The 72,089-nt window shown below is 37.5% G+C and overlaps 1 protein-coding gene across 1 annotated transcript; it reads right to left on the bottom strand.

The window, feature by feature from the left end:
* Positions 1–18,503: 18,503 nt before the first annotated feature.
* Pi15 (peptidase inhibitor 15) lies at positions 18,504–41,629 on the bottom strand. The gene is made up of 6 exons (XM_075971449.1): positions 41,560–41,629; positions 40,671–40,980; positions 27,259–27,377; positions 26,222–26,354; positions 25,989–26,104; positions 18,504–23,059 (listed from the first exon to the last, which is right to left on the bottom strand). Exons 2-6 carry the CDS (start codon positions 40,941–40,943, stop codon positions 22,924–22,926), a joined length of 777 nt encoding a protein of 258 aa, XP_075827564.1. The 5' UTR covers positions 40,944–40,980; positions 41,560–41,629; the 3' UTR covers positions 18,504–22,923.
* Positions 41,630–72,089: the final 30,460 nt, after the last annotated feature.

Below are 72,089 nucleotides of genomic sequence, written 5' to 3'. Positions count from 1 at the left end.
ATCAGGTTCAGTGTGTTCAGATTGATATTGAGGTCTTTGATCCATTTGGACTTGAATCACTTTTAAAACTGAGTTTGAATAAGAGCTGCTGAAGACGAATCCAGGCCGAGGAAAGAGCAAAGTCAGGGCTCAGAGGAGAAACTAGCGTTATGTCTGACACTGAGTGCTGGGCACTGGGCACTGGGCACTGGGCAGGTAACCCCCAGCAATTGCTACTGTTTCTTCAAATGCTAAGACTGAATGAAACAGTCTAGACTTCCTGAGGATTTCAATGGATCAGGCACAATTTGACATCCTTAGTGCAAACTAACTTTCTTTATTATCTCAAAGCTTTCTGAAGTCTGATTATCTCCATTTTGTATATGAAAAACTTAGACACTATAAGACTTCTAAAATTTCAAGGTCTAATTTATATAAGACGTGTTTGTGATGGATAATAATGGTTGTAAACATGGTTAGATTGAGAAATAGCTAAGAGACTAGAACAGCACATTCGTTGATGTCTATGAAGGTTTCCAGAGGCAGATCTGGTAGGGGAAGATCTGTCCCTATTGTTGGTAGCACATCCCTCAGGTTGTGGGTCCTGTGTGGAGAGATGAAGCTCCAAAAGCCAGCTATCACAGACTTTTTCTGCTTCTGCTTCCCAGCCACCAAGTTGTGTGCTGCTCTGCTCTGTCACTCCCCATCCACCACAACAGACTGGGATATCTGAAATTATAAGCAAAAGCCTTTATTTTTCCATTTATTTTTTTTAAAATATTTATTTATTTATTATGTATACAATATTCTGTCTGTGTGTGTGCCTGCAGGCCAGAAGAGGGCACCAGACCCCATTATAGATGGTTGTGAGCCACCATGTGGTTGCTGGGAATTGAACTCAGGACCTTTGGAAGAGGAGACAATGCTCTTAACCTCTGAGCCACCTCTCCAGCCCCTATTTTCCCATTTAAATTGTACTCCACATATTTGTCAGAGCAAAGCCTAAGAGCACTAGCCTCCACACATTCTGATCTTGTATTGAAATATTATCATCAAGATCACTTGGACAGTGATGGGAAGGAACAATCCTTCAATATACTGACATGCAAGTCTACAAAGCTTCTTTATACCACACAATTATCCTCTTCAGATCTATTTGAGTTCCCATTCCAACTTCCTTCAAAGATAAGCTATGATGTGGAAATACAAGCCAAGTAAAGTCTTACCTCCCACTTACTTTTGGTCAAAATGTTTCATCACAGAAATAGAAACCTCAACAAAGACAGAAATTGGTATCAGAAAAATGGGGTATTATTGTGACAGACATGATCATGCTTTAAAGAGGATTATGGGAGGACTTTGGAACTTAGGGCTAGAAAAGCCATTGAACATTGAGGGCTCAGTGGGAAGCTCTGAGGAGTAGCTGAGAAGTAGGAGACTGGAAGATAAGAATGTTGAGAGCAATGTAGATGACGAAGACCTGGCTTATGAAGTTTCAGGAGGAAGCAAATACTCTCTAGGACCCTTTGATTGAAGAATCTGTAGTGCCTGCTCAGTTGGAGCTGCCAGTTGGTCGTTATTAACAAGAGATCAACACCAGTGAAGTGAAATCTTTGCTATTCTGGGATGACTGATGCTGGTCAGCTGAAGTTGAGAAATAAGTCATTAAGAGGAGGCCAGTATCACTGAGACCATCATGCAAAGAAGCTGAGGCTTGACATTATAAGAGGCCAGGATAAGTAACTGGAAAAGGTAGAGCCATTGAAGCCCCAGAATTGAAAGGATAATGGAGAGAAGTTGAAGAGAACTCAGAAGATGATATTAGTGAAAGTGTACCCAAGTTGCACAAAGAGACGCCAGCAGTTGACAGATCTAGTACCATGGATGAGCATCAAGGATAGCAGCACACATGGACTAGAGCTGCCCTGAGCCTAAGAAACAAGGGGTGTGTGCAGTAAATGGCAGAGTCCTCAGGCGATCCATGCCCTTTGGAGCAGCCCAGGAGATTATGAGTGAATCCTAAACTTTGCAAGCTGAGTTATTTATATTTTAAGAATTTGGTTTTGCTTTGTTCAGATTCTAACTATGTCCTGGTTGTTCCCTCTTGAAGTAAGAAAGTATCTGCCTTAGGTTTGACTTCCACAGTTGAAGTATTTTGAACTGTTAAAGAGACTTGGGGATTTTACCAAAGACTGTGGATCTTAAAAGAGACTTAGTTTTTAGGTGGTGGGATTTTTTAAAGACAGTGGGACTTTTAAAATTTGAAATCTTTATATTATAATGTTGATATTCTAGGGGATGAACAGGAAAAGAAAGGCTGTGGCTTAACAGTGACATGTTTGTGTGTCAATTTGACAAGGGACAATTGTCCTGACCAGTATTATCAGCTGACACAAGCTAGGCGCATCTCAGTTAAAAAATGACTTCATAGGATACAGCCTATCGAGCATTTTCTTAATTAATGACCAGTGTGGGAGGGCCCAAGCCATTGTGAATGGTGCCATCCCTGGGCTTGTGATCCTCAGTTCTATAAGCAAGCAGGCTGAGCAAGCCAGTAAACAGCACTTCTTCCTGGCCTCTACATCGTCTCCTGTCTCCAGGTACTTTCCGTGTTTGAGTTCTGTCCAGACTTCTTTCAGTGATGGACTATAATATGGATACATAAGCCAAATGAACTCTTTCTTCCCCAACTTGCTTTTGGTCAAGGTTTCATCACCGCAATCGAAACCTAACTAAGAGCAGACCTCTGTAGACAGCTCTTAGAAATTGCCCCTGACACATGTGCGCATGTAAAATGAGAGGCTATGGAAACAAAAGCATTGTCTGTAACATTTGAGTCAAGTGTCCCATGCATTCTCCAGTAAGAATGTGCCTGCCCTAAGATCAGTACCAAATGAGGGAGGAGGAATGAGAAAACTAAAACAAGATTTTTCTGGTTTCCTGAACAAGCACTCAGCGCTGTGCATAAACTTAGAAAAATTATTTAGACACTAAAACACTTTCCAATCACTGTTTCAATAAAGTAATTGGCTGCTCAAAGGACACAGGACCAGAGGCTGCCCAGTTTTTCATTAGCTGTGGTGCAGAAAGAGGGAAAGTTATATTAAAATCAGGTGAGCTCATCTGAACTAGAAGTTCTCCCTCTTATTTTTCAGATTCATTTTCATTTCTCTCTTTTCATTAGTCAAATTTATTTAGTTTTAAACCATCAACACATAGTCGAAATGATAGAATGTTCTGAAAAGCTGCTCACTAAGTTTTCTTCTATAGCTACAACTTCTTCCAAAAGGACATGATATTTTTCTCTTTGTTTATTTGGTAAAGAAGCAATGGATGAAGAGGTACAGCATATGTAGGTCAAACAAAATGTAACATTTTTTGTTTTAGTTTCCACGTTCTCTCTATGCCAAAGACTGGTATGCTACCTTTTGAAAAATTAGCATGTACAAGCAGCCATTGAGACCTCTGCTCAAGAACCAGCCACGCTGACGGCAGTGGTTAGTAGAAATCTTATTTGTTCTGGGAAGCAAATCTACTGGGGAGAAAAAAGGAAACCTTTGAACAAAATCATGAAAAGAAACAGATCTAAAGAGAAATTGAAATATTTAATTCAAAGGAGATAATAATGACTGAATGGAAAATGATGTTCAAGCCCTCTTATTTTGATTTCAAACACTGGAAATTCTTTTATGGTCTTAGAGCCGCTGCCATCATGGTGGATAATTGTGCTCCATCAGCAGGAGCTTAGTGAAGCCAATTCTCTCAACCTCAGGTTAAATGGTAGCACCAAAAATTGGTTGGGCAAATTTCACTGATAACTATTTTCAGTGAAAACCTGTCAACTAATACAGTACTTTACTAGAGGAGCACCCACAGTATGTCTCTAGCCGGGCATGGCTAGTTTCTAAACACACATTCAACTTGGCACAATAGGGTCTCCTCCAGGTGCTGACATGACCTTACTTCTGGATGAGTTGGCTTAAATTTTGGAGGAAATATCAGCATAGATATTTAGTCATTCACAATTCGTGTCCAAAAGCACCATATTGTTTCCCACTTGGCAAATTAGGGTGGAAAATAACCTGGAAAAAAAATAGTCTTTTTTTTTCTCACTACCCATATTGAGCAAAAAGTTTATTGTTTTCCTACTTTAATTGCATTTTCTTACCCCAGGATAGAACCTTATCATTATATATATATATATTTACTTGGAATTTTAATCTTTATCTGTAGTCTTCTCAGCTCTCAGTGAAAACTTTTTTTAATGTTCTTCTTTTCTGCTCATGTGAAGACCTTAAATGTTAGCGTAGAGAAAACTGGACTCACTTTTACCCCTTGGTGAATTAAAGTTTTATGACATGAAATGATAGCAAGAAGGATGACCTGTGCTGCTATTTTACATTGTTTTCTGGATCACTTGCTCTATCAATTATGTGCTTAAATAATTTTTTTCTCAATTTAAGATGCCTTTACTCAAGGCAAGCCTTATGCTCAACTTCTTTATATAAATCCCTGAAAGTCAGACAACAGAGAAGCTCCATTTCATGGTCATCAGAGGAATGACTGACCTGTTTGGCAAGGCAAAGGTTAATAGCAATTTGCCATATTTGCTATAAAATTGTTATACTGCATACTCTTTGACTTCTGTTTACTGTTCTTCAACAGTATGTACCCTTTAACTAATGTCAAACATTCCATTATGCTTTTGAAATAACAAAATAGCACTTATCCAAAATTCAATAGTTATCGAAAGTTTATTTCATTGTACATGAATTCCATGGTAGTTCTGCTTTTATGTTCATGGTAAAATCTGGTTACTTTTGATATCTAATATTGTGTATTGTGAAACTTTTCTTTCATAGAATGTTAGAAACAAAGGCTATTTCAAATAGCTAAAAGCAACATCTTATACATTTTACCACTTAGGGATTGCTGAAATTTATACATAAAAGTCTTTTGTTACCATATTAGAATGAATATTAATCTATTTTTCCAAAACATCTATCCTCAAACTACTTGAGGTAAAACTCATTTATATTTGATAGAGAAGGATTATAATGTTAGAAATATGATAAAATATTTAAAACAAAATTTTAAGTAGACTTAAAAACTTAAGATTTCAAGAAAAAGTAAGAACAAACCAGTAAGACTAATTTAAATTACAAGTATAACAATTTTTGTTTTGATTTAGAAAGTCAAACTATAAAATAGTTTTATTTTAATCTTTATGTTAGTGTATCACAAAATTGAATTACCTATAACTAAACTACAAATTTCAGGGAAGAATCAAGATCACATTTGTGCAGAAGTCTGAATTCTAGCTCCTTTTTTGTCATGTAATCATGTGTAAATATAATATATGAATACTCCAGCTGAGACATCTTTCTTGGGTGTTTATTATTTTGACAGTTTTAATTTTAGAAACATTTGTTTTTGCTTAAAACTAATCACTTAGTATTTAGTAACCAAGACATTATGGTCCACATATGAAATATACTCCCAAAAAGGTCCACATGTTGGGGACTTGGACCCCAGGTGTTGCTACTCATGTGGGACTCTAGAATCTTTAGGATGTGCTATCTAATTACATGTAGTAGGTCACTAGGTCAGGTCCCTGTGTCTTGTCCTTGACATCTCCAACCTGTCTCACTATCTTTTTTTCTGCATGAATAACTCTACTCCATCACACACCCTAAAGGTCCATACCAATTCATGTGGTGAAGCAATCTCAGAATGAATGAACCCTTTGAAACTATGTGCCAAAATAACTTTTTCCCTCATAAATTGTTCATGCCAGGTATTTTGGCACAGCAACGAAATACCTAACTAAAACAACAGGCAGTATTGCTGTTCCATGTTTACCAAATTTCATTCACTCAACCAGCAATGCTATGAACAGAACTACTTACACGATTAGTAGCGACTACAAACGTAGTCAAGAGTTGACTCTCATGGGTTCAGATCCTGGCTGAATGGGTAGGGATTCCCTTCTTTATCTTAAGCAACTGCTCACTCTTCCTTAATGTGATTTTTAAATCCACAAGTAATACATAGTAACCATAGATACATGTCACGTACACAGTGTTATTTCAGATCAAAGTAATAGTCATACCCATCAGCTCAGGCATGCATTGTTATCTGTGTTCTCTCTTAGTTATTTTGACAACAGCATGCACTCCACTAATGTGCTACTGAACATTAGTAATCCGTGCTTTCATCTAAATGCAGCCCTGTGGCTATAAATTATCCTTCTCCATATCCCTTCCTAGTCTCTGCAATCACTATTCTGTCCTTTATTTCTATAAGAGCGAGGTTTTGGTTTTGGTTTTTGTGTAAGTGCAGGTTTTTTTTTTATTTTATTATTACTTAAAACTATTTACATACCAACCACACTTTCCCCTTCCTCCTCTCTTCCCACTTCCTCCCCCCACTTCCCCCATACCCCCCCCATTCAGTCCTCATTATTATCCACTTAGATGGGGTAAGGTCTCCCATGGGAATTACCAAAGCATGCCTGTCAAGTTGAGGCAGGACCAAGCTCTTCCCTCCCTGCATCAAAACTGATCAAGCATCCCACCACAGGGAATAGGTTCCAAAGTTCCAGCTCATTCATCAGGAACAGGTTCTAGTCCCAATGCCATGGGCCCTACAAAAGACCAAGCTACACAATTGTCACCCAGATGCAGAAGGAATAAAACTGGTCCCATGCCAGATACATAGCTGTCATTCCAGAGTCTGAGCTTCCATAAGCTCAGGTCAACTGTCTGTGGGTTTCCCCATCATGATCTTGACCCCCTTAAGACCAAGGTTTTTACTTCTTCACTCAAATACTACATTAAATAAAGTAACGATAACATATATCATTGTGATCTTATCCTTGAACATTGTAAAAAATATGCTGTATATTTAAGCAGTTTATGTCCAAAGGTACCAGTAAGATATTGTCAATAGATTTTTTTGTCATAGTCTAGAAGTTTTGTTCACTTTTAAAAGGAAAACAGATGTTTTTGTTTGTTGTTTATGTATTAAATTTTATCAAATCATCATTCTGATTCTGTGCAGATGATACAGGAATTTTTCCATTTATCATAATGATGAGAATTATATTGACTGATTTATGAATATCAAATCAACTTTGACTTACAATAAAATACCTCTTGGTCATATTGTACATAATGAATAACACTTTGCATAAATAATTTGATTCTACTTGAATGTTTTATGTAATATTTTAATCTTTTATTTCTTGAGATGTATTGACTTCTAAGTTTTCATTTTAGAGTATCCCTGTTACATTGATATATCAAAATCATCTGGCCCTGTAAAAGGTTTGGAAAGTGTTTTTCATTTTACTATTCCTTTGGAATAGTCTGGAATTTTAATAACATTTTATTCTCAAATACTTTAAATAATTCAACTGGAAGACTATCTTGTTCTGGAGAACTCCCTGAAGGAATGTTTTTAATTATATAAACTCATTAAACAAACATATTTCTTCCATATTCTTCCTATGTCAATTTTTTTATAATTTCAAGCTATTTGTCTAATTTCTTTCAATTTTCAAATGCATTGGTATATATACACATATATATGTATATATTTGTATCATATATTTACCTTTTATCATCTGCAAGAGCTTTAGTGAGTAATCAGTTTTCACTCAATACATCTTCATAACAGTATATCATTCTTAACAACCTTTTCAGACTAACCAACCCCTGTATGATTTACCATTATTTTCTTTCATATGCTCAATTCTTTGACTGTTTTCTAGATATATCATTATAATTTTTCTTCTTTAAAGTCTTCAAGGTTGAGTTTTACTTTACAATCTTTACATATTTTCTTTTAAACAAACTTTAAATGATTGGTTTTTGACATTTGAACCACCAATATATTAATTTTAAAATATAAATGTATAAATGAACATGGCTTTTACTTCTGTCTTCCATTTGTTGACATTTTTATTATCTATTTAAAATGATTTATATTTTTAATATGATTTTTCCTTGAAAAAAATTGATGTTTTAGTAAATTTCTAAGGGTAAATAATAATTCTCTTTACTCTTAGATGTTTTATTTTAATTACATTGTGATCATAGAATACTTTAAGAATGGTTTCAATCCTTAGGAATTTTTTTTAGTGTTCCCTCTGTGCCTGTTATATGGTCCAACTTAGTGTGTGGTCAATGACACATATTCAAACATTAGTCTACAACAATTGTAGACAGAAATCTTTTATATGTACAAGATACATTGCACTGGTTAACCAGACCTTCCTTGTGGTTGTCTGATGCTATTAGTTACCAAGATGGCTTAAACCCCTCCAGATGAACGCTGAATTGTCTATGATTTCTTCCAGTCCTTGTCATTGAAGCTATGTTATTTTTGTGCATAAGTCCTTAAAAGTTTTGTATCTTTCTGCACATTCAGTATAAATTGGCTATTGGATATAATTTCTGACACAGATGGATTCTAGCATACTGTATAATCATATGCATGATTCTTTGTTTCTGAATTCCTCCATTCAAAATTCCATTTAATAAATCAGGTCTTTTTTCATTTCCCTGTTCTGTTTTTATCTTTACATTTTTCTTTTAATATTCCTTCAAAGATTTTTCTACACAATACACACTTTCTTAAATTACTTAAATTTATATACCTACAGTTTCCTAACCAGTGTCAAGATCTTCTTTAAGATTAAAAATTGTGTATATATGTGATGTGTATATGAGTTGTGATGTGTACACACTATCATGTGTAAGGGGGCAGAGGACAACTTTTGGGAGTAAATTTTCTCCTTACACCCTGAGACCTGAGGATCAAACTCAGATTGTCAATCACTTTTATCCCTGAGTCACCTCACTTGCTAAAATAATGCTACAAGAGCTTAATTTTATTTTTCTTCCCATTTTGTACCTACACACACACACACACATACACACAAAGTTGTATATATAATATGCATACTTAGTATGCATCTTATAAACCCTAGAAGGCATTGTTATTGTTATTTAAGCAGCCTTTATTGAAAATCGCTCTGTATTTACTTTGTTACTGTGATGGTTTTCTCTCTCTGTGGTTTATCTTCTTTGTGTCTGAAAATTCCCATTATTTCCTTCAAGTAATAATCCTTATAATTTTTACCTTTAAGTTGAAAGTTTTTTAATATTTTTTCTAAAGGATAGTCTCTACATTTTTTGAATTGTAAACTAGAGAAATTTTGTTCTTTTCATGCTTTAAAAATATTATTCAGATTTTATCATGCAAAATGGAAGAAAAAAATCATCCATCCTTTTATTGTTCTATTAATGACAAAGGGCCTATGTTTCAGCTGTGTATGTGTGTGTGCGTTTGTGTGTGTGTGTGTTTAATTTTTAAACTTTGAGTTAAGGTGTCACTCTCTGGCCCTGGATGTCTTGAACCTCTGTTTAGCCTAAGACTTCTGATGGTTTTCTTTCTCTGTTTTTTAATGGCAGGGCTAGAAATGAGGCAGACACCCAGCTTACTTTCGCTGATTCAGAAACTATTATCATTCTTTAATTTTAGCATTGTCGTTGATATATTAGAAGTAGGCTTGTGTCTATATAATTAGCATTGTCAAGCTTTTTAAATCAGTGGAGAGATATCAATTTGGAGCAAATTGAGGCAATCTATGGGAACTTTAACTAGAACTGTAATTACGGATCTTATTATGCCCACCCACAAATGTCTTCCCTAAGGTAGAACAATGTTTTAAAATACATTTCATAGTAGATTATAAACAGTTATACTGTCTATTATTGAACATAGTAGAATATAAATAATGTAGACATTTTATATGATATATGAAAATAGAAATGTATGAATCCACCTGGGCTGGAAATTATCATTACTCATTTTTACTTTACTCATTTTTGTTCATATACATTATTTATTTTTAAAAACTAGAAAATCGAATGGGTGTTTTCAAATATCCTGAATAATATTTGTTTCTCAGAGAGCATTGAGAGTTATTTATTAATGCTTTTATCTTGGAAACAATCAACATTTGTCTAATTGGTCTTGAGGCACATTTAGTGGGAGGGAATTCAGGCCTAGTACCATAAATGTCACCAACTACCAAATGTCTGGGGAGGTTATAGACACTAGATGATTGGCAATTTTCTAAGCCAATTTAATTCATATTTGTATTCTAGATATTTATCCTTATACCCACAGATAAATGTATCTCTCACTTCTTATCAAATAATCTTTTCTTCACAACAAACAGAGGCAGAAATCAAAATGCAGAGAATAAGTGATCCCAGAGTCACTTGTTTGGCCCAATCCGAATTGCTACATCTGCAATACAATATCTGCACCTAAGATTCGGGGGGTTGTAATTGTGGAACAGGGGACAAAAAGACACAATGGCCAGGGAATCAAGACACCTGCTGCCAGAAAGTTTTCCCCAGACATGACTGAAGAACTGTACCCATGAAATCTCAACAATGTGGTGGCCTGAACAAGAACAGCATGATGGGAATAGCAGTTGTCATGCCCCTGTGGATGGGAGAAATTTCACATTTATTTCTAGATGAAGATAGTCATATAGAGATAGTCAGTTTTCTAAAGAGACAAGCTGCCACATAGGTTGCCCAGTCCCAAGTGGTCTGTTGTGGGTACACACACACATATGTGTATATATGTATATGACAAAAGCTAAATGTACTCACTAAATTGCATATGTACACACACAAATAATAATTTTAAAACAAGAGATAATAAATTGGGGAAACACAGGAGAACTTAGTGGGAGGGAAGTGTAGGAGTGATGTAGATACAAAGCACATACATGATGTTCTCAAAAATTAAATTAAAAATAAGAATAATATGTGATACAAGTGAAGAAAAACAAAGTTGTTTGGTTGCTTCCATTGAACACAAGAAACAAAAAAATCGAAACATTCATATTATGTAATATATTCTTCCAAAATTCTTACTTAACAAGAATAGTAACTCTTCCATTGCAATTTGCTTTTAAATTTACAGTAAGGAAAAACTGCCTCTAGTTAACTCACTTTTGAAAATTGTCTTCTCTGGGTGTGGTGTTGCACACCTTAAATCATTACACTTTGGGGACAGAGTCAACTAAAAAAATCAGTAGCCCTCCTATATGCAAATGATAAAAAAGCTGTGAGGGAAATGGGAGGCTGGAAGGAGGTGGAAACTTGTTTTTTCTTTCCCATTTTCTCAATAAAAAAAAGATTTAAAAAAAAAAAAGCTGAGAGTAAAATCAAAGAAACACCACCCTTCACAGTATTCACAAATCACATAAAATATCCTGGGGTAACACTAACCAAAGATGGAAAAAACTTGTTCGACAAGAAATTTAAGCCTTTGAAAAAAAAAATTGAAGAAGATATCAGAAAATAGAAAGCTCTCCCATGCTTCTGGATTGGTAGGATCAATATAATAAAATGGTAATCCTACCAAAAGCAATATATAGATTCAATGCAATCCCCATCAAAATTCTAGCACAATTCTTCACAGACCTTGAAAGAACAATAATCAACCTCATATGAAAAAAAAATCAACAACAACAACAACAACAAAAAAAAAACAGGATAGCCAGAACAATCCTGTACAATAAAAAAACTTCTGGATTTTCGGTTGTGAGCCTAGCCTTTAACGGCTGAGCAAAAACTGGGAACTTGGGGGTGAAGTGGGATGGGGGTAAGAGGAGATGGGGTGAGAAAAGTGAGAAGGGGAGGATGGAGGGAGCTTGGGGAAATGGGATGGTTGGGATAAAGGAAGGGTGGATATGGGGGCAGGGAAGTATATATCCTATCTAAGGGAGCCATCTTAGAGTTGGCAAGAGACTTGACTCTAGAGGGGCTCGCAGGTGTCCAGGAAGATGTCCCCAGCTAGTACCTTGGGCAACTGAGGAGAGGGAACCTGAAATGACCCTATCCTATAGCCATACTGATGAATATCTTGCATATCACCTTAGAACCTTCATCTGGTGATGGATGGAGATACAGAGACCCACATTGGATGAGCTCCCAAGGTCCAAATGAGGAGCAGAAGGAGGGACAATATGAGCTAGGAAGTCAGGACCACGAGGGGTGCACCCACCTACTGTGACAGTGGGGCTGATCTATTGGGAACCCACCAAGGCCAGCTGGACTGAAACTGAATAAGCATGGGATAAAACCGGACTCTCTGAGCATGGTGGACAATGAAGGCTGATGAGATGCCAAGGACAATGGCACCAGGTTTTGATCCTACTGCATGTACTGGCTTTGTGGGAGCCTAGCCTATTTGGATGCTCACCTTCCTGGACCTGGATGGAGGGGGGAAGACCTTGGACTTCTCATAGGGCAGGGAATCCGGAATGCTCTTCAGACTCGAGAGAAAGGGGGAATGGAGTAGAGGGAGGGGGAGAAGAGTGGGAGGAGGGGGAGTTGAGTGAGGGGAGAGGGGGAGAGGAGTGGGGTGAGGGGGAGAGGAGTAGGGGGAGGGGGAGAGGAGTGGGAGGAGGGGGAGGGAATTGGGAGGCGAGGAGGAGGCATAAATTTTTTTCAACAAAAATAAAAAGTAAAAAAAAAAACAACTTCGGGAGGCATCACCATCCCTGACGTTAATCTCTATTATAGAGCTACAGTAATGAAACAGCTTCATATTTGCATTGAAACAGACAGGTTGACCAATGGAATCGAATCAAAGACCTGCATATTAATCCACAAACCTATGAACACCTAATTTTGACAAAGAAGCTAAAATTATACAATGGAAAACAGAAAGCATATTCAACAAATGGGGCTGGCATATCTGGATGTCAAAATGTAGAGGAATGAAAGTAGATCCATATCTATCCCTATGCACAAAACTCAAGTTTAAATGGATTGAAGACCTCAATATAAATCTGACCACAGTGAACCTGGCAGAAGAGAAAGTAAGAAATAGCCTTCAATGTATGGGCACAGGAAACCACTTCCTAAATATAACCCCAGTACTAGGCCCTGGTGTTTTCCTCTCCTTCTCCTTTTCTTGCTCCTCCTTCTTTGGTACTCTAGTCTTGATTTCTCCTCCTATTTAGTCTCTCTGCCTGCTAGCACCACCTGTTTCTCTTTCCTGATTAGCTATTGGCCACTCAGCTCTTAATTACACCAATCCAATGTTTTAGGCAGGCATCATTAAACAAATATCCCACAGTAAATGAATTTAACACATCTCAAGCTAATATTCCACAACAGACCTTCCCTCTTTCTAGCCCCAACAGATCCAATCTTTACTTGTCCCTCCCCTCCCTCATAACTGTGTCCCATTCCCCAACTCCAGCAGACCCACCCTGCCCAAACATGGCCACATTGGTCACCAGAACTCCAGTTGGGCCATCTACCCAAACACCACCTCAATTTTCTAGGTTCCCCCATCCTAAACACTATTTCCAGCCATTTCTTCTTCATCTCTGTGAAGCAACCTCCAACTCATGCAGAGACTTCCTGCAGAATCAGAGGTTATTCAGGTCTCCAAAGCCCCAGTAGGCCACCTGCCAGAGACCTTGTCTACTGTCTTGGTGCTTCCCCTCGTCACGACCAATACTATCCCCAGTCAGTCTTCCAATCCTCCTGGCAGAGCTCCAGCACCCAACTTAGGCAGAGATATCCTGCTCAACAAAAGACCACACCAGTTGCCAGAAATGCAGTTCCTACCTCTGATGGAGAATCTCTGCTTAACCACAGGCCTCACAGGCCAGAAGACCAGAGAAGAATCAGAAACCAAGGATAAAACAACTCATCCAATGAAGACAAACACAGTAATTGCCATCATCCTAAACCCTTAGGCACAAATGTAAAAACAAAATCAACAATACACAGGTCAATATGTCACCATCAGAGCCCATCTATTCTACTACAGCAAGCCATAAATATTCCAACACGGCTGAAGCACAAGGAAAAGACCACAAAAACAACTTTAAGAAGATGACAGAGATCCTTAAGTAAGAAGTTATAGTGTTTAGTGTCAGAGCACTGAAAAAAGACAGGAGTAAATCCACATACCTATGAACACCTGATTTTTGACAAAGAAATCAATATTATACAATGGGAAAAAGAAAGCATCTTTAACAAATTATTCTATACAAATAGATTGGTGTTTAGCCTCATCGTCATCGGAGAGGCTTCACCCAGCCACTAATGGAAACAGATGCAGAGATCCACAGCCAGCATTAGGTAGAGCTTGGCCATACTGAAAAAGAGCAGAAGAAAGGATGGTAGGTGCCAGAGGATTCAAAGACCCCACAAGAAAACTCAGAATCAACTAACTTGAGCTCAGGGGGGCTCAAAGAAATGGAATCGACAACTAGAGAACCTGTATGAGACTGACTTAGTGACTCTGCACATGCTACAGTTACGTAGCTTGCTCCTCTCTTGGGACTCCTAGCATTGGGAACAGGTACTGTCTCTGACTCTTTTACTGAATTTTGGTATCATACTTGTCATAGTTAATCCCTATGCCCAGCCTTAGAACATGAAGAGGAGCTTAGTCTTATTACAACTTGATAAGCCATGTTTTGTTGATACTCATGAGATACCTACCCTTTCCTAAAAAGAAAGGGAAGAAGAATGAATTGGAAAATGGGAAAAGAGGGGTAATAGAGGGAAGGGACTGGGAGAGAGAGGGAAAGGAAGGTGCAATTGGATGTAAGGAAATTATTTTTTGTGAAAGATATGGTACAATTACACAATGTGGTATTAGTCAGTTATTAAAAATGACATCATGAAATGTGCAGACAAATGAAAAGAACTAGAAAAAAATCATCTAGCAAAGGATCTCTAGTAAATTGTTTTTCATATTAGTTCTACAGGAATTTTCTTGTCATATTTGTCAGTATTTCATAAGCCTTTAGTTAAAAATGTCTTTACCCTTGGACTCACTAAATGCAGTTGTGTGTGAAAACCCTGAAAGTGAACCAGCAAATGAGAGCACAGAGGCACCTGTTTTCACCACTTCCTGGGTCTCAGAAGCCCCACCTCCAATTCGTGGGGTGGTTCTTCCACTTAAGGAGCAAATAACACCAACCACTATCAATCAATCATCGTATAGCAAACATCTTAAGTTCTTTTTAATTTCTTTTGTAATTTCACTAAGTGTATTTAGCTCATGCCTGTCCTCTGCTTTCAGGCTCCCAACTCCTCCCACACCTCCTTTTAAATTTTCCTCTTAGCTCCACGAGTTCTTCTTTAATTTTATAATCCACTGGATCCAATCAACACTTCCCTTATTGGCATGTTTATAGGGTGCCATATATTAAGGACAGGCAACCTACCTTGAGCCACACAGCTGAAGAAGGCAGCTCTCCCTCTCCCAGTGACTGCCAACTACCTATGGGTCTTACGCCAAAGGTGAAATAAAATGTTCCCCGTGCCACTCCATGCTAGAGTTCTGACTGGTTTGATTTTCAGCATGTCTTGTGCCTGCAGCCACTGTTGTGAGTGCATGCATGCTGACCATAGCCTCCACGGAAACTGGCCATACTGACACTCTGATACACCAGTTTCCATCACTGGGAGAACATTTCTCTAGGTGACGTATCATCTAGTCTGCATTACCTTGCTATAGTAACTCAAACAGATTCAGACAGTTGTATTCCTTCACATGAATATACTATTTAATCAGTTCATTTGTTATGGAGCTTGAGGTTTTGTCTGGCCTTCTGCTATTGTAAATAATGTTCCTAAAATTGACTTTTATACATGTCATTTCATGTTTTGCCAGTCTATCTGTGTGTGTGTGTGGGGGGGGAAATGTAGATGAGAAATTATTAAACCAAACAGTAAACACAATTGTAATTTTAAAAATATAAACAAATTCTAGGGTTTATAGAATCTTTCCATGTGTTTTAAGTTTTAGAATCAAGTATGGACATATCATTTTCATTTACTTTTTACTTTTAGGAAAATGTTTTGGACATATGGATTATATACATTGTCTAATATGATATGTAGCAATTCCTGGATCAAGTTCCTCTCTGAATTCAACATTACTAAAACTCTTGTCCTTTGAAAGGACATTGCATTCCTTGTCTTCATTCTCTTTCTTTTGCCATGACAAACCACTATGACCAAGGCAACTTAGAAAAGAAAGTATTTAATTTGAGGTCTCGAAAAATATAATGTACGTTATATTTTTCCTGAGAGTTCGGGTCCATGACTCTTGTAGATAAGAACAGGGCAGCAGGCAGAGTGCCGTGGTGCTGGAGCAGAGTCTGAGAGCTTCCAACTGCTCCACAAGCATGTGGCAGAGAGAGCTAAATAGAGATGACATCGGCTTTGGAATCTCAAATCCCACCCACAATGACACATAAGGCTATCCAACTGCCAATAAAGCAATACCTTTTACTCTTTCCCAGAGAGTTTTCTCACTCTGGGGGCTGAGAATTTCAATACATAAGTGTATTGGCAGCCATTCCCACTATGGCCACCACATTCCCTCAAATGAATAGACTGTCCAGGAAAGAAGACTCCAGACCTCCCCTTTTCTGTGGGGAGAAAAATGTAGTCAAAGAGAATGAAGTCAGATGCTTGTCACCTGTTCAGTTCTCAAAGACTGACCCATGCACTCTTGCATTGTTTAACCACACTCAGGACAAAATTGGTGTTCCCTGAATGCACCATTACATGTGACTGTCACAAAAGGCACTAGATTAGAGACTCTGTATGAAGTGACTTAATCTAGTGAGTCTTTTTCACATAGTAAAACACCTAAAATGAAGTTAACTAACTTCTGGAGTCTCTTACATCTAGATGGAATTGGGGTGACACCCTGATAAACACAAACAAGAGACTACCTAGTAGGTTTCTATCCCCAGGATATTCTGCTGCATACTTTGGAACTTCTGTAAAAGTAGGTAAAAAGATATCACAGCCATCTGCTATAATTTTCCACACACAGAAAATCTTGTTACGTTGTTCTAGAAAAGTTTTTCCTATGTATATTTTATTTTTCTGGAGTTTATGGGGAAAAGAAAGTGGGAAAGATGAATGGGGATAAAAGAAAAGGAAACTGTGGGAAGAGTTAATGTATTTCAGCAATGTGTTCTAGTTACATTCAGTGTCTAGAAAGGGGTAATTCCTTCTCAACATTATCTGGTCCTAATACTATTGGAACAAAAACAATCAGACAGACTTCAAAATCAAAATAAAGAATAATAATATTTTATTGGAAAACATAAGACAGTTGGGCTTTAAAAAAGTTACATTTGCTATGTTCCATAGGGACAGAGGTTAAATATATATATCCATTCATAATGATATTTCACAACATAAAGGGTCACCTTCTTGCCAACACAGGACCAAATAATGAATTGTGCCTATCCAAATTTGTGCTTAAAATTTCTGACGTGATACATTGAATTTTGGGATTATATGAATACTTGAAAGATTAGCATATTTTTAAAAACATACTCTTCATAAATGCACCAACTTTAATTCATATTATGTTACCAAAATCCACCTTAAACATTGACAAACCACAAATGCTGTAATAATTATTTAGGAACAAAGTTAGTCCAATGTTTGATTCCCTTCAGAGGTAATAGGTTGCCAGAACATTCAGTGAAGGTAATTATCTAAAAGAACTTTAGAAATACTTTAGGCTTTCAAATTTTGGTCTTTTATTTGTTGACTGTTCTAGAAGAAATTAACTGAGTGTATTTTGATTAATGGAATGCTAGGGCAGAGAAGAAAATTTCTAGGCACTAAATCTGGACAGACTGTGTCCATATTATATTTCCTGTATTTGGGAGCTTTGTGTGTGATTTATATCATTGAAGAAGTCCCCTTGCTCTAACAAATTTAAAAATAATCTCCTGTGAATTTATTTGATACTTTATGATTACTTATGATATCTGCCAAAACATGAACATCATAATTTTCATCTTTACTAGGCTAATAGAATGTTATTACTTCAAAAGTACAAAGCATAACACATCAAATCATAGATCAGAATGGAAGTGGACCACTCTGTTACATGTGTAACTAGTTATTATTTTAGTTTTCCCCCTTTTATGTTATTCCCTAAGCTAAATAAAACAACCACTTCTAAAATGAGACACAATAATAAATTGTTTTCTAAAAACAAACAAAACTAAAACTGAGCACCTTAGAGTATACAATCATGTAAAAAAAGAAAAGTGAAGGCCGCACCAGCCTCTCCACCTCTTAGGAAGGTGTGTCAGTAGAGTTGAGCTTGCTGTGTGGTTCTAATGTTGGAAGATCCAGGGAGAAAAACTCCAAGGCAGTGCAAGGTAAAATTTCACTAAGAACAAATGGCTTTTACCAAAGGTTTATGAGTCACTACAAATTGTTTTTAGAAACACCAGAGGGCGCCAGGGCCTGAAGCATAGAAACACAGGGGTAATCTTAACTTTCAGGTTACACACACATACTCACAGAGAGAGAGAGAGAGAGAGAGAGAGAGAGAGAGAGAGAGAGAGAGAGAGAGAGAGAGAGAGAGAGAGAGAGAGAGAGAGAGAGAGAGAGAGAGAGAGAAAGAATACCCACTTGAAGAAAGAAATCACTTCTGAAGAAATATATTTACATTTACACGTAATAACATTGTATGGTTAAATACAGAGACAACAGATCAACTGTCATACTTTGGTGAAGATAGAATTTTTGCTGTTACTTCTGAATCAAGAACTGAATGAGCATAAGTAGTAGTTTTAAAACGGTTGACACTAGCAATTCATTTAGCACCATACAGTTAGCACCAGAATACATAAATATTGGTAATTTACACCTAACATTAACAACTGTAGTTTCAAAGAAATTTCAAAAGTGTAATCATATGGTGATTGTAATTTTCAGCACCATTAACCAGTGAATTGTTAAACTTCCTCAATTTTAATCAGCATTTTACAATTCTAAGTTGAGCCATAACACAATTTTAAAAATGCGTCTTCACCCATACATATAACAATATAAAACTTTCATAAAAACAAACACAGTTTTAGTTATTACTAGAAATATAACTTTATCCCCCTAAATACTTCAGTAGATAAAACCTTCCATCTATGGTAGGATTTGCATCCTACGATGCCGCGAAACCTAAAGGGAAAGACAGCCACAGTTTCTGCATTGCTTTTCCTTCAGGAAAACATTCAGCTCATCCATTTATTTTTGCATTACTTACCAAGCAAGGTATAGACCTAAAACACTTAAAGTGGTATAAAGATGCACTGGGTTTACTAGGGTAGACTCCATAGATTTGTTTAATACAAAAATATGGGAAATACTTTGTTTCAATTAAAATATTCAGAATAGGCTTTATTGGTTGGACTCACCCTTCTTTTGCTCTGCTCTGTGCTAGCGCTAAATAGAAATTAGAAATGACATTTTTGTGAACATTTCAAGTGCAGGTGACAGTAGAGCCAGATACATGTTCTAGAGAAGTTTCGAAGGGCTACAGCCATGATGAGGCCAAAAGCAAATATTAATAATACTAATAACCTCAGCCTCTATGTTATTAAAGCAAGCTTCTCTATCATTAAATGAATGCTAAGACCACACCTACGCAGTTCACAAACATTCCTAAAAAGTAGTGCATCAATTTTGTAGTGAAAATCGTGGACTTCATTTTAGTTGCTTTTCCCATGTGAAGGCCAAAATGTTACTTTTCTACAAAATAAATAGCATTGGAGGACATCAATGCTGTTAGTCATATCACTTTCTAATGAAAGATTTCAAAATAACAATTTTAATACTGACTATTTAAAGCTGCCTGCACGAAACAGTTTATAGCCAGACCTGTTCCACCTCTGAGAATTACAGTGCAGGCCCATTTACCTAGCACCCCTGTGAAAATGTAAGACATTGTATCTCATTGTATCACACTGATACAAGCAAACTATCATTTGAATTAGACCAGGAAAGAAAATATCTTCGCGTAGCCATTTTATATACCAACAGTAAAAATTACAGACAGAATAGCAAATATACCCGTTGTGCTTTCAGCTTAGTTGTTCAGTTTTAAGAGTTGTTTTGTAAGCCTGCAGACCCTAATTTCAATGTCATCCCACGGACGGTTCATTTGAGGGCTTTTGCATGCAAACCTTCATATTTTAGAGAATTTTTAGTCTTTAAAAGCAAGGAAAGGCAGAATCAGTTTCAACTTTTACAAGTTTAGACTTTTAAACTAATTCTGAAAACTCCTCTGAACTAAACACTTGTTACACTCTAGACACTGGATAACATGCTATGATAAATGCAATGAATTACATAGAGATCATGCCAAGGAGAAGCGCTGGTACTGATCATTTTAATATTCATAAATTTCTGTTAATATGGTGAGTTAACCTTCATGGGCAAATCTGTGAACTACATATTATATATCATTATTATTCCTTCAATCTGAGAAATCCAATTACTCATGCAAGCTAGAAAGAAACCTGGAAATGAGAGTTGTAAATTTCTGTTTATATAGTTTTTCCTTCAGGTAACATTAAGGATGAAAACACTCTTAGGTGTGTCAAGCAGTTGCCATCAAAATGAAATTCCATCGAATGGCCAGATGGCACACACCTGTAAATTTGAAAGTTAGAGGCAAGAGGCTCAGAAGTCAGTCATTCTTGACTACATAGTGAGTTTAAGGTCAACCGGGGCTGTGTGAGACTGTCTCAGGGGAAATAAGGGGAAAGAAATAAAAAAAAAATGAACCAACTCTATATTGGATAATATTTCTATCCTCTATTGTGTTCCTAAAATGGTTCTTTAAATAAGGACCATATATGTCTCCACAAGGCAGCGTCACTTAATAGTAAAACATTTTGTTCCAATTGTCAGTGTTTAAAAGTAATTAGACCATTTGTTTGACATCAAGTAGGCCCAGTATCCAGATGGTGCATTCTTCTTCCATTGAAAGGCTCTAATTAACTATCTGCCATCTTTCAATGCATGCACCTAAGAAACTGTACTTGTGTATGTTAAATATTTAACAGAACTTTCTTCTGTTGTTTGTCCTCTGAAATTATCAGGTTTACTTGCTCTGTAAAGTCTGTACTCATGTTCATGTGTGTGTGCATGTGTGTGCACACACACATTTGAAATATGATTTGTTCCATGTCTTGGCCCAGATATTGTATTACCCTTCTGAAAAGGACTTTGTAAATTAAGCCATGTATTTCCTAATCTCATGAGAGAAGGTTTTGTGATGATTTACTTGATTTTCATAAACAATGTTAATGAGGAACTGAAAATCACTTTCCTATAAAAATGAAGTTCCATAATTAGTTCTTTGAAAAACATCCACCAAAGGCTATATTAACAAAACTGACTGCATGTGGTATTTACAGAGGATCTTGGATATAATACTCAAAAGCTCAAGATAGTAGGTAGATGACCTTCTCTAACAAATGGCAGGGGAACCAAGGAGATGAATGTGCCCTCAACTCTATGCATTTCTTCCTAAAAATCCTTCATCCTTTGTTCGTAGGTCCCAAGATGTATTCAACTCTTCTGGAGCTTCTGGCTGGTCTTTGTATACCAGCATGCTAATCCCATGATTACTCATGCCTCTTACTTCTCTTGGACTTCATCAGTATTCTGAGAATCTTGTCTTCAGTCTGGCCTATTCTGCTCCAGAAATCTTTGAGCAGTTGTCAATTCTTACATAGTTTGGTGGTTTGAATAATGACTCCCATAGGTTTATATATTTGAGTATAGGATCTTACTCAGACTTTTTAGGAAGAATGAAGAGGTATGGCCATATTGGAGAGGGTGTAAACTTGTCATTATGGTTTGACTTTGATGTTTAAAAACCCTGGCTCGGGGCAGTCTTACTCTTCTTGCTTCCTGCCTGCAGGTCAGGATATAAATGCTCACCTACTGCTCCAGTACCACACCTCCTTCCTGCCTATCTCCATTTTCCCATCAGGATGACCATGGACTAATCCCCTGAAACTGTAAGCAAGCCCCTAGTTAAATACTTGCTTTTTATAAGCTTCTTTGGTCATGGTGTCTATTCACAGCACTGTAACTAAGACACCTTCCATATTTCACTTAGATGTTGGAGTTTCCTGGGAAAGAGACACTTCACATGTGAGACAGCAGCATTTGTCATCCATCTCACCCTTAAGTGGTTAATATGCTTGTTCCTCAAAATACATGAAATATGATTAGTTAAGAATAATTCATAGCAAAATTACTAGGCTATGCTATTTTGTGGACATCTCTGATAGCTTCTGGAAGGCAGTAATCACATGTAATTATTTTTGCATTATCAGAACATAACCAGCAAAGTGAATTAGTCAAAGTAATTGTTGAGTGAATAATCAAAAGATTAACTCATTCAAAAAATTTTTAAAAATGAAACTGATCAAAATGAATGTTATGGAAACATCCATAAATTCAACATACACTTTAGAGACCCAAATAAAATTAAGTATCTCCAGAACAAATTCTATGATTGCTTAATTAAGTAATCTCCAAATACCACTGATTTGCAAACAATCCTTTCATGGGTGTTGTAGAAATGGTCCATAAGCCCAAATATATTTTTCATTTTTCCTTGTTAGCAATCACATCATATTATTGTCTATGTGTCACATCACACATCATATGTGCATGCATATATATACATATGTATACATATGAATACACATATATTACAGCTTGAACATATATTTCATTCCTTAGGGACATAGTAACATAATTTCCCTGAATATAGGTCTTGGAATTGAAGGCGATGACTATGCCATCACTACATATACAGTCATTTAATTTAAATTTAAGGTCAGAAAAATAGAAATCGATGTTTTGCTTGTATCCAAAACTTAACAAACACTAGACAACTGACCACTAAAATGAGAATAGGGTTATAATAAAATATGTATAATATGTTCAAACTCCAGCATATATATATATATATGCTTATGAGTTCAAAAGCCAATGCATCTCCCAGAGGAATAAAAAGACAAGCTTATTTAAACCAGTACAAGTAGTTTGACGTAACTCCTGGAAAGCACAGATTGTCAGTACAGGCTCCCCCATAACTCGGAGGACACGATGAACAAGGCACGCCTACTTTGTATGGTGCTTCTCCAATCCAGTTACCCCTAGGACGAAAAAGGAAAAGACGACATGAGTGCTGCTCACTCACCCCAGAGTCAGATGACTTCGACACACATGCTCACACACTCCTGACATGTGAGAAGCATATCTTATAAGGCCCTGAAAATTACATTCTTGTTTTAAAATTTTCCAAAGCACATTTTTATTCCATATTTCTTGCTTTTAAAACGCTTCCTATGTGAATAAATGAAGAGAACCTAAACTGAGAGGTAAGTAATAAAGTCTTATTTACAATTTCTGGTGATATTATAAGTCATGGACACCAGGTCCAGTTCACCCACTACATTTGTCTTCTACTCTAGCCACATTCGAGGGAACAAGGTCAGACCACAGTTCCATTTAATATGAGAGAAGAATAAAAAAAATGGTTACAATGCTCATAAGATTTATTTTAAAAGTTAGGAAAATTTAAGATTCTAATCTTTATAAAACCAGGAGCCAACTATTCTCATAAGAGAGTAATGGCTCATAAGCACAAAAGTGATTCTCAAATCTTTTTCCACATAGAAAACCAAACCAGTCAGATTTTAGTTGATGCTCTTTGAACTTTCATGGTTTGAGTACATACAACTACTTGATTGGTCCTTCTTGCTATGATGACACAAGGATTACAGTAATAAAACTAATTCTCTATGCAGAATATCTGAGCAAGGCTATAGCTTCTGGGCTTTTGTTCTTTACGTTGTAATAAAGGATGACAATAACTTATTTTCAGTATCAGACTACTACAAAATGAAGGAAATTAAATGAAGAAGTTTGGCTCTCAATGCTAAACCCAGGGTTCAGCACAACAGATCTCAGCGTGCATTTAACCTAAACCACACCTGTGTATACTTTCGTATGTTGGAAACCACACCTGGAGGTGACTGAGAAGCACACATGCAGGATATAAAATTAGAAAACCACTCAGCTGCGAATATGAGAGTTTAAATATTTAAAAAATAATAAATATTTAAAAAATAAGTAGAAAATGTAAAATTATATAACAGGCTCATTCCGTATACTGTTTCCAACATACGAAAGTATACACAGTAAAAATTTACTAATTAACTGTTCATATCACAAACTGAAATGGAAGTTTAGGATTTCCCACTTCCACTTAATGGAGTCTACTGTCTGCCTGGAGGATGGAATTCCTCTCCTCGAGGGTCATTTTAATGACATCATATGCCTATCTAGAAGCACTCCAAGCCTTTCCTCCTATCATGTGACTCATATGTTCTCATCTTCTCTTGAATCTTCCTCACCCTGTAATAAAAATCTTTTCTCTCACTATTTATTTATGCAAAGGTATATGAAAACAGTATACGGAATGAGCCTGTTATAAAATTTTACATTTTCTACTTATTTTTTAAATATTTAATATTTCTTAAATATTTAAACTCTCCAGCATGTATTTTGAAAACAAAACCCAGAACTGAAAGCTTACTATGTGTAATATTATCATATGTTACAAATTTCTAAAAAAAAACATACTTATTATTGAATAGAGGATAATAATGTTCAATAGTAAGTCAGTCAATTCATACATCATTCATTCTTTCATTTTTTGTTCAAATTAATTTATTTACATATTATCTGTCCTCTCTTTATTTTTCTTTCTTTCTCATTTTTCCACTGAAAGTGTTAGACTATAGAAAACTTCAATTGGAAAAATAATATTCACCCCCCAGTCAAGATTTTAAGTCTTAATAACCTATGATTTTTATTAAGACCAGAAAATATTAGTGTTTTTATTAAGACTATAATACATTAATTGTATAATACATTTATGTTTTTAAAGACTATCATACATTAATGTTAGTGCTATAATATATTAATGTTAGTGTAATGACTTATATTTGGGGCCTATCAATAAATATTATTAGGAAATTTTATTATTTGGCTGAAATAAGGAGCTAAATGAATTTTTAAAATCTGTCTTTGATGATCTCTTTAAAACCTGGCCAGTTTCTCACAGGGAGGAAGGATAAATGATTAATAAGAGGATAACAAGCATATATGGTTAAAATACAAACAAATGCAAGGCTTAGATATCTTTTGAAAGATATTTTCCAGATTCCTCATTGCAATAATTCTGAAGAAAAATCATAAATTTTCTTTTTTTTAAAGCCGGATTGGCCCAAGCCCACCACCATATCAATGAGTCTTGTGGTTATTTATGACATGTTTTTCCCCTTCCTCCATGTTTTGGAAGAGCTGGAGAAAATCTTTGTCTAAGACTCACTTTGGAAGGCACCACAAGTATCATAAAATTCCTTCCATATATGACACTTGTTCCAAATGGGAAGAGAACTCTGTAGAAATATGGGAAAAAATTTCTCATCCTCAGAGTTACAGCTATCAAGAAGGCCTTTTATTAAGTGTTAGTAAGCATTTATTGATCTTTTAAAGGAATATTAAAAAAATATAACTAGATTTTGTAATCTTCGACAAGTTAGTATTTTATTTATGTAAGCTAAAGAATTATGATACTGAATAAATTTTAATCTAAAAAAATGAGAGAAGTAGGAAAAGATCTTTTCCAATATGTTTCTTTCCTGGTGAAATAGGTAAGCCAACATTCTGGTATTGATAATTCAAAATATTGTCCTGGTAACAACTCTCGAGGATGCTTTCTGATACCTTTGATACTGGTGTCAATGACTACGAAACATAGTCTTACACTTAATGTAGCAGAGCAGTGACGGCAAGGAGAACTGGGTGAGTTCAGGTGTGTTAATGTATAAACCTTACAATTTTAACCCTGTCATTTTTCAGATCTGTGGGGATGATCATACTATGGGAATGTAGCAGAGGTGAAGGTGAAGAAGTTCTGCAAAATATATTTACTTCTATATCAAAAATATGCCCACCTGGCTGCTGATATCTAACATTCAGGCTACAGAAAGTGGAACTCAACTTGGTACTTACTTTGGAGCATAGTTGCAGACCAAGTACACTGCGCGTCGCCACACAGATCCCCAGACATTCATGTTTTGGCAAGTATGAATTGCACATCCTATTCGATTAGAAGTGGCCCAGACCATCTGCAAAAGTAAATCAATATCTTCCAAAATTGCTTAAAAATTCAACAGTCATCAAAATAGGAGAAAGCATTTTTTAAGATAAGAATTAAAAAAAACAAACAAAACAGTTGAAATGACCTGTGTATAATGAGTGCACATGGGACCAAAGCATCGCATAGGACACCGAGGGTTGCAATCCTGGGGGTACGGAAAAGCATAATCTTTTACTTCGTCATACCATGGCTTGACCAGCTGTAGAATAGAACGATATCTAGATGTCAAGAGAAAGAGCAAAAAAGAACTAAGTAAGCAGGAAGCTATTTAGTGAACTTGTCTTACACCATAAAAGTGTTATGAAATTGTTCATTATAACAAGCTCATCTCCACTCCTGAAAATTACTATCCACTCTCTGATAGAGCTCTTCAATCCTCCTGAAAGAGACAAGCATGAAAATTCCCCAAGAACCTTCAATCATCCAAGTATACGCTAGGCCAATTCAAAACAGAAGAACAGAAATTATTCAGGAAGCGTCAAAATCTTATTTAATGTATGCAAAAATTTCTCTATTCGAATTTTATTAATAATTTAGATTTATTAGACACATGGAAATAGTAAAAAATACTTTAACTCTAACGAAAGTGTTCATAAGAATGGCGCTATAAAATGTTGGTCATGATATTCTACAGTAGAAGGGAACATTCTGTCAGCAAGAATTTTCTCATTGTTGCACATACATACATGTCTGTGTACACACTTATGTAAATGCAGATTTTTCTCTTACCAATTTATTAATTAATTGTTTATATGAAATTATACACAATGATGGGCATATAGACAACCACACATAGATGACTTCTGCAAAATTATGGAGTTTTTCTGTGAATGGTATTGTGGGACAGGACACATCATGCACAATCCTTTCTAGAATTCAGCAGAGTTAATGACAAATACAGATGGAGGTAGCATGTTCCAAAGTAAGAGAGAAAGATGATCTTATTAGGCCTTATGAACTAGTTGTATAGCTTTTTAAAATCAAGTTATTCATAAGCCAAACATCATTTCCTGACTCACAAAAATCAATTGGAAATTGCTCATTCTACTTAAAATTGTTACCTTTATCATCTGTAGGGTCTATAAATAATGAAGTATAATCATGTGAATAACTGTTTCCTACCTTCCAGTTCGGACAGATAGATTTTGACCCAAAAATCTCAACAAATAAGAAGGTCCATGGTCCCAAATGCAAGTAGCTGCCCAGGCCTCAGCAGATTTTGCAAGATTTTCATCCCAGACCTGTAGAAGTTAAGTAATCCTTCAGTTTTGCTGAATTTGTTTTAATAAACAAAAAAAAAAGGAAAGAAACAATGTTCCTGTTTTAAGGAGTTCCTTCAATTCAGGGTCCTGTAATTATTATAGCTAAAACAAAGTATTAATTATGAACTAAACATAACTATAATAAGATAACTTCAAAGTTTTATAAAGGGTGCTATGTAGATAACTTACATTATATTTTAATTAAGTTAAAAATTAAGAAAGGAAATTAGTGGAGAGTTACTAATATATATGTATATATATATAGTCATATAAAGTAGGTTATTGTTATTTGAAAATGCATGCCAAAATTTGTATGACTCTTTGATTTCATAAAGGTTTATATTAGTCACTATGCAGACTGGCATTCCCATCTCAATAACTGCATAGAGAGGTCAAGCAAGCCAGCAATGTAGGTGTGTCGACAATAAATTACCTCTGTAAAGATAGTCAATCAACTTTCTATTAAAGTATGAAGCCACAAATATCAGTACTTCTCCACAAAAATCATATTCCATAAATTGGTATAGAATGTTAAACTAACAAATTTAATGTAAAACTATTTTACCCTAGTACTTAAATAAACATTACAAAGATATGTTTTTCAGCTTTAATGGGTTTATCAAACATTTGTTTATCCATAAAACTTAGTTAAATATGGATTTCTGAACTATTGACTGTAGTTTATTGAAATATAAAACTATACAATCAATTCACTAAAAGGTGATATCATCCATCAACAGCATCTTTTGAAATATTAATCATAGTTATTTGAAAAATACATGTATACATTATATATTAACGTGTACTGTTCTTCAGTTTTAAAAATACTTTATTACAATCAACTATATCAATCAAATATATGAATCACAGCATGGTACATATAGCACTGATATGAAACACAGTGGTCTTGTGTTTATGCTTATTTATGCTACTGAGATCAATGACTGGAGGCTCTCATTCATCATCTATCTGTCAGTTAACTCAGTCACAAAACTATAACACTGGAAGTGATGCCATCTTCAGATCCGCAGTCTCATGATTTGGATATACATAAGTAGTCCCGGAAGCAGTGCCAAAATGAACTATATGGTACTGGCCAGTGACTGACCAGCACTACTGAGAATATACACTCTACAAAAACAATTCAAAATATTCAACAAATGTCTGTGTGTGTGTGTGTGTGTGTGTGTGTGTGTGTGTGTGTGTGTAGTACAGTGCTGGTATATGTATTGTACATGTATTTTCATGTTTATGTAGAGAGTGGACATGCTCATGTAGAGGACAGAGGTTGACACCCATTGTCTTCCTTAGTCACTCTCTACCTTTTGATTTGTTTCTTTGTGTACACAAGGTTTCTCTGGACCTGGAGATGGTCCATTTGGCAAGAGTGAATGGCTAGCAAGTCCCAGAGATCCTCATGTGCCCACATTCAGAGCTTTGAAATTTCAAGCCCGTGTAAATGCACCTGACCTTTTCATGTGGGTTCTGGGAAATGAGATAAGGTTAGTCTCCATGCCTCCAAACCATCAATCTCCCAGGTTATTTTCATCCTCTGAACTTGGAGCTAATGAGTTGATCATAAATAGGGTAGATAAGCTTTGAATTAAATATTTAAAATGGGTGATTCTGTTTATTAATAAATTAAGAGTAGCTTGAGCTAAACAAGTATCTTGAGTGTAAATCACATGCAACTGAAACACTTAGCCTAAGAAAAGAAAACAGAATTCAAACTGATGTCAACTGAGTATCTGGCAGAGCTATGACCCTGAGAGATAAGAGGAAAATGAAAAGAATGCAGGATCCTCTTCAAGTTGGGAGATCCTTTGAACCTGACCCAGAGACATAAAATTGAGACAAGAAATGGTGCTTCATGGGAGAGAGTTGGGAGAAATTTCTTGTCTTATATAAGTCAGAAGAATTGATGATATTAATACAATACAAATAAAAGGCTGTCTTACCATGTGACCTGTTGGGAAGTACTCAGTGTACTAATAAACAAACATGGGACACAATGGCACCTGTGACTGTGTATTTGTGTCCAGCCAGAACTACTGGCTAATAAGAAACCATGATCGTTGGAATGTAACTCTATATAACTGTAGACTAGTTTGGAGATATTTGTTTTTAATTCCAAACTATGAAGTATGGAAGTGCGCAAAAGGACAAAATATCTTAAATATGTGGAAATGGTTATCAAATCAGGCAAAACAATGAAACAAAAAATAAATTATTAAATCTAAAAATAGAGTTTAACCATTTAATTTTCAAGAGGTCGACATTAAATAAATATGTGTTTTCAAAAATATTCTACATTCATGAAAAGAAATCCCTTCCTAAAAAACAATAAATTGAAGCTAAAATTAAGGAAGAAATAAGAATAATAATTTAGAACACCATAATCAACCTTGGAAAAACTATTGTGTATAGTGCAATTGTTTTCAAAGACAACATACTAGAAATAACAATATCCCATTGAAATTTTAGAGATAGATTTATGATTAGGATATGGATAAGGACACTATCATAGAAACAAAATGGTAGACAGCATGGAATATTCTAAGACATTTATTTTTGGATATTAATATGGGCATCTCTTACATATTTGGACTGTTTTTTGTCATTTTACCATTTTCCACAGAAAATGTTTTATTTTTTTAATGAACAGGGTGATCTGATCCTTTGTGTTAGATTGGGGAGAAGGTGCTGACTTGCAGAAGCCATAGACAAATTAAGTGATGATAAAATTATTCTTCTGGATGGCAGTCAAAGGCATCAACAGAGTTCATGGGCATTAACAAATTCATTTCTGTTTTAAAATTGGTGAACTTGCTTTTATTAGAAAGGAATGTTTGTGAAATGCCATTGAAGGAAACTGAGATGAACATATAATTGTCATTGTTAAATTATCTAGAAGGCTAGCACTGAGCCTTGGATCAGCAGGGGAAGACACAGGTGGGATCAGAGGTAAAGATGGGCCCTCAAAGGGCAGATTCAAATTAGTCATTAGATGAATTAAACAATATTTCAAGGATGATACCTTAAAAGATCAGAATGAGGCAGGTAAAATAAATAAATTAAGCCAGCATGTGGCCTCCTGTAGCCTCAAAAACACCAAGACCTCACAGTGTATATAGAACTCTCTAGGGAAAGATGAAGACAATGGGAAATGTCTTGTGCATATTGCTTTATTTTTTTGAGCAAGATCTCATTATCGAGCTTTGTACCATCCTATCAACATCTCCTGTGAGCTGGAATTACAGGTGTGCATTACCACAAGAGGATTTGTGGAGATGACTTAATCAACAGCAAGATGCACTTGTTTAGGGGTTGGGAGCTTGGATATTGCCAGCATTTATGATATGCTTTTATTATTCCTATTATGTGAATTTGAATTGTTTCCTTTTCTCTTCATGTCCATGGGTGGTGGCAAATAAAGAATGGTTGTCAACAGTCATTAACTCAAACTTCAAGCAAGAAAAATTTCAGATTATATTATGTCATATAAAGAATTCCTGTTTCTGAAATGTGAATGGTAAAAGTTTGCTACTTTTAGTACATGAAACACATTTCCAAGTAAGGATCATTCTGTGTTACAGACATTTCCTGATGGTAGTATCCATGTATTTTCAAAAATCAGGAATTAAATGAACATTGGAGTGAATTGTGTGTTAATGTAGAAATTATTCCTGGAAAAAAACTCTTTGTTTTCATCTATTAGTCCCTTCCTTGTCTCTTGACAAAGGTGTGGAGATTTGATCCACATTCTATAACCTCAACTGAGTCTCAAGTCCTGAACTATGAGCTTTTATTGTTCTTAAAGCACCTCTTAGAGTTTTCTCCAAAGTAATGCTTCTAGAATATTCTTGGGATTTTTGAGAAGGGATATGTAGCTCTACTTAGACCTTTTGAGACAAATTCCTAGATTAGAGACATTGGATGTGCATACATGTAGTACCAACTTTAATGTATTAACTTTATTCACCAGGATGGCATTTTAAAGCAAGACTTCAGATGGAACATTTCAGAAAAATATCATTCCAAAATCCCAAAATTATAAGGATAAGAAACTAAAAATCATGGCAACCCCTTTTCATCAAGCCTAAATTTAAATGTGTATATGGAATCTATCAATCATCCAAAGATTGGTAGCATTATCATAAGGCAATTCACCTATATTATTTTCCAAGTATAGAGAGTACAAGAATAATTTTATTTCATGTTTTAAATTATTTATTATACTCTCTGATATCCTCAGGGGAAGTACATGTAGGGAAATTTGCTATCCAATGAGCCCACGAGCAGGAAAGATGAATAGGCAAAAAGTAGCATGCACTATACTGCACTGCACTGTTGTGTGCTGTAGTGCATTGCTGTTCTAAGCCTGTCTGCTGTCTAACAGAGCATTTGGATCAATTGTTAAAAGAAGACATTTATGCTCTCTGAACTCTGAATTTCCATCTCTAAATGAAGAAATTTGTCCTTATCTTTCAAGAGTGTGATGAGAGTAAGTTTGATACAGAGACTAAAGGATATTTATCATATCTAGGACTAGAGTTCACCAACTAATATGAGTTACTATTGTTGGGAATTTAGAAACTGTAGTAAGGCCAAGGGGTTGGAGAGACACCTGAAATGGGAATTAGTTTGTGAATGTCTTTCATGAATTTATCAACCATTAATCTCTACTAACCAGCAGTCCAATGAAAAAAAAACAGAAAAGGCCTGAAGCCACTGAAAAATTAATAATGTAACTGTGTAGAAAGAAGGCACTTGCTCATAAGAACAGTAACATTGGGCAGATAACATTAGAGACTATTTTGGAAGTTGTAAAAGCATTGTTCAACATCTGCTTTTTACTGTAAAGTTTGAAGGTATTGTTGATCATTTAGCAATGACCCTACTCTTCAGGGTGAGGGGGTGGGGTGTTATACACCACTTGTCATATAACAGTGAAGTTTAGACTGCCACAGGGTTTTTATGAATGGTCCATTTCTTCCATTGATTAAATGTCACAATATATTAAAAATGGATTTGTTGATTATGAGGCTACCCTGGCATACCCATGCAAATCCCAGATCATGCACTGCCTCAGAGAAACCTGTCTGGCTACCTGCTGCCCACTACAAAATGGTTTCCAAAGAATACAAAGAGACAGATTTGGGAAAGTGTTCATGTTTTACTAAATCATGAAACGTGAATTAGTGGGGAAATATTAAATAATATTGTAAACATCTTTATAGAATAGCATTAAAAATAACATCCTTAAATAAAATCTTTGTTTGGATTGATTGCTGTGAATTTAAAAAATTTTCTGAACAGTTAATTCCAAAATGAACATATTGAATACCCCACGTAGTTTTGTCTAAATGTTTGTCATCTGCTTTGAGCACTATGGATAACAGCACAGGGGCACTAAACCATTGTTTAGGATGCATTTGCACCAAGCTTTTTCTTAAATGGCTTAAGACATCCGTTTTTATCTTCCCATGTCCCTCCTCCAATATAATCCTTCAAAAGTTCCCAGAGACAATCAAATCCCTCAAGTTTATAATCATGGCATGTCCTTGGGTTCTTGTGGTACAGTTTTCGGATATACTAAACTCGCAATACCAGAAAGTCTGCCTAGCAGATTTCTATATTATTTTTAGAAGCCCTTTGATTGTTTTCCCAAAAAATTCTTGTCCCAGTGAGCTGAAGTAGCTTGGCACCAACTAGGTTCTTAAAACAGATTTGGAATAGGGTGACATTTTCTTGTAAACATTCTTAAGTAGATTCCTATAGACAGACTCCAGTCCAGTTTCCATAACACTCCCCTACCTGCCTCACAGAGAATGCTCTGTTCCTCCGCTCAAAGTGCATCCTCATCCCACATTTTCTCAGTGGAAGAAAGCACCTATGAATCTTCTCACATCTTATCTGCTTTTCAACTTTCATAGCCATGCTCACCAGATGACAATCCCCTGTCACTCCTTGGCACCCTAAAATGTGTTGTCTCTTGTGTTCTCTGACTCAGAGTAACACAGTTGTCCCCCCTCAAAGACAGAGATGGGTCTTGACTGCTCCATCCTGTAAATATCTCTCTGCAACTTCATATGAATCACCCTTTATGACCTGATTTCCAAATATTTCACAGCCCCAGCTTACCCTGTTGCCTCAAACATACTTCAGGTTTCAATTATCTCTCACCAACCCTGTCATGACAGAGTCTGTCTGGGCATCCTGTCTCCACCACTGCCTTTTTCCATTCCTTCTTTACCCCACAGCCAGAATGACCTTTCTAAAATTCAAATACAATCATGCAATTTCCCAGATAAAACCTTTAATACTTCCCCTGATCTTATTTTTTTACCCACTCCCTCCCCTCCTCCCACTCCTTTCACCTCCTCCCCCACGCCCATCCACTCCTAAGGGAGGGTAAGACTTCCTATGGTAAGGTTAACACATTGCTTTGAGGCAGGACCAAGGCCCTCTTCACTATATCTAGGCCCTCCAAAAAGAATGGATTCCCAAAAGCCAATACAAGCAGTAGGGACAAATTCTGGTCTCACTGCCCATGGTCCCACAGTCTGACGCAGACATATAGATGTCACCCCCATTCAGATGGCTTTATTTGGTCCTATGCTGGTTTTCCTACTGTCCCATCAGAATTGGTGAGCTCCCATTAGCTCAGGTAAGCTGTTTCACTGGGTATTCCCATCATGGTCTTGACCTCTTTGCTCATATTATCACTCCTCTCTCTTTTCAACTAGACTTTAGGAGCACATCCCAGTGTTCTGCTATGGATTTCTGCATCTGCTTCCATCAGTTGCTGGATGAAGGTTCTATGATGGCATTTAAGATAGTCATCAAGTCATCAATTTGACTACAGGGCAAGGCCAGTTCAGGCACCCTCTCCACAATTGCTTAGGGTCTTAGCTGGGGTCATCCTTGTGGTTGTAGGTATAACTAACAGAATACAAAAGTTGAAAGAGCGAATCTCAGGTGACAGAAGGAATAGATTCATTGGTCATAGAAAATTTAAAGCCCTTGCTCCTATAACAAAGTCAATCAAGTTTTTTAGTGTCTCCCATTTCAATATTGTAATACTAAATTCTTTTAAACATTAAATCTGAGTCATATAATTATACCACCCTCTATCTTATAGAACACTCCAGTGACCACAAGGTCCCCCTCTCCTTATTTTTTATTTATTTATTTTGGTATAATAGATTTTAGTCTAATATTTAGCCACATCACTTTTGGAAGCTGGTACTACTCTGCCACCTCAGTCCATGCATGGGATAGATCTCCTGTACTCTGAAAGTGGTCAGTAGTTCCCCTGCTTTGACATGTTGCACACTGCCTTGCCCATTTCCTTGATAGACATACTGCTTCTGTCTGTGCCTCATTGCTTCCCCACTCCAGGAGACTGCCTAAAGTGGAAGGAGAGACTGTTTCTGCCACCCCCATAGTCATATACTCTAACCAGGAAAGCCACACATTTCTTAACTGTGGATTGTGGGACAAGATGGGACACTACATCCTATAAAGCACTCAGGAGAAACACACAAACTTACTCTTTTACTTTCTAGTTTGTGGACAAACATCACTTGCACTGAGATTGCAGCACACAGTGCTGGGAATCCCAGCCACCCGTTAGGTTGCCCCTTTGGTACTCACAGGTCCTCTTTCTGCCCATTAATGACACGGTTCAGAATCATGCAATTTTAATATCTTTATCATGTCCACTTCTTACAATCTCTAAGGAGAAAATGTTTTTGCCTTCAGATGTGGAAAAGAGAAATAAAAGGACATAAACTCCAAGGTAGGACCACCTTCTTTGGTGTTCAAGGAACCTGCAGCAGACTGTGTCTGGGAAGAAAGCACCTACAAAATGTGTCTGGTCTCTGCTAGAAGACCAGACACCCTAGTCCCTATCCAGGAGAGCAAAAATAATGAGCCCTGAATGTGCTGGCAAGTGCCGTCCTGTCCATCAACATGCTTAGCCCACTGCTTCCTGTCAGTGGTTCTTACAGGTTTTCTAGAAGCCATAAGAGCACTCATTGAAAAGCATTAGATAAGACACAGCAAAGTTCATGTTTTCCCAATAAAATCAATTAAGTTATACTTTCGAAACAAGAAGAAATGTGCTGCCTTGCCTAGAGCATTGCTTCATTAACAAAAAAGGGCAAGGATAGACATCAAAACTGTTTTGGAGAAAGGATCATATTGTGTATTTCAGCCTAGGCTAGTACTCCCTGCCTAGCCCTAGTTAGCCTTGAACTCAGCAATTTTCCTGCCTCAGATCTGACATCATAATGTTTAGTCAACTTCAGAAGAAAGGAAACAATAGTGGTTTGAATTATCCACATTCTCTTCCACATAAAGCCTAGATAAATTAAATTAGCATTTTTCTTTATTCCCAAGTCACAGATTATCATTCTAGGCCAACAATGTGTTGGCCTTTACCGAGGTTGGATTAATTGCCTCATTCATTCACTGAATCATGCTGTTACTTTACTACCTACTACTATTTGGTAATAGATATGTTTCCTTTCCCGAGAAGAACATAAGAAACCTTTTGTATTTAGCTCAGCAACTCAGATTTACCGGCAGCAAACAAACATAAGTCATATGATAACAGAAGTGATTTGAGCTTCCTGAGATATCATTACTATTTTCTTTCCCAGCCCATTTCTAACATAGCTATCATGTTGTCCGTAACCTGTTTCTCTGAATATCCCTACCATGTGTACTGCAGTTCACTTACGTCCTTCTGCTTCTCACTGTGTATAGAGTAACCACGCTGTTCTTTACCCTTACCTAAAAACCAACTACTGCTCCTCAGCAGTCACCGCCTCCTATGTATGCCGTGACTTCCTCATACGGAAGAAGCCTTCTTTCTAAGATGCCTTTCTGCCCTTGATCTCAAATGGCACACTCTTCCTGATCCTTTTGCATCAGGCCTTTGTTGCACCTCCTAGGCATCCTGACTGGCTGCTACCTGCTCATGGCTTGGGTCACCCCTGGCTTTGCTTTCTGCCACAGCCATCACACCTCTTGCAGAGCATCAGTGTCATGTTCTCCTCTTCCACAAAGGTCTTCACCATTTTCCAGCTGGAGGTTTTCAGTTCCACCCCCAACTCTTTCGCCGTGTTTGTTTCATGTTTATTACAGCAATCTCCTACAGCGGAGCATTATGCTTGGTGGTTTTACTCCCTATTTGCTTTGTTTTTACTGTGCTGCTTATACTTTAAAGACAAAGATTTTTATCTTTGGATCCCTTCCTTTCATGGAGAGGTTTCGGTTGTTTTTCTAAATTAATGTACTCAATTGCTCTGAATCAGAACATCCTGCAAACTGAACTCTGTATAAGTTTTGCAAATTCATTCTTTGGGGGATAATTTTTATTCTAAGAAACTAATGTGGCTTGTGGTTTAGAGTCATGGTTTAAGCTGCCCTTATGAAAAATGAAAAGCAGCTGGTGTCCAAAGCTCCCTGGAAATTAGTCAAGCAGCTAATTGAAGAAAGGGAGCTAAGAGTGCAAAGGTTTCACGTGCACATCTTACATTCTATCTGCATTGCTGCTTATGAAAAAAGACTCTGCTTTAGAAAACTAAGTATTACACATAAGGTGTGTTTTATTAAAGTCACAGGCACTATATAAACATGGTTTATAACCATTTTGTGAAAGTAAACCTTGATGCTCAAATTTCTTTTGTATCATTTTATTGTACACAGTCTAAGACAATTACTTAAAGAATCTGATTTTAAGAGGTTTAAAGGATTTAAAAGTATTTGTTTTATTTCAAGTGCGTGGTGAAATATCATGATGGGAAAATGCTAAAAGAATAATGGTATCAAAATTGGTGTTGTTTATAAACATATTAACAATTAGGGTTTCGTCTAAATGTAATAAATAATAGGGGCTCACTGTCTTTACACAAAGAATTTAAAAATCACTTCGCACCCTGTAGCCCTAAGGTTAGAGAGTTAGCAATAAGTGCCCACATGACTGTTTGTCAAGCTTGGTTGTGATATGAACATAATACAGACATGGAGGCAACAGAGAGCATAGCACCTCAGTGGAACGATGAGGTGCACATAGCTGTGGATATGAAAATGTCCTTGAAGGAACTGTATTTTAATACAAAAGTCTTGAAAAGGGTGGGGGATGAATTAGTTAAGGAGGATGGATTAGTAAAGGCCACCTCGGATAGAGAGAAACTGGACAAATGGCTCAGCACATTGTAGAATAAAGGAACTCCAAGGCAGTCTAGCACAGTTAGAGAGCACTGAGCCAACACCATTTTTTTTTCTGCAGCAGATACTGGAGAGGATGATTTGAGCCTGCAGCGGGTGACTCAGAGAGCAAATATTTGTTAGGTAGTGTAATAACATACCTTGAGTTTCTGAGGTGTATGCTACAGGTTAGGAACTGATCTAACTTCCCAACTGATGCCAATTCAAATCAGTGTTGTCAGTTCCCACTGAGATCCAGATTTCCACCTAGCTTAAACACTGAGTCATTCGGAGTACCTGCTCTAACCTCCAAGCTACCTATTAATATATGCCTGCCAATGAATTTCACCACAAGGCACCCAACCGAAGCAATTCTATTGATGGATTGAAACATAGGATCATAAAAGTGAGAAAGTGAGGCTATTTCTAAACTTCTTGGTGTTCTCTGCCTCTAGTCCTTTGTCCTGCTCTTTCCTCTGTGACTTCCCTCATCTGCGAATAGGAATTCTCTTCCACCTGTCCCAAGACCATACTCTCCAATAATCCCAGTGAGCACCTCATCCTGGACATGAGCTTTATCTTCATGACCTCATTACTTTCTCGCCTGCTCTTGCCGATTCGCTTATCTAGTTTGTTATTTTATTACCATCCAGAGGCCAAGGAGATTTGTTGCTTTTGTTCAAGAATGTGTGCTAGTGGCTTAGAATGGTGCCAACATAAGATAGATGCTATGTAAGCACTGAATATGTAGGCTTCAAACCACAGATTTTCACGTGGTTCTTGTTTTGCTTTAAAGATCATAGTGTTTTGGCTATGGTTTTTCATTGCATTCATTGAGCTAAAGAAGATTTGTGAATATATACTATATAATTATCCACTGTGTTGGGTTATCACAAAATAAATCAGATGTAAAGATTCTGATACCTGAGAAGAAAGCAATGAGAGAATGATAAACAGAACAAGAATAATTTACAATCTTTTCTGGAACTTTTCTGATAACATATTCTGATATTCTCAGAGATATCCTTCAGTGGACGTACACTGTAGTTTATGAATGAGAAGATCCCATCCCCATCCCAGTGTCAGACTGGACAGCATCATTCTTTGGTCACACCATCTGGGTTTAGTCATTAACATTTCTGGGTCTACATGATTTCACTTGGAAAACTGTGATCACAATCCCAACTTCAGATGGCAAATGTGGGTTTTCAAATGAGGTCATCAGTGGAAACAGCATGGGCTCTGGCATGAAGAGACAATTAAATAAATGCATAGGGAGTGATGTAATCCTTGATAAGAAGATTTTTTTATTCTACCAAGTTCTGTGTTCTGCCCATGCTACTCCTGGTGATCTCTTTGACCTCAATATTATTAGCATAGTGAGTTACATTATCCCATTATTTATTGATTGTTTATTTTGTACACTGTTAGTCCCATTAAGGAAAAGGAGCGATAGGCAAAGTGGGTCTTAGAGCCACTGAGGAACTTGTGTGAGTCCATAGTGAGTGACTTAGCTATGATCTAAACCAAGAGGAGCTTACTACCAAACCTGGCTCAGCGGTCATGGTCTTCATTCAAGGTTTTGTATCAATATGATCATAGTCAGAAAGCACTCCCTGACCTTGTAGGCTAGGTACTGTCCCTTTCTGAGCTCACACAGACCTCAGTGTTTACTTCTTTCACAATCTATAGTAGCTTTTGAAACATATTTGCTCCTCTGTCTAAGTGCAGCCGTCCTGCATGTGGGCAGCTGTTTCTGCTTTTAGAACTTGAATAAGTTCTCACTGAGTCCCTTTCACAGAAAGTTCAAAGAAACCCATTAAAGTTTAAAGAACAACTCTGTATCTGTGAGTTCTGATCTTATTTCGCTGCCGTCAACTCATACAGTCCTTACAAAAATCCCTTATGGCAGATGCTGACTGCATTTTTATCTTAGAGAAGATGACAGCAGAACACACTAAGTAAAGCGCTTATGCCACCTAAAAGGACAGGACTAGAACCCGAACATTTAGACTCCAGCATCCAAAATCTCAATCATACCGAAGATAATACCCAAGACTGATTAGATCCTTTGTTAATTTAACAAATTCTATTAAAGGTCATTTTAAGACTCTAAATTAGACTACTTTCATGAACTATGAATCCCCTAGATTCATTCACTATGTTTATGTTTTTTGTGACATCTATCAGTTGGTCAGGTACAAACAACCTATTGAGAAAAAGCAAATGGTTCTAGAAGCTGACACCTATTGGTGGCCTTCATTGCATTAAACAAGCTCCACACTGTGATCTCATAAAGTGAAACCCTTTAAATCATAACTTTGCATGACTTCAAAAGCAAAAATAAAGCTTAGCCAGACTCGTTCCTTTTAATACCAGCTTAATATTTTTGCTCTCTAAGTGAAATGATTTAAACATAGTCTATTTTTAAGAGCAAGCAAAGAATGTGTTCATGGCAACTTGGAACTGTGTGCAAGTAAGTGTACTGGCTTCCCTCTTATCTGAAGGACTAAGTCTTAAATCACAGGGAAGCAAGAAAAGAGCCAACGTGTTCTCTTAGAATACAAATAGACTAGTGTGGGTGAGAGCTTTGTCCAAGAACTGGGAGAGTCACCTCGCCAGGAATAAATCAAACACATGAAACCTTCAATTTCAAGCAAGATTCTCAAGAAATGTTTGAACTGATAAATATGACTTTTAGATTCAGAAAACACAGAAAAAGAGCCCCATGAAACCTGATTGGAAAGATGGCTTTGCAAATGTGGGCAGTCAGCATACCCCATTTTTTTCTCCTTATAGAAAACGTGGCTTGACAGGATTATGAAACTCACAGAAGAAAAGTCTATGTACATCCCCTCCCCTGTCTCTCTCGCATACATTAACTCATGAAAGAACACAATGTAACACTTGGGAGATATGCTGAAACCTTTCCCAAGATCAAGTACGTATCCTGTACCTCTTGACATAGAGGCACTGTAGTCCATTTCAATCCTACTACCCTAGAAATTACAATTCCTCAGTCAGAATTCAAGAAAGAAGGATTCCTCTTACCATATATTCCATGTTTGCTGCTGGTGGGAACACTTTGCCTCGAACTTGATTATGATAATCAAGAATGGCGATCATGTCATTCTGCGAGATGTAGCGCTTCCGCCTGGCTTTAGGGATACCCGCAGACTGTAGTGGCGCGCTCAGGGCTGCTTCAATATCAGTGAAATTATTGGTTGGCGGGGATGAGTCAGTGGAATTGAGTAAGACGACGGTGCTTGCTTCACAGAAGAGGGACAAAAGGATCGCAAGGCTGACTGCAGAAACTGCTATCATTTTGAGGGGTGGAAAAGAGTTCCCCAGGTTTGTTTTGCTTTAAAGCAAAAAAGTATACAGTTAGGGTCTTTAGAAAAGCAAGCAAGCAAACAAACAAACAAGAAAGAAAACAAGAAAAAAGAGCCATAGTTTAATGGATTTACAAGGTCATCGCTTGGGAGCATAGCTTGGGTTGATACTCTCCCAAAATCTAAACAAATGACTCTTGAAAAGAAAACTACGGTAATTTCTACACTATGTAGAAATGTGCTGTGAATCAAAGCCCCTAAGAGAAGCTTTCTGAAGCTAGGGGAAAAAAAAACTAAACCACGTGACCACTTATCCTGAAATGAATGGAAACCTTTTGCCCCTTTGCTCCAAATGCCTGAACTGAAAGCTATATTACTGCATGCCTGTTTCCAGTCAGGAATCTTTAGCAATGCAAGCTGACCTTGAGACAGACAAGGAAAAATACAGGTAGCCACAAAAAAAAAACCAAAAAACAGTGCTGATAATATGTCCCAGGCATTCTATACACTGAATGACAGAACACACAGAATCGCCCTAAGGAAAAAAGAAATGTGAGTTTCTTTACAATAATGCATGCAATAGAATCTAGTCGAGCCAAATAGCTTACCTCTGCACAGTGCGAAAATGAATACACTGTTCCTCCAACAATGTAAGGTTCTTTGTTAAGTTGTAGCATGAACTTGTGTAAAAGGAGTGTGTCTTATTACAAGCTCTCAGAGAGCAAAAGTCTGCAAAGTTTGAATGCTGCTGGCTACAGAAGCAGCTAACAGCTTTTATATGTCAGTTCGCAAAGTCCAGAAAGGGCAGGCTCTCCTAGGGTCTCTCAGCCAAAATCTAAGGGGAGGGGTTTGGGACAGAGGGAGAGAAAAAAAAAACAGTGATTGGGTGGCAACTTTTTTATGTGGGTGGTGAGGAAATTGAGTCACACCCACAGCTTACAAAGCACAAACTATAAGACACCCCTCCCCCTTTTTCTCTGAGTGTCTACCTTTTCTGTGAGTGGTTAATTTTTCTTTTTTACTATTCTCTAGCTCCTGGCTCCCATACCAAAAAGAAAAGGAAAGAAAGAACCGGGGGGAGGGGGGAACTAAAGGACCGAGAGTTCTTGAAAACACAGATGGCTGAGTAACAAGCAATACATTTTTATTTTATTTTATTTTTAGTGGCAGCAAATGACATAGCAGCTGAAAAAAGCAGGAAGATATTAAATCAAGAGATCAGCTCGCACAGTTAATCTGGGTGGCCACAAAAATTATTCAGGAGGATGCCAGGCAAGTCAGTAGTAGCCAAACTATAGTATATGATGTTAGGATAATAGATGCCCCGTGGCTGTGCTCTCTGTCTCCATGTGGTTTGATTCCTATAATTTATATGTTCATGCTCCTCTCATTCCATCTTCCCTCAGTTTTTTTCTTTCTCCAAAACAGGGCAGGCAGAAAATTACCTGCCTTCTACCTGCCGTTTGTAAAATGGGAATTGGCACTCACGGAAACTGACAGCAGCCAAGATAACATCTGTTTCAGGTTTAGTAGCATATAGTTAAAACCTTAGACAAAGAACAGCTGAGCTTCTCCAGCAGAATATTAGTGCATTGGAAGACCAAGAAGAACCTAACAGCAGCAGCAGCAGCAGCAGCAGCAGCAGCAATCAAAAGAGACTTGCTAAGATGGCACTAGAACAAAATCCGTGTCTGGCAGAGACAAGACTGTAAATACTACTATAATCTGTAATAAAAAGATCCACCATAAAGTTATGGCTCATTTTCTCATTAACAAAATATGGACCATTTACATTCAGTCAGAATGATATTCTGAGAAACATAAACTGTTCAGCCTGCTTATGGGACCGTCCTCTGCATGTTTCTGGAGGAGGAGCACCATGTGAATTCACAGCCATCAAACCAATGAGCATGTGGCAGACTGGACTGGGAGCCAAGTTTCCTAGGGTTTGTTCCCAACCAGATCACCCACAGTCTGTGTGGCCCAATGGTTGCCTTTAACTCTTTGTGGGTAAATTTGAATTTTAAAATGACAGGGATAACATGTGCACTCTTTGGTGAGGCAGACTTAAGTAGTTTTCTGATGAAGGCAGTTCATGGTCTGTATCAGATCGGTGATTCAGCCCGAGTGAATTGTGATGAGATAGCAAGGGTAAGTATCAGAGTTCAGGTTTTGATGCGGATTAGACTCCTAATTAAAGTGAAGTCAGTTTAGGAGAACTCAAGTTGTAATATTCAGAAGTTAAAACAAATGAATTCATAAGCACAGTGAAGTTGAAAAATCCACAGACTATCAAGTATGGAAGGTGACAGGTAGCGACAGAAAGAAGAAAACCAACTAGAGATCATGCTCAGAGCTTCAGGACTTTAGCAGGAGCTGTCCAGTGAGGCTCACCACCCTTCTGAAAGTCCTGAGATTTCTGAATCTCTGTCCCCAGCCTTTTTGAGAAACTAAAGTCAGCATAGTATCCTCTAGGTTTTCTACATATCTGTGCTTAGATGCCCAGCATATAGAAAGGTAATGGGATTTCAGTGCCTGCACAACAAACATGAGCCTTTCTTTCTCCAAAGTACCTTTCTTAAGAGTCTCATTTTAAAACAAACAAACAAACAAAAACACAACACCAAAAAAAAAACCCCACACCATTGTACTCAAGATCACCTTCTTTGCCATGTGTTCAAAGAGGTATTGTCCCCTGTCAGAGTTTGGCTTGGGAAAGTTCCAGAGAGGTGAAAATATGAACCCTGTGACATGTGTCCAAACCATAAATGGATTTCCTCTAAGAACTGGAGGGTGGAGGAAAAGGAAAGAAAGAGATTTTTTTTTTTATTGAACCTAAGTAGGAGATCACCGTTTAGAGCCCAATTACACAAAGGCAAAGCTGATAGTTGCTTCATCCTGAGACCCTGAGGCATGTCAGTGATTTCAGATGTCTTTCAGCACACATGGATTGTGCTGTGGAATCTTTGACTATTAAGAAAACCCACAAGTCTACGGAACTGTAAGAGAAAAGACCTGTGGGAGGAGAGCCGAGAATTCCGCTCTCAAGCAGACATTTTGCCAGAAGTATTTGAAATACTTTGGAAGTGATTTTAATTTTAAAATACTTGCAAAATGAAGAGGCATGCATCCAAGTTGTCAGTAAAAGAACTATTAATGAACAACTAACAATGAGGCGGTTCTTTGCAGAGCTCTTCTTGAAAAGGACCAGTGATGTGTTTTGAAACCTTTGGGAAACTCTTTGCCAACAGGGACAGAAGTGGAATGCAGTCATATACTGAAAAGCAATACGTAGACAATCAGAAGCACCTTGAAACCTGTGAGGAAATACTTGGGATTCCAAAATCAAAATCAAATTCATTATTGGTGGCCTTGAGTGGCACATCTGCTTGGTCAAACTTGTATACAAGTGTGTGTACACAGTGTATAGCTTTATCTACTACTTTCCTTCCCTCTTCCTCTTCGAAATCTGTTCTATGGACTAGAGACATTGACCTTACCCAGGGAACATATTAGAAATGTGAAATTTAAGGCACCATCCAAAGCCTTCAAATTAGAACCTTATATTTTCCAGGTTTCTCATATTATTGGCATGCATATTAAAATGTGAGAAGTACTAGCTAGATTCCTTTGCTAACAGGAGTGCAAAAGACACAAGCATATCCACTGAGCAAACAATGGCAAAAGTCCATTTATCTGCTCACAAAGAGATTATCAAAGACATTTCAAATATACACATATTCTTTAAAGAGGAGAAACAAGTCAACCTGTTATCTATGAAAAATCTGATGAATCAGGAAGTGTCTGCCTATAGCTAATACCAAGAAATCAGTAGTTATCAGAGTCCATGTAATTGCTGTATAAGCCACATTCACTCACACATCCATTTATAACTTGCCTATAAAAATTACCCTCAGTATCTTTATCTCATATTGGTACATTCACTTTATAGTTCATATTTCCCACTTTGGTTGTCTTAATTTCACCCTTTCTTCTGTGATGGTTAATTTGGGTCCATAAATTGCCTGGATTAATAAATAGCTAGCAAAAATGTATGTTTTGATTCTCAATCAATAAATTATTTATTTTCAGTGTTTTAGTAGACACTAATCCCATCTTCTTGCAAACAAAGGGAGAAGCCCAACTGCTCTAAATATAATTAAAAGTAATGCGTCTTTGTGATATTCTATAATGGTGTATTCATGTGACATTAGTATGTGTGCTGGTGGCTGAGTAGGAAATTTCCTCCCTCAGTGTGAGAACTCAGACATTATTCCTCTGTGACATGGGTTGTCAGAACTACTGTTTCTCCAGCCTTTGCACTCTGTTACTCACCCCTCATTCCCTTTCTCATGCTCCATGGCCTGGAGCTGTCAGATGTGGACTGCATCATCTGCTTCATTGTTTTTCCGGATTTCAGACCTAAATATAGCCATGTGATTTATCATGGCTCTCTATAGACAGACGATTCTGTTTCATCTGGTCCTGCAGCTATTCAATCCCAAAGAAACACACAGAGGCTTATGTTAATTATAAACTGTTTGGTCTATTAGCTAAGGCTTATTACTAACTAGCTCTCATAACTTAAATTAGCTCGTAATTCTTGTCTATGTTTATCCACATGACTAGGTACCTTTTCTCAGTGCAGCATTCTCATCTTAGTTCCTGTGCATCTGACTGGTAACTGACTTTCTGCCTTTCCTCTTCCGAGAATTCTCTTAGTCTGGTTGTCCTGCTTATACTTCCTGCCTTGCTATTGACCAATCAGCATTTTATTAAACTAATATGAGTGACAAATCTTTCAGTGTATGGCAACATTATCCCACAGCAGTTCTCCAGCTTGCAGACAAACTATCAGGAGACTTATTTTTAAAAAAAAAAAAAGATTTATTTATTTATGTATACAACATCCTGTCCCCATGTATGCATACCAGAAGAGGGCGCCAGGTCTTATTACAGATGGTTGTAAGCCACCATGTGGTTGCTGGGAATTGAACTTAGGACCTCTGGAAGAGCAACCAGTGCTCTTAACCACTGAGCCATCTCTCCAGCCCTATCAGGAGACTTCTTAGTCTCTAAATCAATAAGTAAGCTCCCTGATAAACCCCATCATATATCTTATAGATTCTTTCTTAGAGAGTTCTCACTAAATGTCTTTCTTTAAAAAAAAACCTAATGATTTAATTCATCTACATGTACCTTGATATGGTTTCTCTATTGCACACAGAGTTAAATTCACGTATTTTACCTGCCTTACAAAGACTCAAAGGATGTAAATCAAAACCTTTTAAAACGAATTTTCTATGGTTATCATTTTTATTTCTTTTTCTCACTATTCTTTCTGCCACAATTACACATAAGCACTATCTTTTCTCTGGTAAGGTTACTGAGATACAAAACACATGTGTGGCTGTGAATTCAGTGTGTGGTAAACTTCTTAACTCAGATAATGCAATTATTATCTATAACAATATACTTTACAATTTAGTCAATAGTAAGATGCAATAGTGTCACACTATTAACTTTAGCTAAGATATTACTTTCTTATTTACTATAAATATCATACCATCCATACTCATCAGCATATACTTATAACTGAATTTTGGTAAGAAGCTAGCTATTACTCCTCACTAATATATCAAAGATATATGTTTGGAATAATTTCATAAAGAGTAAAGACTTTGCAATAATGGCAAAAAGTTTTGATATTTAATGTATTAGACATTTTTATTTGTAATTTTAAATGTGTTGTATTCAAAATGTATAAAATAAACTTGGGAAATACTGTCAAATTTTAAGTCTTCTGTTTTATAATTATTTACAATACATAGTTCAAGATATATGTAATAAGGTATAATAAGCTATAAACAATATGCATATTATATAGTTAGAATATTTTTATCAACTTGTCATTCATATAATAACTTTATAATCATAATAATAACCAAAAATCTATGCTTTTTAAAATAAATCAATCAACAAATACATATAAAATTATATATACCCATATATATTACCCAGGGTTATAAAAGCTGATTGCAGCATTTATATTTTAACTTGGCATTACCTCCTTTATTTTTCTTATAAAAGGTGATAAGGAATAAAATATCATACAGTGATATCTGTGTGATCATTACAACTTGTATGTTTCACAAATTTCCCTCTAGTCAATGAAGTTATGTTCTTTAGCTAAAGGGTAAATGAAGCATAAGAAACTAATAGTTTCTCGTGTGCTTGAGCTAGAAGTTTTTATTGTAAGAAGTTTTAAAAACATGCTTCAAGATCATGCTTTTTAGTCCCAAGATATAGCTTGATTCTAAACTAAACAATTTATGGAATGAAATAATAAGTGGCAGTTCTTTAATCAAATATTGAATGTGAGACCAGAATAAAACTGTGTGAAAAAGGCAGAAAGAAGAGCTGTTGGAAGGGATACTTGCGGGAGTTGTCTAGCAGCACAGAGAGCCATCACTCAAGATTAGAAGTTCCAGGGCTTCATCATAGCGCATTCAAGGAGGAAAAGTCAAATTGACAGATTTCATGACATTTACAATATGCTGATATTGTGTTAGAAACTACTGTAAGACAATGAGAGCATAATAACTGAAGAGTATGTGGATATGTGTATAGATTTATATGTGGGTGTTGGTGTATAACACTGTGTATGCATATATAAGTTATTAATATTTATCACTAATTACTGACATTTTACTAATAATTACTAATTTTTATTAGCTGCAATATACTATTATAATTATAATATACAGGATGTATATTATATATACTAAGAATTACTAATATTAATACATTACTATTATACTTATAAAGTAATATTAATATAAGCTAAATATATGATACTAATCTTTTGGGAAGAAAGAAACAGTACACATTTGTGCCTTTATTGGGGAGTGAGTGGGACTTCTGAGAAAGACAAATACCCACCCCCTTAAGCAGACTCTTTGAGCAATTGACTATTAGATAACAAATTATTCCAAACGTGGAGGTTTGAAAAACAAATACTTATTACTTTACACCATTTTCACATGAGATGACTTCGGGAGCAGAATAGTGGCTGCTTCAAGGCCTATCTGGAATGGAGCAGTTAAAACAACAGCCAGGTATTAAAAGTCAGTAAGATTAGCTTTAAGAATGCTCATCCATGAAGATGACCACAGCAAACTTTTCAAACGCTATAGCATTTGTGTGACTGTCCATAAAAGAGCCTGTATGTGTCTTGTTCTTCACCAAAAGAAAAGTAGCTGCATGTTCCACTCCATAGAGCTGCTTGCTCATTCTCATAGAACTGAAGCTAACTTCATCCAGAGTAATGAGCCAAGACAGAGCAAGGAAGGAGATAACATGTGTTCTTTAGCCTCGGCGTCAGAATTTCCACAGCATCCTATCGACTACCTATACTGCTGTTATGCAATATGAGAAGAGACTATACAAGGCCTATCTGTTTTGAAAATTAGAGTTGACTGCTAAAAAGAAAGTTTCATGGGTGGGGCAAGATAGGTGGTAGTAAATAGCATAGTACTGCCGCAAACAAAAACAAAAAACCAGGCCTGGAGACTCTTCAAACAGCTACTACATTTATGATGCCACCAACAAACAGCCATGAAATAAGCAGTTGGTGACCCATGCTGCCTTTCAATAGCAGAGCTGTAGATATAATAGGTGTTTGTGAAACTGAAAGAGTATCTGACTTAATTTATTATCTCCTGTCCCTTAGGAGTGTGATAAAACATACTCATAGTAAGAAATCAAGTCAATTCAGATTTAGAATACATTAGTTATAGTTAAAAACATACATGTTGAAGCATAACTACTTTAAAAGTAAAGAGTTGGAGCTAGGTGATGCTTTTTAGGTATAGGATGTAGGAAAAATGACGGTGATGCTAGGAACATTTAGAAACTTGGAAGTCCTGTAGAGAGAGTGAACCTTGAAGTTCTACTCTAGCTGATGCAAGATAAAACCAATGCTAGAGTAATAATACAACAGTGACAGGGTAGATTAACTCGCTTTGTGCCAAGAACATATTACAAAATCCTTGATAGGGCAACTCTGTATGCTGTGAGCAGGTAGACAGAATTTTAGCGTACTTACTTGTGGAATTATTTCAGACTTTGTCTATAGTAGATATCCAAAACATGTTTGTTAAATTTGAAAAGTATACAAGCACTATATCAACATAGCCTTTTTCTAATCTAGGACCTGGGCACATGGCCAGAATAAACTTGGGCTCTCCAAAAGCCATCTGCGTTCTGGCCAGACTCATCAATTCTCTCCCGTCCCTTCACTGTGAATAAAGTCTGGACAAACGTTGTGGGAAAATCTGACTCGCTGGTCCCCCAAACCTTAGAAGTGCACACATGTTATCGTGCTCCCAGTTTACCCCAGGCCACCAGCCTACCCTATTATATGTCACCAAATCCGTCACCCATCGTCCGTAAGTACCAAGACTGAGGGTGCGGATAGTCTGGTGGTTGTGGGGAAGTGATCCAGCCCACCCTATTACGTGTCACCAAATCCATCACCCATCATCCGTAAGTACCAAGACTGAGGGTGGGTATAGTCTAGTGGTTGTGGGGAAGTGATGGACAATACATTAAACACCAGCATAATAGTTTAACCCATATATTTTGTTGTAAGCTTTTTCTTGGAACTAACATATATAAAAGAGTCTATCAAGTAAAATAAATACAATGGGTTAATATTTTGATGATAAAATAAGCTAATTAAACTGATGATTATTTTCTCCAGAAACCATCCTCCCACAAAGCCTTTCTGCTATTGTCATTCCAAAAAAATCCATTAATCTAACTTATGATGCTATCTTAGGTAGGAGGATGGAAACTGGGTGTTTAATCAAGAGTTAGATTAAATTACCCCGTGAAGACATATTATTGTTTCCCATGCTTACCCCCAAACCTTCCTTGACTACCCATCAGGATGTAGGAGAAAGCTTAGGGGTAGTAATGTTTGGGAATAGCTTTTAATTACAATGCAAACACCTTCAAACATGCAATAGACATTTTCATAAGATTGTGTGGAAGATCTGTCCATTGTCCAGGAGCCTCCTCTAGATGACAGAGAGCTCCACTTTTGGGCTTCATTTGTTTTAGTCTGTTCCTATATTTCTGTCAGTGAGTTATGTGTTGGTTCTGAGTCGAGGGTGCAAAGTCATGACTGAAAAGGGAAAGATGCTACTTCAGTCATTCTGGAGATATTATTAAAGGTGTGGTCGCGATTATCTGCTGTCTTCCAACAGCTGTCTCAACTTGAAGAGTGTATTTCCTAAAGAAAATGGAACTTCCTTCCTCCTACGAAGTCTGTGTAAGATTTCTTTTTCCTCTTATGACATCATAAACCTTGTAATTGGTGCCAAGAGCACTAATGTTTGAATAGAAGGAAATCAAAATTTAAAAATAATTAGAATTTTTCTCAGGAAATAAAATCAAACCTAATTAAAAATAAAGCTAATTTGGTGTTTGAAAATAAAAGCTCTCCGTATAAAACATATAGAAAATAAACAGGAATAAAATTAAAGCTAGAATTTCTGTGGGATAGGAGTAGGTGTGGCCAAAAATGCAATTTAACGTGGAGGTTAATAATGAGATTTAAATGTCACCAAAGTAAGGAGCTTAATTTGTATGTGTTGAGTTTGGAATGATTTCTAATTGGAAGTGTCAAGTTGGAGAGTTAAGGCCTTTGTTCTGGGAATTGAGTGACGGTCAGGATTTGATTTCATCAGTGCAGATGTGGGAGAAGAGAGAATACACTGAAGGTGAAGTTCTATCCAACAATCCATCATCACCAGAGAATTAGTTAGCATGAATAAGCTAGCACGTCTTCTTAGGCTAAGCAAGCAGGAAATTTAAGTCTGTGCAGATGGAAGGAAGAATTTTAAGTAAATATGGGAGGGGGTACAAAACCAGACTGTGGAATCTCTCATTTGAAGACGTTGCTGCGAACTCTATATGAGTGGCTAGAGAAAAGTATGGATAATTGGTACTGAACAAATATGCCATCCTATAGGGTTTAGTAGGCTATGATTACAGCAAAAAACACCAGACTTCCAAACATATTCCTGGAAGACTATAAATAAATATAGATCTTTTAAATAGAAGTGCTAATAAGAATCCTTGAAAGTGTATTTGACATTTAAGGGGCAGAGATACAGAAATCAGTTATAGACAGAAGCAGGTTCTTGATAATCGGAAAGAAGCAGGGGGGAGATCAAGGAAAGCCCCTGGTGAATAGTGATGGCATGAGAAGGAACAAGCTGGCATTTAAGTCTCTGACTAGACACCTCATTTCACCCTATATTATTTGCATTTAAAGATTTATAGATTATCAAGTACATACATATAATATACTGATCTCTGTGTGACTTAGCTGTTTTAAAGACATGGTATCAGGTTGGGATTCCAAGAATACAGATTAACTGTGTATTTTGAAGAAACCTCAATGCTCTGTTCACTACTTAGTCTTCCGTTTCTACTGTATTGTGACTCCTCACCCTTTTGTTGATACAAAGACTCCAAGTTAAGAGTCCTAAGAAAATGGACAAGAAATATAAGACAGGGGTCAATGCTAAGAAGTGTTTGTGATTCCTAAAAGCCACATCTTGTTTTTTTCCCTAATAAAACTGACATCATTGATAGTGAGCTCTCACTGGGGCTCTTCTTGGATATCCTGTTGTTGTCCTGTGTAATAGGAATCTGCTGTTTTGGTTTGTAGGCGCATCTCCTTCACATGCTCCAACAGTTCATAGATGAGGTAGATGTTGGAACAGACTATCTCACGACCCTGGTTCTGGGCCTGGTTGGTAGTTGGGCTGGTCAGTCAGCCATCTTTCTCCCATTTGCCCATTTAGTGAGTTCTCCAGTGCAGCCTTCAGCAAGGGGTGTGGCCAGTTCTCCTGCTCTCAGGCCCTGCTACCACTCCCACCACCAGGGCCAGCTCCACTGCCTCACCCAGACAAGATGCAGCCCCCACCCCCCCAGCCCGCCCCCACTTCTCTCTCTCTCTCTCTCTCTCTCTCTCTCTCTCTCTCTCTCTCTCTCTCTCTAATGGGCAAGATTAGCTCTCCTGCTCTCCTCACTCCCTCAGGGCTGGCTCACCTGCCCTCTCAACAACAGGATTAGCTCTAGAGTGTTGTCCTGGCAGGGTGCAGGGTCCACTCTCTGGCTCCCTCCTGTGCTGAGGCTGGTGAGGGGCAGGGCTAGTTGTTTTACTTGTGTGACCCCAGGGCAAGGGGTGGGAGGAAGTTGACATCTTTCCCTCACCCATGCTTCCACATAGTAAACGAGGTGGGGGCTCTGTCCGTTCTCTCTCTCAAGCCCTCCGGAATAACAGGGTCAGTTCTAGTGAGCTGTCTGGTGAGGTACATGCCTGCGGTGTACCGTGGGGCCATCTTTCTGGATTGCAGGATCCAGCTCTCCTGCTCCAACATCCAGGGCCAAGGCCAGTTGTCCCAAGGCCAGTGAGGGACAGGTCCAGCTCAACACAGCCCTCACATTCCAAAATGCGAGGTTTCTATCACACCTGGCCACGGATGTCAACTCAGACCCTAGTCACAACAGGACCACAGACCCAGACATGGCCTTCAGCAGTAGCTCAGGGCCGGGTATCACCATGGCCCTGGTTGCAGGATATGCCACCCAGATAAATATGGCCCTGGTGGCAGCATGGCCTTTAGACACCAGCATGGTCTAGGTGGCTGACTGGACCCCAGGCACTGTGTGCCCTTTGGTGGCAACATGGGCCAAGAACATCAAGTCAGATACTGGTTACTGTAGAGCCACGTGCCCAGACATGGCCCTCAGCAGGCGCCCAGGCCCAGAAGACACCATGGCCCTAGGTGACTATGCAGGTCACTCAGGCTGGATGCAGTGCACACTCGTCTGTGAATATAGAATGACTGTCGGGTGAATGGTGTGACGCATTGGGAAATACTACAGCTTCCACAACTCTGCTTCTTCTGTTTGCTTCATTTTGTTTGTTTGCTTTGTTTGGGCTTTTTTCTCTTTTAAATGTTTGATTTTTGTTTGCTTGTTTTTTTGTCATTGTTTGTTTTGGAAGGTTGCAAGGGCAGAGGGCAGATGCAAGGGGTAGGGAGGTAAGTGGGATGGGGACCCATGATGTGCAATCTGCAAAGAATTAAAGTTTTTTTTAAAAAAACTGACATCATGAAATGATTTTGTTTAGTTACATCTTAAAGCCTGAGATAATTTGCCCCCGAGGATCCCCCACTCTTCACCGCAGCTCAGCTTGAGCTTGCCTTCTCCCACAATTCTCTTTAAGCAGAAGTGCTTATCCTAAGCACGTGTGCTCTCACAAAGAGGAACCATTAACACATTACTGGCCCAGAACTTTTTATTTAACTGTACTTGGATGGACTACAGGACTTGCTTTTATTATTTCTGTAGATACTGGTGATCCAGTTGGCCTGGAGAATATGAGAATAACTGGCTTAGAAGAAAAATAATGTTTTTTATAGTTATAGCCACTAATTTCATGTTTGTATTATGCACTAAGTAATAAAGTCAGGATAGTTCTTTTCCATCTTTCAGTGAGGGAACACACTGTTACAATGATAAACTTGAGCTGAATTAATGAAGTACTTCATTTTATCTCAAAACTGAGTTTTATTTCTGTGTCTATGGGAATTTGAGTGTCTATGTATGTGTTTCTGTATCTCTGTGTGTGCCTGTCTGTCTGTGTGTCTGTATATGTTAGTATGTATGTGTGTCAGTGTGCATGTCTATGTGACTTTGATGTGTGTGTGAGAGAGAGAGTCAACTACTTTTTTGCAGGAGTCCATCTTCCTACTTGCAGTGTTAATCTCTTGTGTACCTTGAGGATAGGCTTGGGGATGTGCGACACTGAACCAGTTCCACAAATCTGTCTTCCCTTTCCATGGTTTCCAGAATTTTTTTCTCTACCGTTTTTGGTTTTCCAGGAATAAAATCTATGCATTGTATTAGTGACTTTTCTATCTTTATGCTACAACACTGTGGCCAAGGTAACTGAGAGAAGAAAGGATTTGCTTGAACTACTGGTTCCCGAGGAGTAAGTTCATCACGGCAGGGAAACATGACAGTGGGAGGAAGACGTGGTGACAGGAAGATGAAGCTGAGAGCTCAGATCTTCAAATGCAAGAAGAAAACATGAACAGAAAATGGGGTGTCCCCAGTGATGTACTTTCTCCAACAAGGTTCCACCTGCCAAATAGTCCATAATGTTCCCAAAGAGCATTCCCAACTAGGGACCAGGCATTGAAATACGAGAGTCTACGGGGGCATTTCCAATTCAAGGACCCACATACATGACCTGTTGTTGGAGCAGTTTTCAAACGTTCTTTCCTAACCTTGCTGTGCTGTATCTATACCTTCAGTCTCTGCCCTGAAGTATGTCAGCTTTGCCCTCAGTATGAATCTCTCACTCAAATCACAACCTTATAGCCTACACTGTCTTTGAATAATTAACTTCAAACAGAGTAAGGCCACAGAAAATTATATTATTTTTATATTATAATTATACTCTATCTATACAAAATATTTCTATCTTATGTCTCAATATTTGTGTCTTTGTTGGTCTGCTATTCACTTTTGATATAGTACATCCTAAAACTACCAACTTCCCCCCAAGAAGCTGCTAACTGCTTACACATTTAGCTCCCTAAAATGGAACTTAGAACAAGTCATCTTGGGCATTCCTGATGGTAGGGAATGCTGAAATCCATACGTAAGTAACCACGTGACTTCAGGTTTTCTAATGCCTGTGTAGCCAACAGACATCACCAGGATCTCCGAAATGCCCTTCTAGCTTTGAATTCCTCTGAAATTTCACAAGAATTGCACTCCATGGATCAACATCCTTCTTGCTCAGTAACACTAGCAGACCATTCATATCACATGTCTCAACATGAAGTGATGCTCATTTTCACTGCAACCTCAGCACCTCTGCTGGTGATGCAGCATCAGTGCTATGACCTCTCTCCTGGGTGCAGACAGTGTTTCTCAGGTTTCTAAAACTATCTGATACATGATGGTCTCAAATCTTCTAAGGAGCAAGGTGAGCAAGGGCTAATCAATGTTTATCTATTTCTCTCCCTCTACTTTAATTTATATTTGGTTAAACACCTTGTTCCTGTAGCTAGCTGCATGGAATCACACCTGATGGAAATGTATAATCAACTCCTGAGATGGCTAAGGCCTGACCTATGCTATGATCACGCATGATTATCAGCTGCCTGCATATGCGTGAACCAATGGGCAGTGCCCACCTGGCAGTTCGGGGTTGGCAGCCCATGCCTACTTAAAGGCTGGGAGAGGTTTGCCCGGGGAGAGAGGGGAAGAGAGAGGGAAAGAGAGAGGAGAGAGAGGTCAAAAGGAGAGAGAGGGACAGAGAGAAGGAGAAAGAGAGAGGTCAAAGAGAGAGGAAAAAGGAGAGAGGGAAGGAGAGAGAAAGGAGGAGAAAGAGGGGAAGAGAGAGAGAAAGTGAATAAAGTCCTGGAATAAACTGCAGTGAGAAGAGCTCCGGTGGTCGCGTCATTCCTTGCTGGACGAGGTGGGGCGCGACATGTTCCCTGCTCTGTGCAGTGTGTAGGTGAATCTTCTGACTTAGCTATATATCAAGAAAGTTCAAAGACTGTAATCTTCTGTATCTCTATAGTACCAAGAAAAGCAATTTGTACATAGGACGCATTTGGTGGAGGAGCTACTCAAACATTAAAGGTTAAAAAAGGATATTTATTAGTAAGAGGAAATAATTATATGCTATCATGGTGAAGAACAGGGAAAGAATGAGATTAAAATTAGCATATAAAAGAAATTAGTTAGCAGAGAGGAAGATGGAATGACCCACTCACCAAGCCCCACAATAGAGCATGGGCAGAAAAGTGCATGTTGTACAAATGACTACCAAGATTCCAGACCACTGGTGTGGAGGCTGTAGAGCTTCCAACCTAAATTCCATCCTTTGGAAATGTACTCTATCTTAATAAATCATATATATATATCTCCACCAGATCCTAATATCTGCCTACAACCCTTGGGACAAAACAAAATAAACCTATATAAAATGCTTGAACTGTAATTACTAGAAATCCTTAAGACGTAGTTATTTGTAGTATTAGGGATTAAACACAAGCCGTCTCCCATAAGAGGTAAGAAGTCTTTATTTCAAAAGACTGTGTCCCCTGAATATATGAAATTCAATCAACTAAGATCTGAAATATCAATCTCTGATTAAACTAAAGAGAACAATTTTGACATTTTAGTGGGAAAATAAGCCAATATTACCGTCTTTTCTCGTAAGTTTCAGTTGTTTATTGGGCAATGTTTTTTAAATTTCCTGTGTGCATGCTCCCACTACAGTGTGACATCAGCAGTGTAATCCTTTAACTCCTCCACAGTTGCATGCCTGGCTAGGGGCCACATCTGCAGGCCAACTAGACAAGGATCTGGAAAATAACAAGTGGGTCTTCAAAAAACTGAAATCACTCATAACAAAACGTTTTCCTTTCCAGACAATAATAACAAATAATTTATAAAACCTGCTGTACTTCTTCCTTCTTTGTTCCTGGCTATGAGATGTCTTCGGTTTCCTCAAGTACCAGGCTTGTACTTAGCAATGCATTGCCCTCCATCTTGGGAAGAAATGAGAGGGAGTGGTCTGGAAACACACAATCACACTATAATGTGAGTTTGACTCCTAAACATCCCAGAACCAACCATGCCAGCAAACTGTCTGGTGTCATTAAGCCAATCTCTTTTCTCTTTAAAAAGGAAATAGAAATCTACCACACCTGGTTATTGTGAGAATTAAAAGAAGTGATATACCAAAAGCATTTAGCATGCAACTATATACAGAGAAGAAAGAGGGAGAGAGGAATGGAGAATAGTCGGGTCCTTTTACAAAACAAAACAAAAAACAAAAACTATTCTTACAATTTTATAATTTAAAAATGTGCAAAGTTGAGGGAGACAATCATAAAACTAGTAATAGAATTACATTACATTTTTGAAAAGTATGAGTGACCTATGATGAAATGAAGAATGAGGGGTCTAAAAGAAATGATTATTATCAGGAACATAGTTTCCCACAATTTCCATAAATGCCATTCTCAACCTGAACATAAGAGGTGAGACCAGCTTCCTTGATAATTATGGTGAGCCTGAAAAAGGTTCAGATTTGTGAAGGTAGAGCCATGTGAAGCCATGGGAAAAAAAGATATCCAGTTGTAACATCTGTGAAGTCCCAGATGCTAGACACATCAGTGAGGAGGTAACGTCACACTGTCCTAGAACACTGAGTAATATTTAGAACTGAACAGTTCCAAATGTCTTTTGGTCTTTCCCTTGCTTCATTGCCCCACCAACAGTGAGGTCCTGTGTGCTTCCAGAACATCCATGCATCATCGGAGCTGCATTAGTCCATCAAATGATGCACTTGTTCAGAAAGATGCATGTGACTCTCCTAAAGTTCCAGCCAACATCAAAGAGCACTAAGCAAGATCCACTTCAACAGATCATAATTTATCCTGGCAGCTGGACAAACAAAAGCAGAGTGACGCATGAGCTAGCTTAAGGAAGCTCCAATGCTCACAGACTACTCACTGCATTGCTCCTAAATACTTCTAAATAGGTCAGTGAGAAGAACATCACGGCCATAGTAAGGCAGAAGAAATAAACTCTCTGTAGCAAGCTGAATTTGTCCTCTAAACGCCTTCAAGTTTCTCCTTTCATTTAACTGTGATTCGGCTGAGAGTGAAAAACAAAATCGTCCTGGTTTTGTAGTGGTCAGCAAGTTCAGTGACTCACACTTCGACCTGGCCCTGGGACAACTGTGGGTCTCTTCCAGGTGGTTCTTGGCACTGCCGATGTGGCTGCTCATACCATGTGTTTTGTCTTGGAGACTGGAAGAATAACAACAATGACCCCATCTCCAAGAGAACCACGGCTTCACTCTGGCAGAGGTTCTCATCCAAATGCCCTGAGATTCTGAGCTTGAAAATGACAAGGAATTCCCAGGCCCCAGGTCATCCTGCCTTTCTTTCCCCAGCATTCAGTGAAGAGATAATCCTCAGACAGCTCCCAGATCAGCAGCCTGGCTGAGGCGGGGCTTCACCTTAGAACTGATCTCCTAAAATCTGAGCTACACTTTGTTGTATAGATAGCTTTGCCATCTGGAATCACAGACAAAGGAAACTGATTGACAGCAAGGATTTCTTTGTGCTTGTATATATATCATTGTACCCACCATGCTTTCGGGGAAAGGAATTTACCCGCTGCCATTTTTTGGAGGCAAAGTAATAAAAAAGCAGAAACTAGCATTTCTGTTTTGATATATAAAAGTGTGTGTAATAATTTTCTTCCCTTTCTGTGGAATATTAAAAATATGTTTAAATATTACAAATAAAGAAATTTTACTATTAAGTGTTGATTTTCAGGGTATAAAATTTTCTTTTCTCTATTTTCTTTTGCTAAAATTATTTGTTTATGCAAGAGCTAAGACATTGTCTCATCTAATAAAGTGAACACTATCTGCTGACCTGTTCTTTTATAGATGCTGGGTAAAGTTAAGACCATTATTGTGAGCCGGGTGGTGATCATGCATGCCTTTAATCCCAGCACTTGGGAGGCAGAGGCAGGCAGATCTCTGTAAGTTTGAGGCCAGCCTGGTCTATAAGAGTTAGTTCCAGGACAGGCTCGATATCTATAGTGAAACCCTGTCTCAGAAAAAAAAATAGACCATTATTGTGGCTGCTCTTATAGGTATAACATTTAATACACTGCTAGACAAAATGTTAATTTGTATTTTTTAACAATTTACCTTTGAGAAGTATCATAGAAATAGCTACAGCAACAGGTAATTTCAACAATATTTAAAAACGCTCTTCTGAATTAGAAACAAATCCTGACTGTCGCTATTACTCAGTCATTTCAATCAAGAGACTCCAGAAAAACTAAGGACACACACACACTGCAATCATGGTCATGGTGCAGATCCTAGGGAATGAAACAGGAAGGGTACTAACGAGCTTATAACAACAAGTAAATAAGGACAGCATCACAGAGAGGAAGCATTTTATATGAATCACAAGGTAAGTGTAGGTTTTAAACAAAGAAAGAGTGTGGATTCAAAGCAGAAAGGATGGAGAAATACCTGTGGAAGCTGATGAGCAAAATGATCTTATTAAAGCTAACATATACAGAGGGAGATAGAGAGTTGAGGTGGAAAGGTAGTAAGTATCACACCCAAATTAGAGAAGGACAATGTCCTTAGCAACCAAATCGAGCCTTCATTTCCTAGCACATGAAGAGGTAGAGAAATCCTAATCAGACGAGGGTACAGCATCCGTGATCCAGCAGATAACTCCTGACAACACAATGTGTTGATAGGAGAAGCCCTAAGAATATGTTTTAAAGGGATGTTGTAATGATTCAGATGAGAAATCGTGAGTACTAGAATCTTTTAGGGAAACACAGGCAGGGTCTATTTCAGGCAGCATCTGGGTTAAAAGGTCCTATTTCTAGATAAGATGACACAGGAAAGCTGAGAGGGAGGGGTTTCTGATCTTAACTGGGATCATGTTGAAAGATGTTTGAAAACAATCCTACCTCTAAGAACAATTCCCTTTACAATCTGAAAACGGTATCAGTTAATTAGGGGAAAAGCCCAGCTCTCAGTGTTCAAGGAGTGAAGGATAAAAAGCAGTAGATACAGGCCTGTTGGTGAGAGATTTATAGCCTACTGGGCCAGTCGGGAATGCTGTTTTTCCCCCACACATTAAAATAGTTTGTTTGTTTCCAATCTATAATATTCTTAGAACAAAATAACAATTGTTTTAGTACCTGTTCACAATGCAAAAAACAAACAAACAAAACTGAAAATAAAAACATGAAACATAAAAAGCACCAATTTGCTAAATAAGTTATTTGTTCCTAATAGAATCAAAAGTGCAAAACATTTTCGTTCCTCTCAGGCCTGTCTCCCAGGTGCAGCCATCTTTCCTAAGAGACAAAAACGCAGAGTCAGCACTGCCATGCCGACTCTGTTTCCCAGCCTGACGCCAGACATGGACCGCATCTCATCTCCATCCTCTCCTTATTCAGCTATTAGTTTGTTTGTTTAGTTTGTAGTGCTCAGTGCTTCGTGTGCACTACAGAAGGATTCTAGCCTCTGTGTCACACACCCCAACCTGGCAGCACTTGTTTTCTGGGACAAGGTCTCAGCCCAAGCTGGTTTCACCTGTTCTTGCTAAGAATGACCCTGAGCTCCTGATCCTCCTGCCTCTGCCTCATGAGTGCTGGGGTTACAGGCATGTGCCTACATACCTTTCTTTTATTTAAGGAATTCTGCCCAACTTTCCTCCCTCATCACTGGGGAGAACACTTGCAAAGCCTCAGTTCCATCCCTAGTATCACATACACAAATGTGTTTGGTTTTGGATTTTTTTTTTGTTTTCTTTTGTTTTTTCCTTTATTTTTATGGCGGGGCTCCTATTGTGAGTATGTTGTAAATCAATGATAGATTTTTGCCTTTATATTTCTGGAACTGATAAAATTCCTTGACATGTAGTTTCTGAAAACCAAATTTCCCCAGATATTTGTTCTTTTTTCAAAACTGTACCAAGAAGATAAAGGTCCCTGCCATTGGAGGTAACATTAATTCTTGAACTAGTCAGATATTCTTTTTATCTTCTTTAATCTTAATGAGAAATGTTTTCATTGGGAATGTTTATATTCAAAAATTATTATAATGCCGTGTGGAACTGCGCAGTGGAAAGTACCTGGCAAGGTTAGTCAAGATGACAGTAAGAAGGCTGCACTAGCAGAACAATTATAGCTATCTGATGTTATTGAGTCTTTATGGTGCTAAGAACAAAGCCATTGTGTGTTCAGGGGGAATGAGGAGGCAAGTTTCCATTCATCTGCATCATATGTGAGAACTGTCAAATATGTTTGTGTTTCTCTAGCTTAATTTCCTTGTCAAAACTAAGGCAAACAAACATCTTTACCAAATTGCATTTCAATCTCTCTTTGAGATAGACTCTACCGACTATGTGCCCACAAATTATAACCACTAGAAAAAGTAATAAGAAATCCTTCTGAAGGTGTCCTCCTTTTGGACATATGAATGGTACTTTAAGGATAAAGGCAATCATACATACAATATAAGAAAATAAAAGTGAAATCTAAAACTCTAGTCAAACCTCACTCATTTCAAAGAAAGCAGCTTCAGGAAAAATAGAGGAATATGAGAAAGGGGAGAATAAGGTGAAAAGAAATTGGAACAAATTAAGTGACAAAAATTTGTTTGTTTTGATACAATTTTGGTGTATAGAAAAATTAGAGAAACAGTTCACATGCAATTGGGATAGAAGAGCCAGGTGGTGCTTGTGCACACTTTTTCATCCCAGCAATTGGGAGGCAGAGGCAGGTTGATCTGAATTCTAGTCTAGCCTAGACTATAAAGCCAGTTCCAAAACAGTTGGGGCTAAAATGGCATCTCAAAAAATTAGATAGATGGTAAAAGAGATAATGCAGACAGACTTTTCTTGTGGACCACAAGCTCCCCAGGAATAACACAGAGACTTGTTAATTATGAAAACTCGGCCAATAGCTTAGACTTGTTTCTAACTAGCTCTTATAACTTAAATTAATTCATATCTTTTAATTTATGCTCTTTTACATGGCTTAGTTATGATTACTCTGTCCTGTTCATGTTGTTCCCTCTCCATCTAGTTGGCAACTCCTCTTTCTTCTTCACAGAGCTCTCTGTCCCCAGAAGTCCCACCTAAGCTTTTCATGTCTAATTAATGGCCATTCCACCCTTCATTAAACCAATTACAAAGACACATCTTTACACAGTGTAAAGGTATGTTCCACAATAAGATAAGAAAATAGAATTAAAGAAATAAGAAAGGTTTGGTGAAAATATTAAATGGCCTTTGTCATTTCTCAAGGTAAATAAGGTGAAGGATGGTCAAGACTGACCTTCACAGACACTGCAACCATACCATGAGCTGACAAAAAAAGGAATAGAGAAAAGTATCTTCAAGTCACCAGGGAGAAAGGTAGTAATTAGAAAAGAAAGAATAACTATTTGTAATTTATACTTAGAAATCACACAAATCTGAAGACAATGGACAGTCATCACTAAAATAGTGAAAAGTCCCACCAACTCAAAATTCTGTATCATAATGCCTCACGCCTGGAATTCCAGTACTCCAGGAGATGAGTCAGAAGGATTTTCATCAGTTCAAAGTTAGTCTGAGATGTACAGTGAGGTTCAGGATAGCCTGAACAGAATGAGATCCTGTCTCAAAAGTAAAATAAGAAGGTGGAAATAAATATATTCCAGAGAGAAACTGGAATAGAACCTAGGTGTAGTGCTGTTTCTCCATAAGCAATACTTAAATATACATAAATCAAAATGAAATAAACAGTTCCAAAGCAAGGTCAGTTCTCCAGGAGGAACAAACTTGGAGAGAGAGAGTGGTCCAGGAGTCCAAGAGTTTGTGTCAAATGACAGACAACCCAAAATAAGCTCATTTTCCCTACATACACAAGTTTGCACAAACACAAACCAGACAAAATCCACACAAAGAAGAGGAGGCAGGCATGAAGTTCCACCACTAGATAAAGGGGCTATTAAACATTTAGTAGCTGTTTGGAGAGGGAAAATCAGTTTTTCTTACTGGTATAATACACGGTATACCAATCACGCCAGGGAAGGCCTCACACCCAAGAGCAGCTGAACAACACAAATTGGACTCAGTGGATTTATGAAGAAGGAGAGCAAACATAAATCTTACTGCAGGGAGGTTTGCAGCTAGTAACTACCCGCCTACTGGAGCATGGCCTCAAAGACTGTTTACCCGGAAGTGGAAGCGGGTTCTTCCCTTCTCTCCTCCCCCTGGACCCCGTTTTGCTGATTGCTGATTCAGTTAGTTTTGGATCTCGTCTTCAGCCATCGTTCAAGCAGAGAATCCTGATTTGTAAGTTTTTACCCCTTAATAGACGCCTGTCTATTTCTTAGTTCTGAGCTAGTGTAAGATTCCTTTTTTTTTTTTTTTTGGCAGGAGAGGTACACCTTTATTTCTTTGCACAGCGACGGAAGGAGAAACAGCCACCACAGCATTAAAAACATCAAGGCAGACACAGGCTACTTAAGCATCCGATCTCTTAACCATCAGAAGCTGAATTGTATGGAGGTAAAAATAGAGCTGGGAGTAGAGGTAGATAATTTTATCAAAGTACATTGTATGAGATTCTCAAAGAATTGATAAAATATTATTTTAAAAATTTGCCAACTAGCTTTTTAAATTTCCTCATCAAATTCTCTTATCTCTTCGCCTTCCTACTCTTCCTCATTGCCCCTCTCTTTCTCTGTCCCTCCGTCCTTCTCTATCTGTTCTCAGTTGACTTAATTTCTACTTCATACTCTTTCCTGACATGGTCTTCTGAAAGTCCCTGTGGTTAGTACATACATCCCTGTATTCCACAGTATTAGGATATGTTACCAACTAATAAATATTTTCCTCCGATATATGTTACTTAGTAAAGAATTAAAAATGAATATGGATAAATTTATATTTCATTAATTTAAGATAAAGCAGTAAAATAAGAAAATATATTTAATTCTGAAATGTTCCCATTATGAAAATGAGATTTAATATAGCCAACATAGGGACCAGACCAAAAACAATTTAGATTGAGCTTGGCTTTAGTTTTAGGTTTTAACTGTGTTCATTTTTTGTTATTTGCTTATAGAATTAAAATTAACATTTTCTTCTTAAATGTAATCAAATTTGAATAAGAAATGTGTATTTTCCCACCAAAAAAAGAATTCACAAATAAGTGAGTTTTCATATTTGTGTTGTGTGTGAGAATGGTTGCAGAGCTCTCACAGAGCAAATGTTCACACCAGAAGAAAGCATTCCCAAGAGAATGGTTGCAGAGCTCCCACAGAGCAAATGTTCACACCAGAAGAAAGCATTCCCAAGAGAAAGCCAAAGAAAAACGTCATGGATAACAAAATTCAGAATCTCAGGAGGTTACATAGAACCTCAAAAACTAAGAGAAAAAAAAACAAGTGTATTCATGAGAAAAGAAAATTATGGATTTTTGATATTTTCAGAATACAGCTTCGTTCAGCTTACGAACATGAAGGCAAATGCACAAAGGATTTATCGAAAGGACTTATGACTCATTCCTTTAACTCAGCTGCTTATCGTGAGATCAGTCATAAACATGGGAAAGTTTGAGAGCAGATTTGAAAGTTCAGAACCAGCATGTTTGAACACTCACACATCTGATGACAAGTTGGAAAAGCTCTCCTGGATCTTAGCATTGTTTCCTGTGACTTTGACACCAGGTTTCTATTTGTTACTAAACTTTGGCTTATAGTCAGAGTTAAGGGCAATGGTAGGTGTAAATCACCAGACTCTTTAATCCAACGAAAATATTATTTTTGAACTGGATTTTAGACTAGACCTTTGCGTGTATCAGCTGCTCCCAGGCTGAGTAGTATAACACATCTGTTCAGAAAAGCACTGTTTATTTTATCCTATCTCCTAATTTTGTGCTCAAGAACGATTATAACAATACTGGGAAGAGGTCTGGGCTTTCTGCTCTGTATTCTAGGGAAGGAAGGTTTGTCTGAATAGGAAAGAGATATATGAATAAACAGAAATAGTGTGGTATCGCAACATGTGAACTTCAGTTTGGGGCGTGTGTTCATATGTGTGAGTAAGTGTGGAGATATCCATATGTATACACATGGTCATGCATGTGGAAACAAGAAGTTAACCTGAGATTTCACCCTAGTTCCTCTGTCTACGTGGGTTTTGTTTGGTTTACTTTAACTTGTTCTGTATTGAGGCAGGGTCTCTCACTGGCCTGGAACTCCCCAGTTTGGTTAGACTGCATAGTCAGAGAACACTAGGGCTTTGTCTGTCCCTGTCTCCCACTTCTGAGATTACATACATGCACCATCATGCCAAGTGTTATTTTTATCTTGGAGTTTTGGGGTCAGAAGTTAAGTTCTTATGTTTGGACAGTAACCATAGTCTTGAAAAAGCCACAAGCCCAGCATTACATCAGTTTTCATTATTTTATTCAGGGAACACAAATGATTTGCTTTACATTTCAGCCTCAAACTCAGTCAGCATACCTTGTCTTGAAGACCAATGAAGGATGATGAGGAACAAGATGAGTGGAAGGTGATGGTAAGAAAATAACTGTCCCTGCTCATGTTTGCCATCCTACTGTTTCTCCATCACTCATGAAAATGGCACATAGAGTCAGTACTCTCCCAGGGGGAAAAAAATCACACACTATGAAGATATTCTGATCAGTAGGAGTGTTGCAGAGGCGGGGGCAGAGACAGAAGTCAAGTTAGTCTGTGTATGGAAGCAATTTATAGCATAAACTTTGCAGACCACGGAAAGAGAACAGCCTGTGACTTGTCACACGAGCAGAGCCCATTCAGGTGGCAAGGGGGCACTGTTAATAATTTTGCCAGGAGTGATATGAATTAACCCAATGTAGGATGCACAGTCAACATATAGAAGAAAAGATTTTCTCTATAGTCTTCTCTAGGCTAAGAACAGCGGGGACTACATTGATGACTTTCAGAATCTTTGCCCAAGATTTGATTTTCATTTCAAAAATCTGTGAGGAAGAATCAAGACCAAAACATGGCTGTAAGCTCTCTCTCCAAAGTTTATCCTTACTATGACAGGTCTTTTGATAATTACCGCTTTTACCAATGTGTCAGTTCTACAGTTACACTTACCTTAGTAATACCCTAAGACAAAGCCAATGAAAAAAAATGTGATTGCTTTGCCTTTACATGTCACTGGACAATTAAACTGAATTGAAAATATTTGAAGATGATGCAATTAGCAATGGTGAAAAAAAATCTTAAAATCAATACTTCATATTTAAGGGGAAAATGTGTTCTTGAAAAACAATTTTATTTTACTCATTTTTAAATACACATATCTCTAAAACATTAACAAAACACAGTTATAAAAATAAATTAAAATCAAAAGTTTAAAGATAAATGCTTTCCAATCTCTCCCTTTTATCCCGCCCCTTTCTGCCTGCCCTCTCACTCCTATGCTCTTTCTATTCCATCTAGTTCAAATTTTACTTAATGTATTACATCATTTACTCATATCACTAACATATCTTTATAAATATTATTTTAATTTCTGGCTAATGTGTTATCATATGGAGATATCATATCTTAGTAACTTCTCAATTGTTGAACATGTGGATAACAACTTCTTTACAGTAGATTCTGAGAAGTGGAGTTCCATTACAAATAGATAAAAACATTTAAACATCTTACAAGATGCTGCTTTCCAGACAGCTTGAGTACCGTGCTATCACACTCGTCCTGCAGGAGACAGTCCTGTCACCTGTAATCATAAAAGATGCTCTGACTATAAGCAATCTATAAAGTTTATCCTCATTTTCTTGGTAATGTAGTCATAATTTGTGTAATTTCTCTTTGGACAATAGAATATATTTTTTTGCTTTCTACTTTCATATATTTTTTTATACTTAATTACCAACTTTCTCAGGGACTCTTACCAAGTCTTCTATGCCACTCTTCATCTAGCTGCTCATCAATAAACTATATAAACTATTTTGTTTTCCTTGGTCATCAGTGTATTAAAAACATGTTAAAATTTACAATAATTATTTAGTCTTTTATTATATTCAAATGTTAATTTTGTTTTTTCCATATTTGGGTTACACTTTAGGCCATATCTTTAGCAGTAAATATATTTTATATCACTTTTTCTTAATTGTTTACCATATCCTTGACCATTTTCTTCCTTTTTTTAACTTAGAAGTTTTCATTTTGTCCAAATACATTACCTTCATTTAGCCAGTAAGTTCAAGTAGTGCACAGAATTGGATTTAGCTATCAGCAAAGTCTGAAACATTTACTTTTCATAATCTGATCCTTTTGCATATATTATAAAATTCATTATTGCCTCTGTCATTTGTGTAATAGTACTTTCCCAGTGTTTCTTTTTACTTCATGTTTTTTGAAATGTGAATGTGTTTATGCTACTAGATATCTTAAGTCTAGTAGAATAATTTTCAAAGACAGTTTTCAAACTCTATGTAACAACTGGTAAAAACAGTGATCATGAATTTGAAAAAGAGGGGGGAAGATACATGGAAGGGTTTGGAAGAATGAATAGAAAGGAAGAAATGTCTACAACTTCTATCATCTAAAAGTAAGAATCAAGATCTTTGGATGCAATCTGAGCATCCCTCCACCAGAGTTTCAGCCTAAAGTTCTTATTTTCACTCTGTCCTTTCCCTTCCCCCCCCTGAAGCTCCCTGTGTGTCACAGGTCACAGATAATGTGAATTCTTGGCCTCCCAAACTGATCACATGAGTTAATTCTAATAATAATTTTCTTTTTATTCTCTTTATGAGCATGCCTAGATAAAAGAAAGGGATAGATGATTGATAGATAGAGATAATAGATATATAGGTGGTAGATATATGATAGATAGTAGATAGATAGATAGATAGATAGATAGATAGATAGATAGATAGATAGATATGTACATATATGAATATACAAGCACACTTGCATATATACCTACACTCATATATATTACGGTGTTGTAAGGAGAGAGCCTCTTGTTCGTCCTAGCTGCTCAGCTAGCTTACACCTGAAATAACCACACAGAAACTGTATTAATTAAACCACTGCTTGACCCATTAGCTCGAGTTTCTTAGTGGCTAATTCTTACATCTTAATTTGACCCATTTCTATTAATCAGTGTATATCGCCACATGGCGGTGGCTTACTGGCAAGATTCTAACCAGTGTCTGTCTCAGGAGGAGGATCCATGGCGTCTCTCTGACTCTGCTTTCTTCCTCCCAGCATTCAGTTCTGTCTTCTCCACCTACCTAAGTTCTGTCCTATAAGGGGCCCAAAGTAGTTTCTTTATTAACCAATGAAAGCAACACAAAGACAGAAGGACCTCTTACACCATTGTGTGTGTGTGTGTGTGTGTGTGTGTGTGTGTGTGTGTGTGTGTGTCTATAAATGTTTCCAATTAGAAATCTAGCTACACATTCAATATTTTTATTCAAATTTGGAAGTACCATTTTGGCTAGAATCTTTATCAGAGTTGAATATGACATGTTATTTTGTAGCGGGCCTCTTCCCACAGCCTGGCTCCTGGCCGCCCAGCTAGCTCAGTTGGTAGAGCATGAGACTCTTAATCTCAGGGTCATGGGTTCAAGCCCCACGTTGGGTGCCACTCTGTTGAAGGAGCAGCGGGGCTGCATCCCCCAACCCGGCTGCCCGCATAGCTAGCTTTATACCCGAAATAATTACATGGAAACTGTATTCTTTTAAACACTGCTTGGCCCATTAGTTTTAACCTCTTATTAGCTAGCTCTTACATATTGATCTAACCCATTTCTAATATTCTGTGTAGCACCATGAGCTGGCTTACCAGGAAATATCTTAACCTGCATCTGTCTGGAGTGGGAGAATCATGGTGACTGCCTGACTCAGCTTCTTTCTCCCAGCATTCTGTTCTGTTTACTCCACCCACCTAAAGGCTGGCCGATCAAACGGGCCAAGGCAGTTTCTTCATTAGCCAATGAATGACCTTCCTCCATGATTATGTTTCTTGTAAAACTTTAAAATATAGTATGATGAATAGTATACTTCCTTTTCAATAATAATTACATATAATAAAACATCATGATCAATATGTACTTATTATAGAAGAAGGATTCCTTCAGGATGGTCCCCTGCCATCTAGCTCTCTACAGCCAATATCACATTTTATGGTTTTCCATAGCATTATTTGATATAGTTTTGCAAGTCAATGACAGCTTGGTGGATTCTGTGGCGTGTGTTCTGTCTGACTCGTAATACAATTTCAATCCTACCATTGACTCTTTAACTTAGAGCAGATCTCACAGGTCATGATCAAGCTTGGTTGGTTCTCGTTCTTTTTAGAAATGCCAGGGTCAAATGTCAGTCATCCAGGACAAGTGATTCGATTAATCTAATAGCTTCTGTGGTACCTAACTTCGTGTGTCGACATATCTAAACTATCCTGCTTAGTTGTTTGGTCAAGCTCTAAAGGTGTTGCAGTTGCCTTTCCCAGGAGTGATAATCACTTACAATCATTTGACTAAAGTAGATTAACCTCTGTGATGTGTGGCATAGCAGTTAGTAGTAGGCTTAAGAATGAAAACTGATGTTGCCTGCTCCCTGCAAAAAAAAAAAAAAAAACCTGAAATATGCCTTAAGTTTGCTCATAAATTTTTATTTGAAGTTTCAGCTTGCTGATTATCCTATCCTAAGTGTTTTCCATTCAAGAGTTGCAAAATCAACTATTGCATGAAGTTCCACTTATCAGCTTGTTATATAGATATGGGCTCTTAGTCCAGATAATTGTATAAACCAATTATTTAAAATCAATCTCTAATACACACACACGTACACATACACATATACCTGTGTGTTTGGTGTATTATTTTCTTTTCCTCATTACCTTGACAAAGCATTTGATAAAGGCGCCTTAAGGAGAGCGGGGTTCTTGGACTGACAGTTCAAGGGTGAAGTCTATTACTGAAGAGATTAATGGTGGAAGAGCATGAGGTAACACTGCATCCACTGTCAGGGGGCAAAGAGAGCAAAAACTGGTGTTCCACTTGCTTTCTCCTTTTGAGTCAGTCTGGGACCCAGGCTATAGATACATATCCAGTTTGTATCATTAAATGCCCAGGTAAGCTTCACTCCCAGGAACCTCTTCCCAATGCCCCTATTCTGACATCAGGAGCCATCTATCCAATGTGACAATCTCCATCAGCATAACTAACATAGCTCCATATTTCATAATCATTTCATAGTCATGTGCTTAGTAGAACATTGAATTCACCTGCATGATAGTGAGTCTCCAGAATCCGTGGTTTTGTAAACCTTGGAACATGTCTTGAGTGGCAGGGAAGAAAAATGGAATAAGCCTCTCCTACACAAGTGGAAGAATCACATGTGAGCAGAGCTGTGACAATATGATGTGGAAACTCTACCAAGAGGATGGGAAGGGTTGTGCTGCTATATCTTTAACAATGCTTCATTCTTAAGTAGAAAACTATACTTGGAACATAAAGATTAAAACAACCCATGATTTCCCCAGACAGTGCGATTTATTTAAATATGAGGTATGACAGGAGACATCATCTCAAAGCCTTCCTCTTGCGGGATTATTCTCAGTGAACTCAAGGATCATTTACCATCATTTTTTTTGGAGGTCTAGGTTTGAGATTCCCATAAAGCTGGCTTCAGCTCTGTTTGCTTTCTTGGATGCCATGAGAAACAGCATTTTCCTGGCATTTTCATTGAAAAAACTTTTGGCTCAGACTGTGTTGCCTTCTAGCCACAGGGTGTATGCACAGAGACTGGGTGAGGGAGAGGAGAAAGAGACTGCAGGCTGGCAACAGACTCCTACAGGGAAGTGCATTAGTACAAACTACACACAACACTTTCCCAGGCCCCTTTAATTGGGTTTCATCTCAGTCAGAGGAAGGGACATAAAGAACTGTCAGAACCACTTGCTTCTAGAAAATTGTGCCTCGGAGCCCTCTGCCTACCGTTCTCACTGATGTGCGAGAAAGCATTATAGCTTATAATACATTTGCAGGTTTTTCTTAGGTTTAATTAGCAACTGGGTGATTTAATTTTAAGTAAATCCTCTGACTTTTACTCACCATTTTCAAGTTGTTAGGGCCCTGAAAAGTTTGATAGAGGAAAGGAAGGAGGACAGAGAAAGAGCTTTGTCACCAGGCACTGTTTGTGTTAAGTGTGCAGATGAAAACAGATGAATCACACATGCCCTTCTCTTGCTATCGAAAATTCTGCGGTGCCTAAAGAGCCAGGCACAACTTCCTGGACCCCTTTGCTCAACTTTTGGAAACTTTTCTCTCTCCTGCAGTGTGTTTTTCCTTGCCCTTGCCTTGTTTGGTAACTTGACAGCTACTCTAAGCCAAGAATCCCAAATAGTTTTAAACATTACTTGGTGACAAGTTGTTCCAATTTTGAAAACATGAAGAAACTAAAAGGCAAAGATATAAAAAGATCATACGGACAGTTAATATATAAGAACTACAATGGCCATACTTCTTGGTACCGTCAAAATTGTTTATCATAATAAAATATATATGCATAAATATGTACATGGATATATTCATGCATATACATGTATGTATATTAATATTTCCTATATATATCAATACTTATATAGATACCAATAATATAACATATGTATGTTGTAACAGAGACTACAGAACCAGAGAGAGCTAGTGTTGTCTTAACTCTTATTATTTGCTAGTTGTAAAAAGGGGCCAGGAGATTTAACCTTTTGACCCTTAACTTTCTTATCTTTAAAAACTAGAGAATAATATTCACCAAAATGTTGTCATGAGGATAAAATTTAATAACATCCACAAATCATCTAGCAGGAAACTTAGCTCATAACAGGAACATAACATCAGTGTTTTTGTTGGTTTTGATAAAGCTTCCAGACTTGCCCAATCAGATAGCTAGAGAGGTGATCTCCCTTTGTGTAGTCTAGCATCTCTCCTCTCCCCCACTGTGACTTAAGTGTCCTCACTGTGGTGTAATTCCAAGGCAAATGGTGTTTGGCTAGCTGAATTCCCAAACAACAAGCACCATTCCATCATTAACTCATACTTCTCCTTCATGCTGGGTCTTGCATCTCCGTGGGCTACTGTCCTCGATTTTGTAAACCATCAACACAATGGGGGAAATGCATGTCCATTCTTATAATCTTGATTTCAATTGCTTTATAGAATTGGCTTTTCCCTCTCTCCCAATGCACCAATCAATTATGCTAGAATAATACAGTCTGTGAGACTCAATTACACTGGATGGCTATGCTATTTGCTGTCAAAACAAATACAGTATTTTTTTATTTAATGAGTATGAAAAACTATTTTCTCCAGTACTTCAATTTTACAGTGACATAGAGTCAAGATTTAGATGTCCAGAATACAAAATTGATTTCAGCAATAACTATTTTGGTAACATTAC

Source organism: Microtus pennsylvanicus, chromosome 5, assembly GCF_037038515.1.
Source record: "Microtus pennsylvanicus isolate mMicPen1 chromosome 5, mMicPen1.hap1, whole genome shotgun sequence".
In the NCBI taxonomy this organism is placed as follows: Eukaryota; Metazoa; Chordata; class Mammalia; order Rodentia; family Cricetidae; genus Microtus; species Microtus pennsylvanicus.
Note: the sequence above shows the minus strand (reverse complement) of the source record. Positions and strands in the feature narration are given on the sequence as shown.

Bases quoted from the DNA above. Each gene is read 5' to 3' on its own strand.
- Pi15 (XM_075971449.1), bottom strand. From the start codon at position 40,943: ATGATAGCAGTTTCTGCAGTCAGCCTTGCGATCCTTTTGTCCCTCTTC. The intron at 27,378-40,670 runs GTAAGAGGAATC...TAACTTCTACAG, and splicing joins CAGCAAACATGGAATATATG to GTCTGGGATGAAAATCTTGC. The intron at 26,355-27,258 runs GTAGGAAACAGT...CTTGACATCTAG, and splicing joins CTATCTGTCCGAACTGGAAG to ATATCGTTCTATTCTACAGC.